At 43.3% G+C, this 61095-nt stretch overlaps 4 protein-coding genes across 10 annotated transcripts in view; 2 read left to right on the top strand and 2 right to left on the bottom strand.

Annotated features, from left to right (window-relative positions):
• The window catches only part of RABEPK (Rab9 effector protein with kelch motifs), an 8623-nt gene extending 6668 nt beyond the window's left edge, over positions 1 to 1955 (bottom strand). For 2 of the 5 annotated variants that reach the window (XM_074973653.1, XM_074973655.1), the window contains exon 1: positions 1805 to 1955. The gene's annotated coding sequence lies outside the window, so the exon portion shown is untranslated. The remainder of the gene's footprint in view (positions 1 to 1804) is intronic. The other 3 variants (XM_074973652.1, XM_074973656.1, XM_074973654.1) reach the window with 2 other exon arrangements.
• A 220-nt stretch (positions 1956 to 2175) lies between these two features.
• PPP6C (protein phosphatase 6 catalytic subunit) lies at positions 2176 to 11405 on the top strand. Its single transcript, XM_074974143.1, has 7 exons — positions 2176 to 2327; positions 3947 to 4042; positions 5009 to 5074; positions 5657 to 5798; positions 7394 to 7473; positions 9241 to 9450; positions 10490 to 11405. Exons 1-7 carry the CDS (start codon positions 2253 to 2255, stop codon positions 10736 to 10738), a joined length of 918 nt encoding a protein of 305 aa, XP_074830244.1. The 5' UTR covers positions 2176 to 2252; the 3' UTR covers positions 10739 to 11405.
• Positions 11406 to 16983: 5578 nt separating this feature from the next.
• ARPC5L (actin related protein 2/3 complex subunit 5 like) lies at positions 16984 to 27531 on the top strand. Its single transcript, XM_074974033.1, has 4 exons — positions 16984 to 17215; positions 22518 to 22589; positions 23300 to 23476; positions 26502 to 27531. Exons 1-4 carry the CDS (start codon positions 17072 to 17074, stop codon positions 26562 to 26564), a joined length of 456 nt encoding a protein of 151 aa, XP_074830134.1. The 5' UTR covers positions 16984 to 17071; the 3' UTR covers positions 26565 to 27531.
• A 953-nt stretch (positions 27532 to 28484) lies between these two features.
• GOLGA1 (golgin A1) lies at positions 28485 to 60706 on the bottom strand. 3 transcript variants are annotated; one of them, XM_074974030.1, is made up of 24 exons: positions 60617 to 60706; positions 58269 to 58587; positions 55933 to 56023; positions 54249 to 54323; positions 53686 to 53783; positions 52886 to 52918; positions 50964 to 51092; positions 48489 to 48658; positions 47932 to 48043; positions 47691 to 47786; positions 46043 to 46168; positions 44900 to 44995; positions 43572 to 43667; positions 43325 to 43420; positions 42832 to 42984; positions 42433 to 42528; positions 41015 to 41092; positions 39071 to 39173; positions 38398 to 38558; positions 35591 to 35746; positions 34551 to 34610; positions 33134 to 33304; positions 32406 to 32492; positions 28485 to 31104 (listed from the first exon to the last, which is right to left on the bottom strand). In XM_074974030.1, the coding sequence occupies exons 2-24, from the start codon at positions 58401 to 58403 to the stop codon at positions 31024 to 31026; spliced, it is 2499 nt and encodes an 832-aa protein (XP_074830131.1). In that variant the 5' UTR covers positions 58404 to 58587; positions 60617 to 60706; the 3' UTR covers positions 28485 to 31023. The 3 variants fall into 3 exon arrangements, with proteins under 3 accessions (XP_074830131.1, XP_074830132.1, XP_074830133.1); XM_074974031.1 differs by lacking the exon at positions 60617 to 60706 and adding an exon at positions 59778 to 60172; XM_074974032.1 differs by lacking the exon at positions 54249 to 54323.
• Positions 60707 to 61095: the final 389 nt, after the last annotated feature.

Here is a 61095-nt window from a genome sequence, read left to right as displayed (position 1 = left end):
GAGCCGCCCCCCCTCCAGTGCCTGCGGGGAAATCCCCCCCCACTCCCCCAGAGCCGCCCCCCCAGTGCCTGCGGGGAAATCTTCCCCCCACTCCCCGAGAGCAGCCCCCCTCCCCCAGTGCCTGCGGGGAAATCCCCCCCCCACTCCCCCAGAGCCGCCCCGCCCCCCAGTGCCTGCGGGGAAATCTCCCCCCCCACTCCCCCAGAGCCAGCGGGGAAATCTCCCCCCCACTCCCCCAGAGCCCCCCCCCTCCCCCAGTGCCTGCGGGGAAATCTCCCCCCCTCACTCCCCCAGAGCCGCCCCCCCTCCAGTGCCAGCGGGGAAATCTCTCCCCCAGAGCCGCCCCCCCCCCAGTGCCAGCGGGGAAATCTCCCCCCCCTCCCCCAGAGCCGCCCCCGCCCCCGCCCCCCAGTGCCAGCGGGGAAATCTCCCCCCCCACTGCCCCAGAGCCGCCCCCGCCCCCCAGTGCCAGCGGGGAAATCTCTCTGCACTCTCAGCAAATTTGCAGATGATACTAAACTGGGAGGAGTGGTAGATACGCTGGAGGGGAGGGATAGGATACAGAAGGACCTAGACAAATTGGAGGATTGGGCCAAAAGAAATCTGATGAGGTTCAATAAGGATAAGTGCAGGGTCCTGCACTTAGGATGGAAGAATCCAATGCACCGCTACAGACTAGGGACCGAATGGCTAGGCAGCAGTTCTGCGGAAAAGGACCTAGGGGTTACAGTTGTCCAGAAGCTGGATATGAGTCAATATGTGCCCTTGTTGCCAAGAAGGCCAATGGCATTTTGGGATGTATAAGTAGGGGCATAGCGAGCAGATCGAGGGATGTGATCGTTCCCCTCTATTCGACACTGGTGAGGCCTCATCTGGAGTACTGTGTCCAGTTTTGGGCCCCACACTACAAGAAGGATGTGGATAAATTGGAGAGAGTCCAGCGAAGGGCAACAAAAATGATTAGGGGTCTAGAGCACATGACTTATGAGGAGAGGCTGAGGGAGCTGGGATTGTTTAGTCTGCAGAAGAGAAGAATGAGGGGGGATTTGATAGCTGCTTTCAACTACCTGAAAGGGGGTTCCAAAGAGGATGGCTCTAGACTGTTCTCAATGGTAGCAGATGACAGAACGAGGAGTAATGGTCTCAAGTTGCAATGGGGGAGGTTTAGATTGGATATTAGGAAAAACTTTTTCACTAAGAGGGTGGTGAAACACTGGAATGCGTTACCTAGGAAGGTGGTAGAATCTCCTTCCTTAGAGGTTTTTAAGGTCAGGCTTGACAAAGCCCTGGCTGGGATGATTTAACTGGGAATTGGTCCTGCTTCGAGCCGCCCCCGCCCCCCAGTGCCAGCGGGGAAATCTCCCCCCCCACTGCCCCAGAGCCGCCCCCGCCCCCCAGTGCCAGCGGGGAAATCTCCCCCCCCCACTCCCCCAGAGCCGCCCCCGCCCCCCAGTGCCAGCGGGGAAATCTCCCCCCCCCCACTCCCCCAGAGCCGCCCCCGCCCCCCAGTGCCAGCGGGGAAATCTCCCCCCCCCCACTCCCCCAGAGCCGCCCCCCCTCCCCCAGTGCCAGCGGGGAAATCCCCCCGGAGTCCCTCCCCCGCAGGCAGGACCCGTCCCGTCCCGACGTCTCCACAAGGTGGCTGATCGCGCGGCCCCCTCGGGTGCTCGGCGCTGCCCAGGCGCAGGGGCGGCCGCGCCGGCGGGCTGGAGGACTGGGCGACCGGCCGTCCGCGGGGCAGCGCCCGGCTCCAGTCCCGGCCCGTTCGGCCCTCGCCCTCGCGCAGGGACCGGCCCCAGCTCACCGCCGCTGCCCCCGGGGGCGGAGAACCCCCGCGCGGGGAGACGTGACGGCGCCCGGCCCGGCCCTCGCTCCCCTCAGCCGGCCCGGCCCTCGCACCGCTTTTCTCCTCCCGCCCACCTCCAATGTGGAGGGGGCCCACAGAGACTACACTGCCCAGCATGCACCGCACCCCGGGGACGCCTGGCTCCCAGCATGCTTTGCGCAGCACGCCACGGGCTGACGCAGAGCGCGCTGGGAGGGGAGGCGGATGCACCCCCTGGCGGCAGTCTGTAGGGGGCGCCTCCGCTTCCTGTGCCTGGCTAGAACGGACTGAGTTCCGGCGTCCTCCCCAAGCGCAGGGGGTCAGCGGCGCTCGCCCCGGAAGTTCCCCTCGTTTCCGGCTTGTGGCCGCGGCAGAGGGGCTTCACCGCCCCCGGAAGTTGCCGGCCCCCCGCAGCTGCTCTGCCAAGATGGCGCCCCTGGACTTGGATAAGTACGTTGAGATTGCGCGGCTCTGCAAGTACCTGCCCGAGAACGACCTCAAGGTGAGGGGCGGCGGCGGCGGCGGCGCGGGCGGAGCCTAGAGGGAAGAGCCGGGGTGGGGGCTTGGCCCCCTGCCTGGCGCGCACAGGGCTGCGGGTGCTGGGGCCCCTCCGCCCTGGGGGGCGGCAGCAGCGCTGTTCCCGGCCTGCTGCCCCCTTCTGGGTTTGGGCTCACGCCCCTGGCGCCGGCAGCGGCCTGGCCGCGGGCAGAAGCCGGGACAAGCGGGTGCGAGTGGTCCCCGCCTCGGGGACCGGCCGCTCGGCCAGGCGCCCTGCCCGGAGGTCCCGTCTGATGCACGGGCTCGTTGCTACGGTAGCCCTGCACGTTTAGTGTCAGCTCTTCGGGGCTGTGACGGGCATGATGCCAAACCAGCCCAGGCTAATGCAGGCAATTCTGCAGATTGCTTTGACTAGGTAGAGGTTGGAAGAAATATCCTTGTCTCAGTGTGGTTCTGCTCTGAAAAGCGACTGCCTCTTCTAACGCTGCAGACCTCACACGATTGTACCTTTGAGAGACAAGCTAGTGTAAGGTAATATCTTTTACTGGACTAACTTTGGTTGGTGAAAGAGACCAGCTTTTGTGCTACTGAGCTCTTTTTCAAGTGTGGGAAAGATACTCCGAGGGTAGTCTATGCAAGAATCACCACAGTGGCATAGCTGCACCAGTGTAGTACATCTGGTGAAGACCCACTATGTCAGTGGGAGAGCTGGCATAAGAAAACCACACTGCCACTTACGGTGTAACTTACATCACTCAGGGGGGTGGCTTAGTCATACTCCATAGTGACATAAGTTACACCAACAGAAGTGTTCCTGTGTACAAGCCCTAAATAGGAAGTGGGAACAGCTTGTTTAACATAAGCAGTTAAACATTGTGAGACCATTAAAAGTGAAGTGGACCATTACCCATTGTATATGGAGAGTCATGCAAAAATAAATGTGGTACTTTCTGCTTCTATGATTCAGTGGAGTCAATTTGCCTGAGTGTGTGAGTAGGATTCTATTCTTTTTTGTACATCATCAATGGAATTGTTTTCTAAGTTCCAGCCAGCTATATCTATGTACCCCCAGTGAAGAGCATGGCATTGTTCATGGGGTTGCACAGGTGTAACTGAGACCTTAGTTACTGATAAGTGAGAAGGAAAGAATCCAGTTTGAGTCTTTGATCCAAGGATGAGTTTTTAGGGTTTGCAGTTGGAAATTAACGTTTTTCCTTGTAAACTGAGCATATCTAATACAGAAATAATTGATACAATAAACATAAAATAACCACAGTGGTCATCTAATTTTTAAGAGCAAAACTGCAATTTAATGTAGCATTTAAATAATGTAAGTTACACTTACTCAGTGAACTGTTGCTCTGAGCCTCATTGGGACCATAGTTAAACTGTACGAGTCTGTAGTGGCGCTTTAAAACATTAATTCAAGTGTAACCAAACTTTCTTACACATTTTTCATCCCAAGTCATTTCAGCATGGTTTCTCATTGATGTCTAGAGAATTTGGTAACTGAATACATCCTAAAGCAAATAACTTAGTTCGTTAGTTTACAAATATGTTAGTCCTTGATATTACAATGCACAAAAACCACAGGCTGATCAGTGTAAACTTTTTCCTCTGTAGCGCTTATGTGATTATGTGTGTGACCTACTGCTGGAAGAGTCAAATGTGCAGCCAGTATCTACACCAGTTACAGTTTGTGGAGATATACATGGACAGGTAAAATGGCATGAATACTTGCATGTTATACCCCTAGAGAGCAAGCAGGTTGATGGTGAATAGTATTTTAAATATATGACAGGTTTCAGAGTAACAGCTGCGTTGTTAAATATATGGTTGGGGAAGCATAGTTCAGGGAAGCAGAACCATCTACTGAATGTTCAGTAATTTGCAGTATTCTGTATGCTCTGCTTTTGTGCAGTGGAAGGAAAGCATACTGTTTTTAACTTTCCCAGAGTGTGCTTTTGGGAAGTCAGCCTCACAGATTAAGAAGCATTGCTGAATTATCCTCTCTTACTTAGGACTTGGCTACACTACGCAGCTTTTAGCAACAAGGCTGTGTCGACACAGCCTTGTTGCTAAAAGTCAGTGTGTGTGAACACTCTTTTGTGGTATTTTGTTGGCACTTTTGCCGACAAAATACTTCCAGCCCCGTGAGCGGCATAAGCTTTGTCAGCAGGAGAGTTCTTCTGCTGACAAAGCCGTGTTCACACTGCTGCTTGCTTTGGCAAAACTTTTGTCTTTCACCGGGGGGGCTTTTTTAAGTACCCACGAAAGACACAAGTTTTGGCGACAACTGTGCAGTGTAGACATACCCTTAGATTGCAATTGTTGAGCTGTTCAATGTTAATAGGGGCCTCATCCTAGAAGGAGGGAACTCCATTTGAAGTTGATGGGTGTTATGCATACAAAGGGCTTGCACACTGTAAAGCTGCTCTGGAGAAGTAAGACCTAATCAGTATTTCAGCAGTCTAAATGTGGCTTTTTAACACCAAGTGGATGAATGGGAAATCTGTCCATTGAGGCCATAATTGTTCAGTTGAGCTTTTTCAGATCTACTTTTATCTTGTTCTTGAAAATAAGGATTACTTCTCTCTAAACCTAGATAAATTCCAATTAATTGTGCTAACACACTCTTAACTAACAATAACAGAACCCTTAATATGGACAAACTCTTTTTTGCAGTTCTATGACTTATGTGAACTGTTCAGAACTGGAGGTCAGGTTCCTGACACAAACTACATATTTATGGTATGTATATATTAGATGTTAGTTCATCATTCAAAAAAAGTGTAAGGAAAGCACTTCTACAATTACGCTGATTTAAAAAAAAACAGACTTCTTTCCTTTTAGTTTCCATTTTAACTCTCTTGCTTGTAAACATCTTTTCCACTCCCAAATTTACTCTTCCACTTGGTTAATGGATGTGGTTTTTATTTTGCCTATCTAAAATTTGAAATAGGTAATGCTGGTTCTCATGAAAGGAAATACAATTTATAGCCTGCTATCTAAAAGCTGTAGCTTATGTTGGCAGTAGAAGGGAAGTAGAATATTTTAGTGGCTAATAAAAGACCTCCTGAAATGTTTCTTGGATGAATGGGAACATAAGAATCACAGAAGTAATGTTTCAGTTTTAAATTGTGAAATTTCAAATACCCATTTAAATGTTTTTGTTTTTTAAATATATTTTCAGAATTCATATAGCAATGGTGCTATGGTGCCTCGTGGTGTTGGGCCTCTTTGCAAATTGAGGAATTAGAAATAGATATGTTACTGTGTGCACTCCTGAAACCATTTTTCCATTTATTATGTAAAAATATTTTTAATTTGCAGGGTGACTTTGTAGACAGAGGTTACTATAGTCTTGAGACTTTCACCTACCTTCTTGCACTAAAAGCTAAATGGCCTGATCGTATCACACTCTTGCGAGGGAATCATGAGAGCAGGCAGATAACACAAGTGTATGGATTTTATGGTAAGTCTTTATAAACTGTTTCTGAATTGTGGTTAACTAACATAAAAATGCAGTGAACTGATTCTCTGTCCTTTGGTAAATTTGACTTTGAATACATGTATAGCTTTTCTAGAGGCCAAGTGGATCATGAAGTAGGATTCATCAGAGCAATAAGCCAGTCTGAATTTATGCACTGTCAAATAGTGAAGTAATGTAGCATAGTATGGGGAACAGTAATTAGCCCTGAAAAGGACTGTGCTCTAATCTACTGGGTAGAGTTCTATTTTCAGCTCTGTCACTGACTTGCAATATAACCACAGGTCTTCACGTCTATGCCTCGGACTTCTTATCTGTGAAACTGTGTGATAAGGAGCTTAATCTGGGAGTTGAGGCTTAATATTTGAAGTGCGTTGGGATTGTCTGATGAAAAGTGCTGTAGAAAAACAAAATATAGAGAAATCTCTATGACTTAGGTCATAATAGCTTTTAATTCTACCAACTTGGTAACAAAGATGGCTTATCTGGTAAGTCACTGCTGGTGCAGTAGATGTGGCAATATTAGTGAATGAACACATGATTAGTACTAGGCATTAACGCAAACAATATAAACTGAGGGAGTGGGTTTGCCTGAAAACTTAATTGTAGTTCCAAAGCTATGAGAAGACTTGGGGAAATCTTTCAAGGATCTAATAGTTGCCCCAAGGAATATGTAATCAAAAATGGACTTGCTTTTGGATCCCTCTGGAAATGAGGAGAAATGAGTATAAATCTTGATCTCTTAATCCATTATGCCTAAGGAATCCTTGCTTGTTAGGTCTGACTTATCCAGATCTGTTCGAACCTAGTTAGTTACAACTACATTGAGGCTCCATCCTCTTTGACCCAAAAAAGTGTTGCGTGGTTTGGTTCTGCCTGTATAGATAGGGCCATGCTGTGGCACTGTGACTGCGTTAGGGCAGTAGCAGAGGCTAATTGTGAGGGGTTTTCTTTGCGTCTCACAGTATGATCTTCAGCAACTCAAACGTGGACATGACTTCTTTATTTTAAAAAAACCCCAAACACCTAAGATTTGTCTGTTCAGTTTCCTTAGTGGCCTAATGTGGGGTATTAGTTCCTATAGCACAATTTGGACAGGGTTGATTTCTAAACCAAACAAAGCAACCATAACTCTCTTCCTCTGCTTTGGAAAGAGCATCTTCAGAAGCATCTGGCCTATTTAATCATTCCAGTAGCATCTGACTTCTTTTCATAGCACAAGAATTGAACCAAGGACTTGTTCATGATGAACTAAATTGAGATTTGAGTTGTGGAGGGCGTGAAGAAGCTTTTTATGGAGGCAGCACCTTTAGTCACACTAAGATGGGAGGAAACCTTTGCCAAAATATTGCTTGAGTATGCAAGAAATTAGAAAACCACTCCCAATGGAGTGAACAGATGGCCATAAGAAAAATCCTCTCTCATTGTATTACAGTCAGTGTTCCTGTCTGATGGACCAGCATATTTCTTTGCTCATCTATTTATTGAGATTTCAAGTTCTAGTGTAAATATCTGGGATATTTTTCCTTAACAGAATCGGAGAAAATGTCAAACAATAAAATGATTTCTCTATTTAACAGATGAGTGCCAAACCAAATACGGAAATGCAAATGCCTGGAGATACTGTACCAAAGTCTTTGATATGCTGACAGTAGCAGCTGTAAGTTTTTAAACTCACTAAAAACAGATAAAACAGATTATTTTGCATCATTGTTTCACTAGGCACATATTTAAGTGGCTTTTAATTGTCATAGTGTCTAGAGACAAACTGAAATTACAAGTAAAAATATTCCAGGCTTTATACATGAATCCTGGACTAGTGGGTGGGGGAGAAGTAGACATGATGTATCTTGACTTTTTAGAAAGTCTTTTTTATACTGTCCTGCATGACCTTCTCATAAGAAGACTAGGGAAATATGGTCTAGATGAAATTATTATAAGGTGGGTACACAACTGGTTGAAAGACAGTACTCAGAGTAGTTATCAATGGTTTGCTATCAAAAGGCGGGTGAGGGGGAGGATCTAGAGTGGTCCTGCAGGGGGGTCTGTCCTGGGTCCAGTACTAGTCAATACTTTCATTAGTGACTTGAATAATAGAGTGAAGAGTATGCTTCTACAACTTGCAGATGACACCAATCTGGGATAGGGTACAAGCAACTGGAGGATAGGATTATAATTCAAAATGATTTTGATAAATTGTTGAATTGGTCTGAATTCAACAAGATGAAATTCAACAAAGACAAGTGCAAGTACTCAGAAAATCAAACAGAACTACAAAATGTGGAATAATTGGCAGGCAGTCATACTGTTGAAAAGGATTTGGGGATTATAGTGGATCACAAATTGAATGAGTCAGCATAAGAACAGCCATACTGGGTCAGACCAAAGGTCCATCTAGCCTGGTATCCTGTATTCTGACAGTGGCCAATGCCAGGTGCCCCTGAGGGAATGAACAGAACAGGCAATCAAGTGATCCATCCCCTGTTGCCCATTCTTGGCTTCTGGCAAACAGAGGTTAGAGATACCATCCCTATCCATCCTGGCTAATAGCCATTGATGGACCTATCCTCCATGAATTTATCTAGTTCTTTTTTGAACCCTGTTATAGTCTTGGCTTTCACAACATCCTCTGGCAAGGAGTTCTGCAGGTTGACTGTGTTGTGTGGAAAAAATATTTCCCTTTGTTTGTTTTAAACCTGCTGTCTATTAATTTCATTTGGTGACCCCTAGCTTTTGTGTTGTGAGAAGGAATAAATAACACTTTACTTTCTCCACACCACTCATGATTTTATAGACCTATCAATGTGATACAATTGTGAAAAAGACTATGCACCGCAGAATTATATTAACAGGAGTGTCATGTGAGATACAGGAAGTATTTTCCTGTTCTGCTTGGCACTGGTGAGGCCTCACCTGGAGTTCTGACTAATTCTGGGCACCACATTTTAAGAAAGATGTAGAGAAACTGGAGAGTCCAGAAGAGAGCAGCAAAAATAATAAAAGGCTTAGAAAACCTGACCCATCAGGAAAGGCTAAAAAAAAAAAAACCTGGAATGTTTCTTCTTGAGGAAAGACTGAAAGGGGACATAAGTCTTCAATTCTGTTAAGGGCTGTTATAAGGAGGATGGTGATCAATTGTTCTCCATGTCCATTGAAGGAAGGACAAGAAGTATTGGGCTTAATTTTCAACAAGGAAGATTTAGATTAGATAGGGAAAACTTACTAATTTTGAGGATAGTTAAGCACTGGAATAGGCTTCCAGTGGAAGCATAGGAATCCCTGTCTTTGAAGGATTTTAAGAATGTTAGTCACATATCAGGGATTGTCGAGGTATGCTTAGTCCTGCCTCAACGTGGGTGGATGAACTAGATGACCTCTCGAGGTCCCTTCCAGCCCTACATTTCTGTGATTCTATTCTTTCTCTCAGTTAATAGATGAGCAGATTCTCTGTGTACATGGTGGCCTATCTCCTGACATCAAGACACTGGATCAAATTCGAACCATTGAACGCAATCAAGAAATTCCTCACAAAGGAGCCTTTTGTGACCTTGTCTGGTCTGATCCAGAGGATGTTGATACCTGGGCAATTAGTCCCCGAGGAGCAGGCTGGCTGTTTGGTGCAAAGGTCACAAATGAGGTAAAATCACCATCATAGAATGTAAAATTGAGGGAGCAGATGAACTAAAACCTTGCTTAGCTTTAAGTTTGATGCTCTAATGGCATAACAGAAATAACATTGTGTGATCTGATGACTATGCACAGTGCAATTGTTTAACAAGGGAGACCAGTAAAGTAAGTTGGGATGGTTGCTTTTAATACTAATCCATAATAAAAGGTCTCAAGATAATCTTAGTAACAAGCCATTTCAACTTCTAAAACAACCTGCACATCTGCCACTGTTTTGTTTGTGAACTCCCTCTTTTGCTCTTGTGGTGAGATGGTGGTCAATCTTTCTAGCTGGTGGCTATCCTAGTACAGGAGGTGATTGTTTCCAGCCAAGTATTCTCCCAAAGCTGCTATTCTTTTCTCTTTCTCACCAAAGCTCATGCTTTAGTCTTCCACTGAACAAAAGCTTCAGTAAGTCTGGGAAAACCCATTCACTAAAACATGTCAACCTTTCAGGTTATTGAAATACCCAAACTAGTAGTGTCTGACTTGTTGTTGTATTACCTGGCCTTTGGAATTGTGGTAGCGTCATAATCTGAAAAGCCTGAACATATTACATGAACCTTAAAATATGCAAATAGAGGTGGTGTTTGTGTAGCCGTTTTACTTATTTGGGGTGATGGCACCCCCCCACAACAAGTTATCTCCATGTCCATTTATGGCACGACTGGTTGTGCTAACACATTCTTGACCGGTTGACTAGTTTCTAAGCTTCTGACTGACTAGCATTTTCTGCTGTGAAAGAACAACTATCTCAGTTTGGTAGGTCTCAGGAGTTAGAGGCAAAAGCCAGGGGTCTGAAATGAATGGTATCTCATCTGCAGTTAAAACTCCGTGGTGATTCCTGTAGAAGGCTTTTATCTGCAGGTTTACCCAGCAGACCTCTTCTCCTTGAGTAAAAAATTGAAATCTTGAGACAGAGCAATGTTCTAAGTAGTAGAGAGCTGTTATGTACTAAGCATATATAACTACTTACTGTAAATATTTATATATTTTTCTTTAAATTACAGTTTGTTCATATCAACAACTTGAAACTCATCTGCAGAGCACATCAGCTAGTGCATGAAGGCTATAAATTCATGTTTGATGAGAAGTTGGTAACAGTATGGTCTGCTCCAAATTACTGTTACCGTTGTGGAAATATTGCATCAATCATGGTCTTTAAAGATGTAAATACAAGAGAACCAAAGTTATTCCGTGCAGTTCCAGACTCAGAACGCGTAATTCCTCCTAGAACAACTACACCGTATTTCCTTTGAGATCTTTTCCCATCCTGCTGTTTCCCCATTTCCTTGTACTATCCCTCTATACTTTTTATTGAGCACTTTGCTGCTGAAATGCTGCCTCTTGCCTTTTTTATTTTTAAATTATCTAAATGTATTGTGTATTATGGTGTCTGTAGCAGTGTGTCTCTATTTCCTCCTCTCCACCCCCACATGCCCTCCCTCATTTGAGAATGCTTGTGAAATGTCAGACATTTATTTATCCCGCTGGATGTAGTTCTTGCATATGTCTGTTTTTAGGTTGAACATTTTCCCTTTACAAAAAAATCATAATACATTGGCACTTTTTTGATCCCATTCTATCATTCAACTTTTTGTTTGGTAAGTTTTAAGAAATTTCAGCAGCAAAGTTATTACCTAGTGTGCACGATGGGACTGTAAATGCGTTGTGTTGTGTACACATGTCCAAGATGTAAAATTGAATTGTCCTTGTTAGATCTTGTTTTAAGTGAATATAAAAGTGGTCTAAAGGGCTGTCCCTTCCTCTCCCCCACCTTTTTTTTTTTTAGGATTCCAATAAAAATACAAAACTGCTACAGCTATTGAATTTGTACATTATAATAATTGTTCTGATTTTTCAGATACCTTGTATTTTTAATAAAGTCATATCTTAAATAAAACCCACCTCTAGGTTAAATATTGCAAATAAAAATCCTACTTTGTTGATGTGAGCATGTCTCTTTTTTTTTTTTTCTATTCAGTAAGAACTACTTAACCCTTTGGCTATCAATTATAGAACTGACCTTAGTTTTAACAATAGTGGGTTTTTTTTGGAAGCAATCCTTTAGAGTGGTTCTCTTCTGAAAAGTGACTATGTAGAAATGACATGATTCAGTACATCTGCTCCTTGAATATATTTGAGTCATTTACTCACTAAAATAAGTTTCTTCTTGTCATTCCTGTTAGTATTTGCAGAGTCAGTACAGCTGCAGGAGACTTTGAACTTGGTCCGGTTCTTGCTTGTAAATCAACAAAATTGTTAAGCCATATTCTGACTGTAATATCTTAAGCTATTTCTGGATACACCAAGCTCAACTTTGATTTTTAGGTTGTAGGTGGCTGGAAGGTGGAGGGGTAGGAGGGATACTTGTAAACCAAGTGGATTTGTACTAGAAGTCAATGAGAAACAAGGAAGTCCACAAATCCACTTTTACAGTTACTTTTCAGAAAACCAAACTTCAAACTGTGCTTAAACTACCTAATTACATATTGAAATTTTGGTAAAAGCCTGAGTAAAATTGCAGTGTTGAATATCTGTAATTGTGTCAGCACAGATTCCACAGGTGGAAAGTGATACACAGTTGGTCGTGGATAACCTGGTACCTACCAAAGAAAACTGATTTAGACATTTAATTCTTGAGTGCAAGTAAAAACATTTCTGAATCCAAGACTTCTGTCTTGAAACAAAATCTGCTCATTTTTTGGGGGATTTAAAAAAAAAAAATCACAACTGCGGCTGTTTGGTGCTGCCTGGACGTGTTAGGCAGACAAAAGGATTCTGTTGCATTCTTAGTCTGTTTAGTTTCTGTATTAAGGACTAGTAGCATCTTTAATGGCTCTAGTTAACAATTTAGGGATTTATCAATCTGCTATTTCCCTTTCACTTCAACTGCTTTCTTAACATTCCAGAAATATTCTGGCAAAGCTAGTCAGCACTAAAGCACTTTAGTTTTTTAATGTAGTTTTGAACATCCAATACATTATTTACATAGGATAAAACTTTCTGGCTTCTGGAAATGTAATAAAGTTAAACAGCTTTCTATTAAATTTTCAGTTCTTGTTAACTTCATGTAAAATGAAGAGCAAGATATTAATTTGACTGCACTTCACTGCTGGTACAGCAACCCACAAGTGCAGTTTTTCCTTAGGTCTGGACCTTGATTTTTTTTTAATGGTATAAACTGAAATAGGAGAAGCACACACTTCTCTGCAGACATTCTTGAGCTCTATTAGGTCAACAGCTGAAATATCCATGTCTTGAACCCTGGAATAATTTGGAAGTGGGAGGAGGATTTTTGTTTTACAAGAATGTGAATCTAATTACTAATGTAATTGTGGAACACTAGAAATTCATTTAATTCTTGCTACATGATTAAAATAATCCACTTGGTTTACTTTAAAACTCCTCTGGCAGCAATTCTTCCATTGTGTATTTAATGACTGTCTTTAATGCTTTTGAGTTGTACTGATTACCTACGTAATATCAAAAACCCTTTAATTCCCCTCTCATGCTAGTATATAGCATATTTTGATGTTGTTTTAAAGCTCCTTTGGTGGTGGATGTTCCCTCTTTCCCCCCCACACCTTTCATGGTACTAACCTTGTTTTTGTCTCTGGTTGAAGGAAACCTGTTGATGAAAATCCAATATAATAGAAAATATTACACTTGACAGTGTGCTTATTTATTTTAAATAAACTCAAGCAAGCTGTTCAGCACCTATATTAAAACTACTGCCTTCCTACCTTTGGGAAGAGTACTATAACCAAAGAGGCTATCATCACTGTCAATTATAATTGATTATATTATGGAGGAAAAGCAATCCTGAAATATGTAGTTCTATGCATTAGTTTAATGGCTGGGGTAGAGAATAAATCAAACAGTGTGACCTGTTATAAACTAATTTTAGCATAGTAAGGGATTCTCTGCATCAAACCCTTATTGTCAGGTAAAAAATTAGTAGGAAATCAATATTTTTCTGACAAACTGCATTTCTGCTAAATGACATCTACCTTGGCACATAGTAGGATTAACCCTACCACAATCTTTGTTGCATTTTTCTATGACTAATGAATCAAGTCTCATAGTTCCTTTCTGAGGTAGGGAAATATCCCCATTTTTAGATGAAGGGGTTTTCATTTAATTTCTTTATACCTCAATTACATCTGAAGTTGTGCTAAATCTGATAGCGCTGGAAATACAACTAAGTTCACTTGGGTATCACTAGACAATCCTTCCCTTTTAATGATTCACTCCACTAGTATGGTATGGTGCAGCCATTCAACCATGGAACTTTGCTCCTAGAGCAACCCCTCAAAATTTTGTAGTGCCCAACCTCTAACAGTATTTCTGTAAACTCAGCTTGGTGGAAGGAAGTGGTGGTGTGATTATTCTAGGTACCACCACACTGTCATAGCACTTGTGTGTAGTATCATACTAACCAATCCATTAATCTAGTAGATACACTTCATTTACAGCAGGTTCTTTTTTAGTGCAGTAGTTGCATTAAAATCACAGCTTTAAAATCTTGATTAAAACTGTACTAACTGTTAGCTGCTCTTGTTTCCCTGCAGTGTCCAACTATGCCTTTTCTATTACAAAAAAAGTGTTTGCATGAAAAAATGTTGGAAAAACAATTCATCTTGATTGCATTGTTAAATGTTATTCCTTAGACTGACATGAACTTAACTGTTCCCTCATAGCTCCAAAAGACAACTTTTTCTCCTCTCAAGAACTGATACTCCTGGGGGAATTCTGCACAATTGCATGACCACAGAATTCATATCCCCCACAGATTTCTTTGCTTCCCTGCAGAAAAATCACGGGTGCATTGTTTTGGGCACCAGGAGCAGCCAATGGAGAGATAAATAACGGGGTGCAGCTGGGGCTGCCTCAGCCAGTGGCTTCTATCCTGTGCTAGGCTAAGCTACTAGTCCTGGCTGGGCTGGGGAGGATGGGACTTCCTCTTTCCCTGCAAGGAACAGCCAGCGCTGGGTCAGACCCACCCCCAGAAACCTCTCCAGCTGCAGGAAGCTCTGCATCATCCCCCCACTTCCTGTCCCCTTTGTTCCTCAGCTGTGGGGGGGAAGGGGTCAGTGTACAGGGAGCAGCTCCCCCATCCCCCCAACCCTCATGCATCTGGACCCACCTCATACCCAGATCACCCTGCCAAACCTCACCCCCTGCACCCAGAACCCAAACCCACAGCTGAACAAGCCTCACTCTCTGCATCTGGAGCCCCACTGCACCCAGACCCCCATGACAAGCCCCCCACCCCTGCACTGAGACCACCCCCTGCACTCAAACCACCACCCTACCAAACCTCACTGCACCTGGACCACCCTGACTAGCTCCCCACACCCAGATCCCCACCCCACTGAACCCCACTAAGCCAGCACCTGGACCCCTCCTGCTGAGCACTCCACACCCAGACCCCCCCCACAGCTGAGCCCTGACCACCTTCACCTGGACTCCCCCTGCAGAGTCCCATTATGTCTGCACCCCTGTTCATCCAGATCCTCCCCACAGCAAGACCCCCCACCAAGCTGCCCACACCCAGACTGCCCCCCACAGAACCCTATTACCTCACAGCTGGATCTCCCCACACTAAGCCCCTCCACACTTGGATCCTGCTGGGCTGAACCTGCCTGCCTACATCTAGTGTGCTTGGCACAGAGGGGCAGGGCCCCGGTGCGTTCCTGGGGCAGGCCTGGTCCTTGTGCTGTGTCAGGGTTGGGTGCAACTTTTGCGTTGAGTCCATAGCTGGACGGGGGGAGGAGGGGGCACAGGGTGATCTCACAGCTCTGTAATCAGTGGCCTGTGCTCCTCACTGCCATGGTGGAATCTCCACATTTATTTATTGACAAATACAATTTGCAGCTTTTTAAAATATCATGTGTAGAATTTTTTATTTTTTTGGCACAGAATTCCCTCAGGACTCATAAGAAGCAAACTGAAATGCTTGAAAGGAAGGGTGTGGAGGAGCTTTACTGGTACTGAAACATAGGGGGTGTGTGTGGGGAGTCTAAGCAATGGGGAACAGCATGTAATTTCTTAATGCATAATTCTAGCTGTAGGAAAGCAGACATCCTCCTTCCACATCTTAAAATGAAATGCCAGTTTATGAGATGGTTGAACCTAGTCTCGTAACTTTAAGAGGAGGGGGGAGTACAAATAGTTTGTCATGCAAGTACAATATTTGGTATGTGGACCTGATGTGTAGGGGCTGGGCTACACTAGCCCTAGATTTATTATGGTTTAGAACAGGGGGTCTCAACCTTTTTCTTTCCAAGCCCCTCCTCAGCATGCTATGAAAACTCCACAGCCCCCCGGGCCACGGCAGCTGTTTTTCTGTGTATAAAAGCCAGGGCCAGCATTAGGGGGTAGCAACCAGGGCAATTGCTCAGGGCTCCATGCCACAGCAGGCCCCGCAAAGCCAAGCTGCTCAGGCTTTAGCTCCCGCCCTGGGTGGCGGGGGTGAAGGCAGTGTGGCTTCAGCTTTCTGCCCCTGACTCTAATGCCAGCCCTGCTTGGTGGACCCCCTGAAACCTGCTCACGGCCCCCCAGGGGCCCTTGGGCCCCTAGTTGAGAACTGCTGATTCAGAACAAAGCGACGGCACTCACCTGCGTAGAGCAGCTTTTGGCCCACTTCTCGTTCGACCGACCACAAGAAGGGCAAGGTCTGGAGCTGACTGTGGCTGTGCAATACGCTGTACCCAGCCAAGCCCTGACCTCGCGCCTCTGGGCCCTGCTCTACCGGCGGCAACTACAGGAGCTGTGGGGAGGCCTCGCTCCGGGCTGCCCCAGGGACAAGTGCCTGCTTGCCCCAGTTGCCTGTGTTTTTAGGCAGGGCTCAGGTGCTGGGGGCTGCACAGCGCCCAGGGCGGGGCAAACAGCACCTGCTTCGGGTAGGCTTGCCAACCCTCCAGGATTGTCCTGGAGCTTCCAGCAATTGAAGACAGTCATGTGATGAAACCTCCAGGACCCGGGCAAAACTGAGAACCCGCCTCTGGCCCCACCCTGCGACCGGCCCTGCATGGAGCTGGAGGGGGGGCCAGCCCTCCCTGGAGTCCCTGCCTCTCCCCGACCCCCTCCTCAGAGTCCCAGCCTCGCCCCCACATCCGCTCAGCCCCGCCCCGATGCCCCGCCCCTCCCCCACGCCCGCTCAGCCCCGCCTCCCCAGAGTCCCTCCCCCGCCCCCACGCCCGCTCAGCCCCGCCTCCCCAGTCCCTCCCCCGCCCCCACGCCCGCTCAGCCCCGCCTCCCCAGTCCCTCCCCCGCCCCCACGCCCGCTCAGCCCCGCCTCCCCAGTCCCTCCCCCGCCCCCACGCCCGCTCAGCCCCGCCTCCCCAGTCCCTCCCCCGTCCCCACGCCCGCTCAGCCCCGCCTCCCCAGTCCCTCCCCCGCCCCCACGCCCGCTCAGCCCCGCCCTCCAGCTCCGAGTCTCGCCTCACAGCCAAGCTCCGCCTCCGTCCTTCCGGCTCCTCCCCGACTCCTCCGGCGGCGGGCGGGGTTTCCGGTTCCGCCCCTTCCCGGAAGCGGCGCGCGGGGGTCGCGGCTGTGAGGCGAGGCGCGGCGGCCTCTCCGCCGGCATGGCCCGGAACACGCTCTCCTCGCGCTTCCGCCGCCTGGACATCGACGAGTACGACGAGAACAAGTTCGTGGAGGAGCCGGACGAGGCGGCGGCGGCGGCCGAGCCGGACCCGGCTCCCGAGGTGGAGGCGCTGCTGAGGCAATATCCTTCGGGGAGTCCTGGGCCCGGCCCCGCCGGCGGGGAGAGCCGCGCCGGGCGGGCCCACAGGCCCCAGGGCCGCGTCCTGGGAGCCGGCCGGGCCGCTGTTGTCCCGGGGGGCGGCTCTTCTGCCGGCGCGGCGGCCGCGGCCTTGGCGGGCGGTGTCCACACGGGAGCGGCGCGAGCCCTGCGCCGGGCGGCTGGGGGCTGGAGAGCCCCCGTCTCCGCGGAGCGAGGGCAGGAGTCGGGGCTTGCCGCGGCGGCGCCTGCCCCGCTGCTGCCCGCCCGGGCCGGAGCGCTCCAACCCGGGTCCGTTCCTTGCCGCGGCGGCCCAGGCGAGCCCCTGCGAGGGTGCAGAGAGCAAGCTGGTGGCGGGGTGGGCAGACAGATCCAGTGGCGGATTTTTACGGAAGTGGTCTCTGCTATACTTGCGAAGGAAACTGTGAACTTATGCAGAGCTTAATCCAAGCAGCGATGCCTGCCCGCGGGCGCAGAAAGCCCGAAACAGTCGCTCTGATGTGTGAACTGAGGCATTCCTTTCACTGGCTCCTGCTCGGGTGACACGGATGATACTTTAAAAGTCAACGTTGTTAGCTATTACTTTGCTCAGAAAAGCATGTATTAGAGCATGCATTGTGTTATGAAGATTTACAGTTACTCTGAGGGGGACTTTCAAAGGAACAGTTGGCAAAAAACCATCTAACTCCCAGTTGACTTTCAATTAGTATAGGGTGCCTAACTACCATTTGTACTGTTGAAAATCTCTCCTTTAACAACAGTTGATATTGCATATGTCTTTTAACACCACATGGCCCATGGTTGCAGTGTGGGCATTATTGGTGTTATAGCCTTAAAGGGGGTGGGGTTTCTTCTTTCAAAAGGTGGTGCGAAACATGCATGTCCCCAAGTGCTTTGTAGATTTAGTCATGAATATAAATTTGGTGAGATTAAGTAGCTGTGCATAACTGAAAATACCTACAATTGGAGATATGTTAAAAGTATAATTTTTGATCTGTTCTGAGGTATTCCTTAATGCTCCTAGGTGTGACTAATTTACATAGTTCCCTTATAACATCTATTAAAATGCTAAAAACGCTTGGCTCCCCAAAATGTTATCTCAACCCATCTCTCCTTTTTTCATCTTTGCCTTTTTGCTGTCCAGTTTCATGAGTTCTAATCTCATCACACTTTCCATTTACAAGAAATAAACATGTTCCTTTGCTTATCTTTATATGATACAGTGGGCAAAATTGAAAAAACTCCACTTGGCTGATAAAGTAAAGAAAGCAGCAAACATGGGAAATGAAAGCAAGTCCCAGACTATGCTTTAACTTTGATTAAGATTGGTATCTCTTTGTCTGTGGAATTCTAACCAGGTCCTGAAATCTGAAATAACCTGATTTATAGTTGTGGGACCAAGCTGTGCATATTGCAACACCAACAATTCTGTCATTTTTTTAGCAGTTTATGAAAGGGGATTATGTGGGATCTGATCTCAATTTTTGTAGCAGTTGATTGTAATTCATAGTTTATATTGGATTGTTGATAAAAACACTGGAAGCAAATTAAGTTACCTAATTAGGGGTTGCAGACAGAAGTGGACAGAGAGCCTTATATAGAAGGAGAATGTTTCGTTGCCTCATCCCATTTCTGAAATAATTTTTCAAGTAGGACAGTGTGTTTTGAAGTGAGTTAATTGAGCCAAACTGATGTAAATGTGCTTAAAATAACTCTGCAACCAGCCACACTGGGACCTAACCCAGATTATGCCTTTTATTAAGGTTCCTGTTCAGAAGATGAAAGCAAGGAGGCTCCTTGACACAATGTGTTTTTAAAATGAAGCCTACAACAAGTGGGGGGGGGAGCAGGATAGCCTCTGACTGGGAGGATCTGCAGGAGAAATAGTTTTAGTTTGTTTGTGCATCTTAGAAAATATCACTTGGAGTTGTGCAGATCTTTTTTCACAGTGTAACCTAGAGTAAAGTGCTTGATAGCCTGGGAGGCTTATATCTTCCACCCACAAAAAGGGTACAGGTTTGCTCCCATCACTAATACATATCAGTAGTGTCCGCTTTACCACATGTGGAGATGACAAAGTTCATTCTCCCCATTGGCTGCTTGGATTCTCTGCTCAATCTGTTAAAAGGTGGTGATGTGGTCATTTCTGTGATGTGGGACTTTTCTCCATTAGGGGGCTGGACTAAGCCCCACCAAATCATTTCAGATTGGTCCGAACAGCCATCAGACTTGATGTCAACCTGTGCTGGATTCTAGTCTGTCATCTAAAGGTGACAGAATCTATATCTCATTACCAATCCTCTGAGCTATCTTGTACCCATACTATGTAGTTAAGATTCCTTCACTGTAAAAATTAAATTGGGCAGAAGGCCAATAACTATTCTAAGTTTGTATAATTTGATTAGTAACTAGTTGCAGTATGTGCTGATCCCTTTATATTGATCGGAATTCTTCCTGAGTGGAAGCTGTCACTTGGGCTGCTCTTCCGCACCAAATAAGATCATTCATGAAGTCCTTGTTTCTATCTGAACAAGTGTTGGGAATGACTGAATTAACTATTTTATGGCAGCATTATTTCTTAAATCCCAATATGAAGTTGGGATTTAAGAAATAATGCTGCCATAAAACATGGGTAACAAGTTAAGGACTTGCATGTTTATTTCAGAGAGGGGCTCTGCTATTAATTAAGGAAGTAGATTAGTTCATTACCATCCTGCTGTTACTTCTATTTATAAGCATAATAGAAATGAATAGTAAATGATTTGAGAGTTTTCCAGTTATAGCTGCCAGTATACCAAGTTACTTTTTAGGTGACTTGTCCCCCTGGATGCCATTCTTGTTACTTGGCATCCCTTGAACTAAGCAAATGAGAATGTTGGGTTGTAAGGTTAGATGGTTCCATAGCTCAGTTTGAGTAACTGAGAGCAAGGCTTTGCTAATTTGCAAAGTTTTAAGTTTTGTGGTAAATGAGGAGGTTTCTGTTTCTATAACAGTGAAGTCTTGTCAGCTTTAGTTTAACTGACACAGGATTTCCTGTCAACTCAGATGTGAACAATTGCTTTAAAAATTATAAGTGAAGAGGAAATTGACCTTGAAGCAGAATGAGCACTTGTTTGCAATCCTTCTTGCTGTGCTGTCGGGCTTTAACAATCTTACTCTTGCTGTGTAGTTTCAGGGCTTGGGATCACAAAGTTAATTAAAATCATTGTGAAACATAAAACTGGTGCTGATTTCTTTGGCATCTTTTATTCAAGTTTTTAAATTTATATTTAATTGCCTGATACTTGTGACTGTTCTTACTATATGGTATAGAATTCCCCAAACTACCTTGCTCCATTACCACCATTTAACTTATGTAGAAAAGATAACATCTCTTCATTGGCAAAGCTCAGGTTTCCACACTCTCCTCCTATAGAAGGAGAAACTTTTTAATGCTGTTTCCTGAGCTTCTCTACTGCATTTCAGTATCTTATCCTGTGTATCTATAGCTACGCTTAGGATTTGCAGGAGACAGGATTGGATGTTTCCCAGATGGGGTATGCATGCATTCCCTTTCATAAATAGATGTGTGTAATCTGAATCTTTCCCATGCTTTCAGATATCGCTTAGGATACAACCAAGGCTCTGCTATCTCTGTGTAGCCTGGACTGCTTCTTGCATGTCTTCTATGTTAAATCTCATAATTTTTTCTCTACATACTGTTCAATGGAGGGGTTCTTTTGGTTGACTCCTCTTACATGTTTCTTGAGTTGTCCATAGCAGATGCTCAGGCTTCATTCTTAACACATGTTCGATATTTTCATCATCTTCTATGGGTAACTTTGGAGATAAGGAGTCGTTCAACTGTGATTAAAATTGGCATTTGCAATAAATTCATTCCATTTAATACTTAATATTTTCCTGGGGCATTTGCTTTCAAAGGCATTTAGATATTTGTCTGTAAGTTTGGTGGATTTCCAGCCTCCAGAACCATATGCAAGGTGAAAATGACATTTTAGTTGAAGTCATAGTTCGGTTTTTAAAAGACCTGCATCTTGTTTAAGCTGGTAAATGCAGCAGCCATCTTGCCAATTTGATATTTTCTTCTGGATATCCCCAGTGGACTTGTTTATATTTTTACAGCTAATCTAACAGGTCTTCCTTCTGGACGCTGAGTTCTTACCCACCTACTTTGTGAATTCTAGCTTTAGGAGCTGTGGAATCCTACACGCCTTTTCACAGCAAAACCCCTCTTGAAAGAATTGGGAATGCTTTCTGATTGAAGACAGGATAAGACTCTTTTTTTTTTTTTTTGGATTGTGTGTGTGTGTGTTCAGGTTATGTGGACCCTGAACTCCATAATGCTATTTTGGAATTTCAGTGACTACACCAGGGGTCTCAAACATCCGGCCCGCAGAGTTATTTGCTGATGCCCGCCAAGCTCCCCGCTTCCCCCTGGAGTTATTTCCTGTGGTTGCCAAGCTCCCCCCTCCTGGCGCTGCATCCATGCTCCTCTGCCTACCTCCAAGTGCTTCCCACTGCCAAAGAGGTGTTTGGTGGCACTTAGCGCTTTTCAGGAGGGATGGGGAGCTGTGCGCTCAGGGGAGGAGGCGGGGCGGGGATTTGGGGAAGGGGTTGGAATGGGAGCGGGGAAGAGGTGGAGTGGGGGCTGGGCCGGGGGGAGTGTGTGTGTGTGCGTGCACGGGGGGGATGGGGACTTTTGTACCTTTATATGAAAAGGTGTCAGTAATGCGGCCCTCGGGCCAATGTACTAGTCCTCATGTGGCCCTCGTGGTGGTTTGGGTTTGAGATCCCTGGTCTACACAGTATCCACTGTACTCTTTATAAGTAATGTAATTTTTGTGACAAGCTGGGATACCTCCGAGTTCATGGTGATGCTCAGCCATTATTGTGTACATTATGTATAGTATTTAAAAACAGTGGTTAGTGTAAAGATCTACTGACCATGAACTGAGTTTCCTTTTGATGTGCACAAGTTGACACTCTACTTTGCTACTACACCATCTTTTAGAAATCATGTATTTTGTATTACAAAGCACATTGTGGTGATCTTTAGAGTACTCAAAAGGCTATTCACAATAGTCTTAGCTGTATTAAAAATGAGGGTTATGTCAGCTTGATCAAAAGGTGTGGTATGTTGCTACAGTTTGTCCTTGCTTCCTGTTTCCACTGTCTTGAGTTAGGTGTTTTGGAAAATCCAATGCTCTGATCTGTCCTTTATAGAATGCTTATTAATCATCTTTAAGAATATCTAAACAATTTGGGTCCTTAACTTGCTGTGCCGCACAGGTGATATGCTCCAAGCTTTCCACACAGCTTTAAGGAATTCTCCTTTGAACACGAAGAACCAAGCAATAAAGGTAAATGGAGTCTTTTGGGTTTCTAATGGTGTGACTGTTAGTTCACCTTAAGTGCTGACACACTGATCCTTATGGACCTAGCTATGGAGTGTTAGTACGCTTTAAAATAACATTTATCTGAAAATATAAATAGCTGATTGTTAATAGTCTAGTATATGAACCACTTGTAAAACGTATATGCTATATATTTCTACTTAGACACCCTTGATTAGTAACTGCTTCTGTTCGGTAGCTGGACCTTTACCATGCAAACTCTAGGAGAAGAATATTAGAAGCTATCCAGTATATGTGGCTTCTCCACCTTGGTGCACATACCTGGCTCGATGGAGTGGGATAGCAAGTTTATGCTAGGGCATAGCAGTGGGGGAAACATGCTGCTAAGATACTTTCAAGTCTGGTCCACTGACCCACCAAATCCCATCATCTTTTCTCAGAAGGAAAGACTGAGCCTTTTCAATCCTTCTAATGTTAAAAGAAGTTGGTTCTTAAATGCTTCTAAGTACTCAAATTTAAAATGGTAAAACTAAAGCCTGATGGTTCACAAACTGACACGGCCTTTTATCTCCAGCTGAGAGTTCCATTGCGTGTTATCTGTTTGGCAGAAGTCATTTGCTGAGTACATGTGCATTTTGGATACAGTTAAGATTTTGCTGTTTCTGCTCTTTGGGGCAATAGGTTCTGATGTAATTTTATTTCTCTTGTCGTTGCAGGAACGGGCCCAGGGAGTGGTGCTTAAGGTCCTCACATCTTTTAAAAGCAGTGAGATAGAACAGGCAGTAAACTCGTTAGACAGAAATGGTATTGACTTGTTAATGAAGTACGTTTATAAAGGATTTGAAAAGCCAACAGAAAATAGCAGTGCAATATTACTTCAATGGCATGAAAAGGTAAGTCTCTCTTCCAGTGCTGCCGAAGCTTGAAGTCACGGTTCAGTAGGATCATTGGTGAAAATCTTCTGAGTGGCTACATGCTCTATGTAACAGTACCTCTTGCAGAATTGTATGATATTATTGTAGTCAGTGGAGGTGCTGGTGGAGGAGTCTGAGAGGGCATTTTCCCTGAGGGCTACACTATTTGGGAATTCATTTCCCTACTGGTCTGCCAGAGTTTGGATCCATTAACTCTTAGTAGGCTTCAAAGTCTATCTTTTCTTGCAGCCATTTAGGAAGGTTGGGAGTCCATGGAAGGAGGAAGTATTATGATGTAGTTGGGTAGAGTGGTGTGGTTTTCTTTGGTAGAATCTGCCAACTTGTAAACTGAGAGTTGATTATTCAAAGTATTAAAGTGATTAGAAAAAAATCAATCAGGTGTATATGTTGAGGTGCATAGGCCTCTGGATATGTGCTAGAGAAATACATGCCTCAGAGCTTTCGTGTGTCATACTCCCATAAATTGGCAACTGGATGTACAAAACTGAGCAGTGATTGTTATACAATTCTAACTTGCAAGAGAAACTCTTGTGAAGTCTTGCAACTGAAAAGCTCCTACTTGGACCACATTCTACCTTAGAGTTCAAGTGTGGAATGACGGCTCTGATGTGTACTATCCTGAGGCAAAGGTCCCCTATCGAATGGCTGTTCTGTGATCCTATGAGGGTGTGGTGAAGGCCTTGCTGCCAATAGACTGTTTTGATACTTTCCTTCCTGCCACCCTGGGTAGGGAGCATGTTTGAGCAGGCATAGGTCTGTATGGAATGATTGTTCTGCCCCCCTCCTGAGTGTAGGTCTGAATGTGGAACAACTGTCTTAGAGTCTTTTTAAAGGAAGAAATTTCTTTAAATTCAGTGTACATCTACAACCCCACAAGGATGTGTTCAGACATTAAAGGCAACACATTAGGGATACTTAGTAACTGCACTGAAGACTTCTGCAGCTGCCACTTGCTTTGCAGAATGTCAGTTCAAATGTGGGGGTGGGAGGAGAGAACTGTTCTCTTGACAGCAAGGAGCATATTTCTGCTTGCTTTTTGTTTCCAATGAAAATGATGGTTTCTGGCCATTATGGATTGGTGGCCCATGGTGTATGAAATTACCCAGCATACGGCGTTGGCTGGGGAAATGGCACCACGCAGAGTATGCAGCAAAACATAAAAACAGCTTACATGCTCATCACTAGACTTTGAAAGGAATGAGGCAGTACTGAAGTAGTCTTGGCACTGTTTCCAAACTGAAGCTTTGCTTGCATTCCGCTTCATGGTACTACTGGTATGAAGAGTGATTCATTCATGGTGAGAGGAGGAGTCATCTGTCTAGTCCTTTGAGATCTAGCACTTCCTTTCAGTACCTTTTTAAATTAGTGTCAGAGCCAGCTGCCCAGCTTTAGCAACAGATATAGAAACAAGTCTCAGTTGTGACTTGGGTGCAAGTGGGTAAAAACATGAATTCTTACACACCCAGCTTGTGCAATTACACACTCTCCCACACATCTCAGATAAGAGGACTCAGTTATAACATTGCACTTCCTAAGAGCAGCAGGATGTTTTACATGAGTATTCCCTGCTCAGGCTGTAATACTTCATAGGTCGCATTTTTATTGCATCTAGCAGATAAACTTGTAAGCTGTCAATTTAGTCTGTCTTAGTATATAGCTGCTTCTCCTAATCACTAGTATATCTACATTTTAGATCCTAATGTAGGTACATTTTGGTTTACTGTTTGTATGCAGGATATTGAACTTACACTAAAAACAAAAGAACCTTGTTTCCAGTCAGAACTATGGCAGGTGATAGAGATTCTGTAGTTGTGGTAATGTCATACAAAGTTTTAATACCACCTTCAGTGGAACTGGTGATAGCTTTGTTCTGTGTCCTAGAGTCTTTCTGCACCATCCCCTTAAATTTGAATGGTTTACAAGATGTCACTAGGTTACTGTCTGATGGTAATGTCTCCCTTAAGTGTCCTTGGGTGCTCTGATATAATACAATAGCTTGTCTTACAGAACCACGTTGCCTCAGATACTTTGGGAACCTCAGTCTTTATTCTACCTATCAACACTCTTGTGAAGAGTGAGATTATTATCCCCATAGTACAGATGGGGGAACTGAGGCATAGAGACTAAAGATTTGCCTAAGGTCCTGAAGGAAGTCAGGGCAGATCTGGGAATTGAATCCAGGTCAAAAATCCCAGTTTAGCACCCTAACAATTAGCTCATCTCTTCTGGTGGTCAGCCATAGGTTATACTCTTTAGTCCCTGATACAACTTATTCCCCAAATCACCAAGAAGTTAAATTGTTCTGTAAGATCACAACTGCAGAAGGTACCTGCACAGACTTTAGGGGAAAGATTAATGTATCTTAAACAATTCTTCTAGGGTTAAATAATTTCCATTAATGCTGTTCTTAAGGAGTTGGGATAAACTGTCTAGTAATACGTTCCCAATGTTTGACTTTAGAGTGTCTTTTCCAAAAATGGCTGCAGTTGCTGCTGACTATTGGAATGTTCAACTCTTGAACCAGTAGCATAATGCCAAATGGTTACAGTTCCTTAGTAACACTAATACTTGATCATGTAAGCATATTTCCTTTCTAATGTGTCTGAAAGTGAGATTCCACAAAATGAAAACTGCTGTTTCTGCTTCATGTTCATTTGCAGATTTGTTACCCTATCATTTTCAGAAGAATTAACTTATTCAAACAGTAATGTTAATTCCAGCACCTCTTCAGGAAATCTGTTTTTCATTAAAGAGCCTTTTTTAAACAATGACTTCAAAGGTTTAAGAGCAAGAAAATGTAAAGTAAGAAGGAAATGCTTAAATAGTGAATAGTGTCTGAATTTTAGGAGCTCTAGCAAAAAATGGAGAAGTGAACTATATACTGCTTAGTGTTACAATTAAGTACAGAAATGTTAGCTAATATCTGCTGTTATGTTTGGGATGCCTTGTGTGTAATATCTATCTCCTTTTCCCACCCTCACAGGCACTAGCGGTAGGTGGACTAGGTTCCATAGTAAGAGTTCTTACAGCAAGAAAGACTATTTAAAAGACTTAACTTGAACCAAGATGAACAGTTTTGGAATCAGAAGAAAGAATTAGCTGAAGTGACGCTGGTCCATCTTTCTAGACATTGCAATCTACTGAAATACTTTGGAAACCTCTGGAATGCTTCTAATTCTAAAGGTTGGGGGAAAAGGGTAAATATTACTGTGCTTTCTGACTATCAAATACAGAAGCTGAGACATTAATCCCTTGTTTAAAGGTAAAGCAGAAGGCAGAAATTCTGCTCCCATTACGGTAAGGGGAGAGGTCATTAAGAGCCTGTGTGTATTGCTTATTTAAAAGAAGAGGTGCTATGGCTTCAGTAGACACAGAATTCTGACTTGTTTCTGGGTGGGGGAAATGTTTATTTGAAAGGGGATTTTGTACATACAATCAAAGGACTAGCGGTTTGTAAAGTGCCTCCTGCATCAATAAAGCTCTTGAATTGTAAGAGTCAAACTGCCCTTGCTTTAAAGGCAAATTAGTATTGAAATATTTCTGGTGTAGGATCCCCACCTCCACATAGCATGCTCTTGTTTACACATACACCACCTTGACTGACATGCTTTAAAACTAGAGCACCTTTTCCTAAATGGACTGAATGAGCACCTAGGCCTCACTCTGTGTTTACTTGAATGTTTTCTTTCTAACCCTGATGTAATTTGTATGTATAAACAGAGGATTAAGTTAAGTGCCAAATATAATATATGGTGTATTAAGGTGTCTGAGGGTTTAGTTTCTCCTCATGCCAGCTGAGCAAGGAACTACTTCAAAGCTTCATGTATAACTAATGCTGTTATGGAAAATGTGTCCTTGCATTTAAGTATGGTGAGTGCTTGCTTGTCTTCTGAATCAGAGCTCTCTGATATGTTCATCTGTAAGCAGAAGTATATTCACTCCTTTTGAAGTGGACTTTTTCTGAGTAGAGTCCTGCTAATAAACTAACAGCACATCTTTAATGTACAATGCTGTATAGTCATGTGTGTGAGAAGATCCTGGCATGTTGTGTTAATGCTATGGATAACATAGCACCAGTCAAAAGCAGGGGACTGTAGTTTAGCTTCAGGTAAAAAAAACAAACAGCAGTGCATCATTGAGTTACAAGTTTGTTTTTAGAAAACCTATGGCAGACAGAAGCCCAGAACTAGTACTGCATGGGCTCTCTCTCTTCCTCTCCCAAGCAAAGATGTTACCCTAGTAACAGGACCTGCTGTGTGATTAAAAATTGAGCTTTGAGAACCCAGTCTCTTTATAGGCTAATGGCAAGCATCACTGAGGACTATGACTTAAGATGCGGGGTGTTACGGTTAGAGGAACTTGTCACATGAAAGCACCTGGAACAAAGGCATTAGGTAAATTATCCATGCAGCATATGCTGTCTCTTGGGTGAAAAGAGCTCCCTCTCCCACCCACCTTAAGGGTAACTGAATTTAAGAAATGAGAGATTGAAGGTCCGCTCATGGGTTCTATGTTCTGAAAAGGCATTACCGCACTGCTTCAAGAAGAACCCCTGACTGCTGGAAGATGGCTTCTCTTAATCAAGCAGCCATGGAGGGAGGAAAGAGAAACAGAGGTCAAACAAAAGGGTACTTGATTGTAACTACAGGACAGCAGTTGAACTTGGGTTTTATAAATGGACTTCACCCCCTTCAGTGAAATTTGGTCTCCTGCAGTATGTATTAACATTATGCATCAAGTGAAGGAAGGGTGTCAGAAATATTAGCCACAGAAGGTAGGAGAAGAAAAAGTATGCACTTACCCTCAATAAGAAAGTAGGCTTGGTTCATGAGTTAAGTATAACAGTTCCCCCACAGAGGTCAGTTAGCTCCTTTACATGTTAACTACCTGGTCCATTGACACTGGAATACCATTGAGCTAACCAAGTAAGGTGACTAGAAGGAAGTCCAGAGTTTTAATCAAAAATATTGCACCACAAATTAGTTCAGTTGTTTCATAGTGTTATATAATACAATCCATATTTACAACACGAAGGGAATAGATTAAAATCCACTAACAAATGTTCATAGAAAGGATTATATATACCCAGGAGCTTCTATAGAAGGAAAAAGTACATTATTTTAATATATACACCATAGATTATTCTTGCTGTGATAGTTACAGAAAATTCAACACAAGAAAACTAGCTCATAGCAAATTAAAGTCCTTAAATTCCTATAGGATCAAACTGAAGTTATGCTATTCAACAGATACTGTAAGTTTCTCTAGCATACAGCCCACCTTGTTCCCTTTACCCTGATCCCCTAACCAGCTGAGGAGACTGCTTTCCTTCATGTTAAACAGCAACCCATAGCAGATTAAAGGAACAACTCAAACCAGCTTTTATATAAATCCTTAAGCAGCATGCTGGTAGTCACTGGTGGACAAGAACAGTACAAGGGGCATCACCATACTGGAATTTACCTGCCCTAGATCCACTGTCATCAAGAGACACTAGCAAGGGTCACTGCTGCAATTGAGAATGTTTGAATTTCTTTGATATCTTATGGAAAGGAGCCATTCATCCTAAAGTAATTTTTTTAATCACAGTAAAATGAAAGCTTTAGCTCTAAGTACACACAGGCATAGCCCTCATTGCTCCATTTGGAGAGGGAAGAATAATGGACGCAAGTCTCTGCCCCTTAAGATTCATTAAATTTTCTAATATGAAAGCTTTTACATTTGTTTGTATGTTGTAAGTTAACCGTGGTAAAGGCAGCCCTTGAGCCCCTCCATTGAGAGTAATGCTGTAGGTGAAGCTAAAGCCATTAAAGGTGTTTACTTAGGTGTAAGGACAGAGCCTGTTTACTGAAAATCTTATTGCTATTCTTCCACAATGGAAGGGTAACTTGATTTATAAAACTCCTTTTGACATTACTCTTACTAGCACAGGCCAACTCCTACACCCTCAGTAAGGTTAAAATACTACAGTGACTATGAATGTCTTATCATCAAGAAACATTTGGTCTAAAATTCTATCTTAAGAATATGTTGAATTTCTTTAACAAGATGTATTTGATAAAAATACTGTTATTCAGCAATACCCGAGAGCCTTTTTGCCAAAGAATGACTAAACTTGCTGCCTGTGTAAGTTCTATATTTTCTATGTAGCTTTTATAAATAGTTCAGTTTTTTTAAACAAAGCCAGACAAATTGCTGCTTCCTATTTTTAATGTAGTTTGTGGTTAGTAACTAAGGGCAAAATTCTACTCCCGCTCTGTATGGCAGATCAGGACTTAGTCTGTCCTTCCTCTCCAGGGAAGTTCATAGTATTCAAGTCACAGGCTGCTGTGTACAAGCTGAATTCTGCCTTTACATTAAAAGGACTAACATGCTCCAACTAAAGAATAGGAGGACAGGAAAGAGCTAATAAGCCCACCACCTTAAAATCAAAGCAAATTTAGTTGAAGGTAAATGTAAAGTCTGAAATAGAACCAATCAATACTGCTTTAGAGGGAAGCAGGTGTTAGTTATAAAAGTCTGCTGCTAGCAAACTTGTAAAGAAAAAAAATCAAAGGTTTTATACTGACATTCTTTGCCCTTTGTATCACTAAGATTTTTTTTCCTTTCAGTAAGAACTATGGAACTCTTCTTTTAATTATGTTTACAATAAACTGAAAGTCAGCTTTAAAAAGTATTTAAAATGGTTTACTACCTTTCTTCCCAACACTAACAACCTATGATACAGACTAGTACATTAGTTTAAAAGGTGATTGAGTATTAGGTACTATAATTAAGACCATTTTAAATATTAATTTTTTTCTTTAAGAAAAGTAAAAATCAGACAACTATAAAGTTGTGCTCTCTCTCTGAAAATTAAATAAATGTCATCTGTGCAGTTTTCATGACCGCAGGCCAGGATCTATGCACGGTAAAATTTACACAGTGATATGAACAAATGCTAACAAGTTAGGTCAGTATAACAAGGCAAGACTGTGTTTTTGGTTATACCCCTTGTTCGTGTTCTCCAAAAAGCTTTTAGAACTGTCAGGAATTGAACACAGTACCACCAGCAAACAACCCTTCATTGCCACCTGTGCACAATGAGAAAGGGAAGCTTTACTGTATGTACCTAGAGTTATGGAACTCTAGTATTTCGTGACAACAGAAGCTGGGATTCCCCCATCATGACAAATGTAACTGTCAAAATCCTGAACTGCCACCAATGTTTAGTGAAATTAATATAATCCTTTGGTGCCAAGACACAGGATTTATGAGCATAAGGAGATAGCTGTTACACAGCTAACAGGCCATTGAGACAGAGTCCCTAATCCACCCCAGAGAGAAAATTTCAATTTGCAGTGAAGGATGCTGCTTGTACAGTATATCTTTGTAAACAATTTGTCAAAATTCTTGTACAAAATACTGCAATGACAGTGATTAAGACACACCTGAACTAGTGTGTGAAGTGTCCTTTTCACAGAAAAAAAAGAGGCTAGAAGCTGATTGCCCATTTTCCAGTTCCCTTAAGACCATGCTGTCCTGGGATTCGAGATGGATGGCCGGATACTGCCTTTGGGAGATGGCTTTGACCCAAACCACGACATCTGGCATGGGAAAGCACAACACACATTAACCTAGACTCTTCTTTTAAATCATGAGGATTTAAACAAGGGACATCAGCCCTTTGGTTAAAGGTTAAAAAGATTTGGTTAAAAAAACAAGCATTTATACAATATAAGCAGCAAAAGTATTTGCATCCCACACACCTCAGAACTAAGATTCCAGTGAAACTGGTTTCACTGATTTTCATTGTCTAAACAGCACATATTCCTTCTGCTTTCATAAAATTTAGCTGATTATGTATAACAGGATTATTTGTTTAAATTATTTCAACTGAGTGTTCCTTTAACTTCATACAGTTTAATTTGTAATCACAGAACCCTGATTAAAGTCAAATGTAAAATACCCACTGTGAAATGGCACCCCAATCCCTCCTGTATCCTCAGATATCTAGTCTGAACATGGTTAACTTAACTCTTGATCCAAGTAGGAACAGAATGACAGAACAGTGGGCCTTGGGGTAACACCACGTAGCCCTTTACAAACATCCATTAGTAAAATCTCCCTTGTGTCCCTCGGTGAGAATTCTCATTTTACGGAACGGGAAACAAGCAAAAACAGGTTATGCGACTTCCATGGTCATACAACAAATCAGTGGCAAAGGCAAGAGTAGAACGCAAGAATTCTGACTCAGCCCCTTGCTCTGAACACTTAAGCACTTCCTCTAGGAGCCAGGATTAGAACTAAGGAGCTACTAGCTTCCTACCCAATACTGAGTCCACTGCGGCCCTTAGTACTTTTCTGGTGCATGGGAAAGTTGTCCTGTACTTGCCTTTGCTGTCTTACACAATTACTTCCAGCAATACTACGAGAAGAGTTTATCATCGTGAGCGGAAACAGAGCGAGTACAAATCACTAATAACCATGTAATGCAAATTGCAGCTTGCTATGCCCTTGAGTACAGCAGCCAGTGGTCACTACTCCATGAGAAGAGCGGAAACTAAAACAGAGATTAAACACCACAGATCATCTATGGGGAGGTAGTGGGTCACTATTAAATGAGATTTAGGCACAAAACGGGAAGCTGGCGGGGCTCTGCCGATAGAAAATAAAAATGAGGATGAAAAGGCAAACTACTCAAAAGATATGTTCTTGTTTAATCTCCATGTAATTTATCTGCTGTAAACATATTTAAATGTTTGTAAACACACTGGTCTGCTAATTGCATGAAAACAGCAATTGTCATTAGATACAGAAGCTAAAATTTGGGAAATATGTTGCTGAACATCCTCACTGTTCTATGCTGGGACATCTAGGAGAGGACACACATAAAAACAAATCTTACCTTGTATTCCAATGTTTCTTTGAGCATATTTTCTTCCTCTTGTGAAAAGTTAAGTAACACAGACACAGCTTTAATTAGGTGGAATGCCTGAAATAAAAACAGATGTGTTGATATTTTGCAAAACTCTCAGGTCTCTAGGTCCACTCTGGGATTATGGGGTAGCACTGAGGATCTGTGCAGGTTTGGTATGAAGCCTCTATCCTATCCCATTCACAGGTGTGGATTGTGTCAGCTGTAGGGAACTGCCTTCCATAAAATCACTGAGGTGGCTTACTTCCTCTGTGTTTGGCAGGTAGCTTTTCTTGATTCTTCAGTCTCTGTTGTGGTTTGCATAGTTTGGGGGAAGCACTTAATTTACCTGGTTTATTTGAATGAAGAGTGCAGTTGGTTCCCATGGTAACCCTGAATAGTTCCTAGGGTTAACCAGGCTGGTGTATAGGCAGAATGGAGACATTCAATATCCTAATGTATCTTTAGTGTTGAGTGTCTGTTCAAACCCGCGGTACTAATATTTTAAATGGATGCATCTTACCAGATCAACAGGACACCAGGATGCAGCTGGTGCTTCAAAGACTAAAGCAGTTAAACATAACACTGTGCAGTTGCAATTCTCTTTCTAGATCTTAATTACAGTCGGAGTTTTTGTTTATTTTAGTAAGCATGAGTGACTGTGGTGTGCAGGGAGGAGAAGAAAGCTGTCAAACGTAGATGTGAGAACAAGTCTTTACCTCAGATTCCCGGCAGGACATGAACTTTAGTACAACATGTTTAAGGTATTCAAAATTGATCTCCCGTGAGTCGTTTAAATCAGAGTTGTTTGTGACAGTCATGGCAGCATTAGGCACTTCAGAATTTGGTTTCTCACGTACTTCAGGGATCTCGCTGTCAGGCCTTATTTTCTGAAAAGGAAAAACTGCATTTTATATTTAAAAGTGATATGAATTTAGTACTGGAGGAAGGTGCTATCCTGATACCACTGGAGACTAAAGTCCTCTATCCACAAGACAAGTGTAGCCAGGCAGGAACATTCAAGCAAAAGCTTCTCCCCACCTTACCCCGAAAGAGCCACTTGTAGGGAGAAGATGGTGATTGTCTCCATATCCACTAAATCCTTGGTCCCTCTACCCAGACTGCCAGCACAGAAGCTGCTAATGGTGTCTACATCACACAAATCACTTCTGGAACTGGACCTAAACCAAAAAGAGTGTTGTCTCTAGCCTGAGCAGGATTTGCCTTGGTATTGTAGAGGGAAGGCTCTGTATCCCATTAGCAACACCAGAGCCATCCAATCCTAACAAAAGGACATTTAAAACCTTTAAAGGCAGGTAAGTTATCAAATTTAATAAAAATGACTTCTTAGATGACTGCACCAAGTTGGTCTAATGCTGATTGAGACAGGGCTCACCATTTCATCCCCTCTATCCTCCCCTCCCTCTACTAGGATTGCAGGGTAGAGTCTTTCCCAAAGATGGATACCACTAAGGCTGCGAGATTGACCCACAGAGGCAGCTAAATAGCAATCAAATCTCAATTCTTCCATCTCCAAGGAGAAGCATCAGGAAATCCTCAGTCACCCTGGAGCCAGGTCTTCTATAACCCACTATCAAGCAAAAGAAAAAACCAAGATGTGCCCAAACCCTGTTCTGCATCCTTTTATTCATTGTGAAGTTACCGCAAGGAAGAGTCTATGAAGGAATACCTCATCTCTCTTGTTTTCTAGTGCAGGTTTCCAGAGATGAACAAAGTAACCCTAGATTACTGCGAAGTGCAATGAACCAATCCTCAGCCCTTACATCAGAGGAGCTACAGTGACCTGGCCACACCAGCTCTGGATGCTACCCTGGATTTCCCCTAGATGCAAAAGAAGAGATCAGGGCTGGCATAATTATTTACTTGTGCTGAAATTAGTGATTGACGCGGTACTCACATCCTGATTAAACACCTCTTAGAGCTGTGAAGCATCTGTGGGATTAATGAATATTTATATCCCCAGACTGGGGATTCATTTTGCTGGGCACTCTGTAAACATATATGAAGACAGTCCCTACCCCAAAGGATTTACAATCCAGATGGCAGGAAGTTTTTAAAAACTGGCAGCATAAGTACCTTGTCAACATCAGGGGGCTGGAAAGGCTCAAGACTTACCAACTCTTTCTGCAGGGTCTTTTTGAGCTCTGCCATTCTCTGCTGTAACTGTTTTATCATCTACACACACAAGACAGAGAAACTGATATTAGCTTAACAGCATGGAAGCTTCATATTTGAACATGCTCAGACCTAGACAAGTTTCAAATGAAAAAAACCCCAACAATTAAAGTGTAGCTAATGGGGCAGACATTGAACAAAGTTAATGGCTCTGGAGAAGGAATCTGACAAGCCTGAATACTCTGCTCTTTCAGCCACACAGTGCAGCAGGAATGGGATGAGGAGACTATTCTTTAACTCCTGGTGCAGATTAATGTGACAACATTAGAGAGAAAATGTGAGGTTAACAGAAAACAAAGGGAACATGGCTGCAACAAGGGGAAAGATACTGCATCAGATACTGAATCTTCTCTGACACAGAAGCAGGATTTTCTGTTATGTATATGGCTCCACAAGACTGCAGAGAGCTAAGCTACAATGGATAACTGTGCATGCACAAGGAAATATGGAGATATGTTCTAGGCCTGGAATGATCCCCTTAAAGCCAGTGGGTCAATCCCCACTTTGAAGAGCCACTTCTTCCTTAAGGCACACCCTAAATGAAAAATATTAGAATAAGGGGTTAAAAAAATAAGGTAACTTCTTCCCCTGTATGTCTTGTCTTTCCAGCACTGTATTCTAGACTAATCTTTCCATGGAAGGCTCTGCCTTGACACCGTATCTTGTACAACACCAAGCATATTGTCATCACTTAATAATGAGGCTTCTTAGAAGAATTGGGTCTAAAGAAAGAAGGCAGAGCAGTGAACCATGGTGTGGGAAGCTGTTCCAGAGGTAGGAGGGGACAGGAAATCCTTTGGCAGCAGCAGGTTTTGCAGGAGGAGGGCAGGACATTAGTACCTAGGGTCACATATTACCTGTAATTTCATGCTTTTCTGCAGGCCTGATGGCCCTCACTGACACACGGTGGGCTGCTGAATCAGGAATACAAGCCACATGAGCCAAATAGGGAAAAGCCATTTCCACTGTATTTCAGTTACCTTGTTTTTCTCAGAAATTTGCTGCTCCAAGTCTCTATTGTCTTTCTTAAGTTGAATAATGTCTGCAGCTGCCACCTCTCCATTTTGTTCCACCTCACGATCTTCTGGAGGATACAAGTGCTTATTAAAGGCTCTTGCTGCTTCTAATGCCAAAACCTTCAAAGGTAAAGAGCAAAGCAAATCTCAGAGACCAAAACTTTGGCAGGCAGGTGCCACTGCCCGAAGATAAAGCTCCACTGTGCTTTTAAATGGTGAGTTTGGGCAGGACAACCTCTCATTTGTGAAATTTCCCAAGACAGACACCCAAAGGGACATGGCAGCTGTCTAGTTGGTTGAGTTCAGGATCCTGACGCAGGGAAGAAAGGTAAGCAGCAGGATACGGACCCTGGACTTCAGGAAAGCAGACTTCGACTCCCTCAGGGAACAGATGGCCAGGATCCCCTGGGGGACTAACATGAAGGGGAAGGGAGTCCAGGAGAGCTGGCTGTATTTCAAGGAATCCCTGTTGAGGTTACAGGGACAAACCATCCCGATGAGTCGAAAGAATAGTAAACATGGCAAGCGACCAGCTTGGCTTAATGGTGAAATCCTAGCGGATCTTAAACATAAAAAAGAAGCTTACAAGAAGTGGAAGGTTGGACATATGACCAGGGAAGAGTATAAAAATATTGCTCGGGCATGTAGGAAAGATATCAGGAGGGCCAAATCGCACCTGGAGCTGCAGCTAGCAAGAGATGTCAAGAGTAACAAGAAGGGTTTCTTCAGGTATGTTGGCAACAAGAAGAAAGCCAAGGAAAGTGTGGGCCCCTTACTGAATGAGGGAGGCAACCTAGTGACAGAGGATGTGGAAAAAGCTAATGTACTCAATGCTTTTTTTGCCTCTGTTTTCACTAACAAGGTCAGCTCCCAGACTGCTGCGCTGGGCATCACAGAATGGGGAAGAGATGGCCAGCCCTCTGTGGAGATAGAGGTGGTTAGGGACTATTTAGAAAAGCTGGACGTGCACAAGTCCATGGGGCCGGACGAGTTACATCCGAGAGTGCTGAAGGAATTGGCGGCTGTGATTGCAGAGCCCTTGGCCATTATCTTTGAAAACTCGTGGCGAACGGGGGAAGTCCCAGATAACTGGAAAAAGGCTAATGTAGTGCCAATCTTTAAAAAAGGGAAGAAGGAGGATCCTGGGAACTACAGGCCAGTCAGCCTCACCTCAGTCCCTGGAAAAATCATGGAGCAGGTCCTCAAAGAATCAATCCTGAAGCACTTACATGAAAGGAAAGTGATCAGGAACAGTCAGCATGGATTCACCAAGGGAAGGTCATGCCTGACTAATCTAATCGCCTTTTATGATGAGATTACTGGTTCTGTGGATGAAGGGAAAGCAGTGGATGTATTGTTTCTTGACTTTAGCAAAGCTTTTGACACGGTCTCCCACAGTATTCTTGTCAGCAAGTTAAGGAAGTATGGGCTAGATGAATGCACTATAAGGTGGGTAGAAAGCTGGCTAGATTGTCGGGCTCAACGGGTAGTGATCAATGGCTCCATGTCTAGTTGGCAGCCGGTGTCAAGTGGAGTGCCCCAGGGGTCGGTCCTGGGGCCGGTTTTGTTCAATATCTTCATAAATGATCTGGAGGATGGTGTGGATTGCACTCTCAGCAAATTTGCAGATGATACTAAACTGGGAGGAGTGGTAGATACGCTGGAGGGGAGGGATAGGATACAGAAGGACCTAGACAAATTGGAGGATTGGGCCAAAAGAAATCTGATGAGGTTCAATAAGGATAAGTGCAGGATCCTGCACTTAGGATGGAAGAATCCAATGCACCGCTACAGACTAGGGACCGAATGGCTAGGCAGCAGTTCTGCGGAAAAGGACCTAGGGGTGACAGTGGACGAGAAGCTGGATATGAGTCAACAGTGTGCCCTTGTTGCCAAGAAGGCCAATGGCATTTTGGGATGTATAAGTAGGGGCATAGCGAGCAGATCGAGGGATGTGATCGTTCCCCTCTATTCGACACTGGTGAGGCCTCATCTGGAGTACTGTGTCCAGTTTTGGGCCCCACACTACAAGAAGGATGTGGATAAATTGGAGAGAGTCCAGCGAAGGGCAACAAAAATGATTAGGGGTCTAGAGCACATGACTTATGAGGAGAGGCTGAGGGAGCTGGGATTGTTTAGTCTGCAGAAGAGAAGAATGAGGGGGGATTTGATAGCTGCTTTCAACTACCTGAAAGGGGGTTCCAAAGAGGATGGCTCTAGACTGTTCTCAATGGTAGCAGATGACAGAACGAGGAGTAATGGTCTCAAGTTGCAATGGGGGAGGTTTAGATTGGATATTAGGAAAAACTTTTTCACTAAGAGGGTGGTGAAACACTGGAATGCGTTACCTAGGGAGGTGGTAGAATCTCCTTCCTTAGAGGTTTTTAAGGTCAGGCTTGACAAAGCCCTGGCTGGGATGATTTAACTGGGAATTGGTCCTGCTTCGAGCAGGGGGTTGGACTAGATGACCTTCTGGGGTCCCTTCCAACCCTGATATTCTATGATTCTAACAGAGGTGCTGCTTTTCATAGAACACTTAAAAAAACTGACGGAGATTGGGTTCCTCTAGGCCAAGTGCACAGTGACAGATACAGACAGCTCTGGTGATGTTTTGAGGCAGCAGGTGGGTTGATGGGGTGACCAATTCAAAGCCCGTCACATCCCATGGAGAGGTTTTGTTTGCTTTCAGGCACAGCAGGGTGAGCTGAAGTCTCTGCACGTTTTGATTTTCCAGACAAGACTGGAGGATGCTGCCCTGCAACTTCACTCACATTTCTCCCACTGGCCAGCAGGTGCTCTTGCTGCTCCTGCATCTTCAGCCTCAAAACACTGATCTGCTTTCCTGCAGTTTCTTCCCTCTCTGCTGCTTGGCTCTTACATGCTTCTATGTCAGACTGCAACAGGTGCATTTGCAGCAGGAGAGCTTCATGACCTGGGTCAGGACAGACACCGTTAGTGCCATTCTACAGAAGAAAACAGTAACTTCTATTAATTTTCTGCAAACAAAGTGAGTTGCACAGAAGGCAAGTGGGAGAGCCTCAGGCCTATTTCCCCTCTCCAGTGATGCAGGAGGCAAATACAATGGGGACTGAACATCAATGCAAGCTGCCTCAGAGCTTTAACCAGGTGACTCCTAGTTCTTGCGTTATGAGAAGGGGTAAACAACACGTCCTTACTCACTTTCTCCACACCAGTCATGATTTTATAGACCTCTAGCATATCCCCCACCCCTAGTTATCTCTTTACTAAGACTAAGACAGTCCCAGTCTTTAATCTCTCCTTATATGGAAGCTATTTGGTACCCCAAATCATTTTAGATGCTCTTCTCTGCACTTTTTCCAATTAAAAATGCTAGCATTTTTATAAACTATAGAGTCAAGCAATCCCTAAAGCTACTTTACCACAGTGAAGCAGTTTGGGATGAGTGGACTCCTTTGGTCTAACCTTGACTGAGTTGGTTTAGCTCCTCCTCTTTTTTTAGAATCACATCAGTTTTTTCATTGATCAACTGGTCCTTTCCCTTTATCAGTAAGATCAGATCTGTAACCTTGAAGACAGACAAAAGAAGGTAAACAGGAATAGTCAATATGTAGAACCCACAAATGCTAAAATCTTTCTGTGGCCTAGCCAAAGGGTTACAGAGTATCACCACCTCAGCCAATGCTGGTCCCTCATTAAGAGAGGTAGGGTTTGAAAGCAGGACAAGATCTTTAATGGAAAAAAGCTCCGGCTTTGGGTGAACTCTACATTGGAATTGCAACTTCTGTCATGGCCAGCAGATGGCAGCTATGAAATAATTACCAATTTAAAACCATACACGACTGCAGCTTAAAACACTCTGCAGTGGGTGGACCTAGGAAGCAGGATGATGAATACTGATCAGCACCACTCTGCGTTTATGGTGATTTCCTAGAACAAGGGTCAGCTTATTGGGCTGGCTCCTCAGCACTAGGAGAAGTAAGTTCAGTGGCTGCTTGAGATGTGTGCTGGGATAGGTATAAGAGTTTGCTGTTGGCTGTAGCTGCTAGTGGCTCTTTGCTCCCAAATAAGATTTTAAAGACACATATGCTAGTTCCAGGCCACACAGAATGTGGGTTAGAGGTCTGGGAGTACAGATTAGTTTACACAGCTAATTACTACAATGCCTAGCAAAATAATACAACTAATGGCCAAAATTGATCAAAATCACATGAAGACTGCTGAAGCCTTCTGACCATCACTTTTTTCAGACAACAGAACGGGGCTCACTTTGGATTACAGCAAACCAAGTCTTTTGTGTTAGGAGAGAAAAGCTCTGAATGTGCAATAGATGCTGCTGTTCTTCAATCTCTTTTTAAGCTGCAGACACTCACCATCCAGGAAAGGAAAATGTCATGTTCTATGTACGCACACTTGGTTTATAATCCCATAGGTCAACACAAACCCATTCAAAATTCTGTGTTTGCATTCCAGGACATAGGAATGTAGAAAGCATCACTTCCATCCAGAACTTGGGCATTCTATGTGACCCTGACTGATTCATGAAGAGTCAGATCTGCAACTCACTCCCAAGAGCAAAGAACCCTAAAGAGGTGGTTCTGAAGGCTGGATTCAGTGAGACCTGCACCATTACTTAGGTGACAAACACACAGCTCCCAGCAACAAACAAGCATTGGTCTACATTGTCCAGTAACACTTTTCTAGACAAAGTAACTTGGACTTGACAGTGGGTCCTTGAATGCCAAGTTGCCAGCACACAGCAAACATTTCTGGGTTAAGTTGGGACCACCTTCTAACAGCATAAACAAGGCTGTGATCCAGTAGAAAAAAAGGACTGCAAGAAGTGTATTGTGATGCTTATGGAAAACTGTCAAAAAATGATGGAGAACCTTAGCACTGGGCTCTCAGCTAGCCTGTAAGCCATGTGTTCCTATCACTGGCCCCTAGCCCTCCCTCTCCTCTTCAACTGCTTAATAAACTCACCTGCTGCATCCTGCCGTAATCTCTGATCCTGCAAATGAACACTTACGCACATACCTAACTTTGAGCATATGCACACTTCTATTGACTTCAGGGGAACATCTCACATGGGTAAAGTTACACATCTGTGTAAGCATTAACAGGAAGTCCTTAGACTGGAAACTTTTTGGGGCAGAGACTCTTCCTGGATGTTTGGGGCCTAATCCTGATTTGGGCCCCTGGGTACTAGAATAATTACTAAAACAGGGTCCAGACTGTTTTGTGTGGATTAGGGCAATCCAAGCGTTCAAGCAATAAACCTACCTGATGAAGTGAGCTGTAGCTCACAAAAGCTTATGCTCAAATAAATTGGTTAGTCTCTAAGGTGCCACAAGTACTCCTTTTCTTTTTGCGAATACAGACTAACACGGCTGTTACTCTGAAACCTACCTGCTGCTGTAATTCCTCCCTTTGTTTCCGTGTTTCGGCAATTTCGACACCGACTGTTTCTCTGCTACTTAATTCCTTCTGCAAACCAGTGATAATTCAATAATTACTTACGAGGAGAAAATTCAGTATGAAGCTTTCACAGGAACAAGACTCAAAGACAGTGGTTTCTCAACTCTAAGATCCAAATCCATTAACAAATGGAATTTATAGGTTATTAGCACACACAGTAATCTCATCCCTCAAATCAGACTTCTTGTTAAGTCAATGCTAACTTAAGACTGGCAGGGAGCCCATTTCTTGGAACTTTTCACAAACTCAGGCAATTGCATTCAGTTTACCTAAAATCTAACACTTTTTTGGTTTCTATTGAAGTAGTCCATCAGTCTTCACTGCTCTTCTGCTGAAGAATTGTTGCCACATCCCACTCCAGAGGAATCTGCATTTCAGTGATGGGTGAGTGACCCCTAAGCATTAGCTGTAGTGGTTTGGGATTCTTTTTAAAATATATGTGGATGAGAGGATTGATACTGGCACCATTTTTGCATTGGCACTGCTGACAGGTGCAAAGTTCTGGTATGCAAAGTCAAACGTGACCACCACATGAAATGTTTCCTACCTGCCAATTCCACTTTTTCTTTTTTCAATTTAAAAAGACACTAACAAGGAAACAGAAAAGGAGTACTTATGGCACCTTAGAGACTAACCAATTTATTTGAGCATAAGCTTTCGTGAGCTACAGCTCACTTCTTCGGATGCATTCAGTGCTCAAATGCTTATGCTCAAATAAATTTGTTAGTTTCTAAGGTGCCACAAGTACTCCTTTTCTTTTTGCGAATACAGACTAACATGGCTGCTACTCTGAAACCTAACAAGGAAATGACTCCCTCCAGTGGCCAATTCTTAAATTCTACATCGCACACATGAAGGCTGATATTTAATGTTCAGAGTTTTCTATGAGATTATAATCTTAAAGGAGAGAAGGTTTAGGCTTTAAATGACTGAACAGGGTTTTATTTAGTAGTCAACTAATTTAGATGCAGTAGCTGTTAAAGGAATGAAATGATGTATTGCTAATACTATTCTATGCTTTTATTAGTGCTTTTCTTCCTCAGAGGATTTCAAAGCTATTCATACTTGACAGTATCCCTTTAAGTACTGGAATGTATTGTTTATGCCAGTATTTAGTAAGACCTACGCATTTTGTGTCAAGAAAGTACCAGCCATTGGAAATGAATCTTGAATGGTTTGTATTCTGTGTAGGATTTTACTTCCAGAGGAAGGTGTGTGGCAGTAATTAACAATGATCTGAACCTAATGTGGCTTTAAGTATGGACAAGAGGGTACAGTTTGCCATTAGCTGTCTATCAAACTTGGTTCTTTACTCAAGCATAGTCATCAACACACAGTTAGGCCCATACCTTTAGTCTTTCCAGTTCAGACTCTTGTTTTTTTAAAGAACTTTCATATTCTTGTCTGCTTGCATTAAAATCTTCATTTTCCTGTTCCAACTGGCTCTGTAAAATGGAAATATCTTGTGTGCCAAGAACCAGTGTTTTAACATTTACAGTTGTAAGTAAACATCCATACACCCCACCCCCAAAGAGATGCTGATTTATGCATATTCAGTGCCTCTGAACATTGTTGCTTGGAGAAAGATCTTCACCCTCAACTTCAAACCACCGCAGTATGAACAGCTTTGAACCGGCAGTTATATATGAATTTAGTATTTTCAGACAATACACAGAAGGGTTACAGGTGATGCCAGAGGCAGAATCTGGGGATTCAATATCCCTCTAAAGGACGGTTTCTATACTTACTATCTTATGTTGAGAAGTTGTTTTATCAAACTCTCGAGCTGTTTCAAGGGCAGCTATTTGAGCCTCCAGCCTGCTAATCCGTTCCGCACACTGATGCTTTACAGTTGAGATATGCTGTTGTAATTTGCTGCTCTCAACCTCTAGATCTGTTTGCTTCAGGAAAAAACATTACTGTAAGTTAACACTATATTAAACCTGTGGTTACTGGAGGGCAGAGTACGTGGAGCTTGCAGTCAGAGCCAGGCATAACTTCATATTGCTCATCCCCATCCTTATCGCCAAAGAATGACAATGCTATGCTTTATTTCTGTGGCCATCTGGCACCTACCCTCACATACAAATACATTTACTCATCTCGGAGCCAATGTCGCAGTATTAGCAGGAAGAATTCTGACAACTGCAGCCTTATCAATAATGAAACAGAACTGGTTGTCACTGAAAATGGTGGAGACTGCTTTAGCATGAGTAGCCTGAGTGATTAGAGGATTCTCACCAGCTTTTGGATCTGTAGTTCCCTCTCACCGATTTCTTCTTTGCTCTTCTCTAGTGCCCCATTAGCAAGCTGTAGTGCTTGTTCAAGTTCTTTCAGCTAAAACAGGAGAGTAAGTTACTCCCTTGTCCATAAAGATGGATATTGCTGGAGAGCAGCATGCAAAATAGTAATATGGGGTAGGGAAGAAACTAGCCGAGGAGGCTAAACACAGAAACCCTTAGGCTGCACCTTTCAGGAAAGGGCCTACCTGGCACACGTTGCTTTCTTTAAAATTCTTCAGAAACTGTTCTCTCTCGCAGAGCGATCCCTGTGCTTCAGTTACTTTGCTGTTCAGTTTAGTGACCTAGCAATAGGAATCGAAATGTAAATAAATTAGATAAGGGAATGTGTCATACCATAGCCCCTGCCTCAAACGCCCTCCAGCGGCTGGCTGTGGCATGACAAGTGCACCTGCTTCCCTCTGTCCTTTATTCACCCATGCAAAGAAACGTCTCAATGACAAATTCAAACTCTTTTATTCATATAAAATGCCAAGTCCACAGGTTCCTTTTTAGTAAAAACAGTTTCTCCCAACCCCCAAAAGTAAAACTTGATTACAAGAGCTCTTCAATCCCAGTGAAAGGTCACTGGTTGCCCGGTCACCCACCCATTAATCGCTCTATCAGAACTAGGTTATTCCCATTCCAGGGCCCCACCCTCAGAGAGGTTCAAGACGCACTTTTCTCCCACAAGTCTCTTCCTGGAGCCCAGAGTCAGCCCCTCACTTGTAAGTCCTACCCCTGCTCAGGGGAACCTCCCTCCAAGACCAACCCCTTTTTCCTGGGCACTTTTCACAGCCCACCAGAGCTCTCACTGCAGTGTTACATTCCCCAGGCCTCCTTGTCTGTGAGTCCTACCCCTGCTCCTGGGGGCCTCCCTCCAGAGTTAACCCCTTGCTTCTGAGTCAGGCTTACGCTGACCACTCTGGCTCTTCCCCTTTTCCTAGGGACCACTGTACAAGTCTTCCTGAACCTTTGCAGGGTTCCCAAGCTCCAGCCAGTCCTTCAACTGTTTTCCTCAGAACTCATCACCTGCAGCTCACTGTTACTACTCTCCTGGTTTCCTGCAGCTCTTTCCTTCAGACAACTCTCTGCTGCTCTCTCCTCTGCGGGAAGGAGGCTCTGATAGGCCCCTTCCCATCTTCCTTCAGGGTCATAGGGCACAGGTGCCATCTTTTAAGCAACATTGGGGGTTGGGTGTGTGTGGGTGTGGGAGAGTCAGTCAACTGGCCAGTCACCAGTGCACTGGCCTCGTACCTCTAAAAGGTCAGTGTCACCCTGTGACGGAAGAGTTAGTATGAAATCAGGGCTACAAAATCTCTAGGTAAAACACACATATGGATATGGTGAGATAAGCTTTCCTTTCAAAGCTCAATGCTATATTCAATCTCAAATCTTCTGAAAAAAAAGATCGAAAGGTTGGCAATTTGTATTGGGTTTTAAATAAAATTCTTTGGATGCTAAAACACACCTAATCCATCCAGATGGCCAAAAGTGCCAACCCCACTGAGTGCATTGGTGAAGGAGGAGGAAATACCTGGGCTTCCAGTAGGTTCACAGTCTCAGCATGACTGGTTCTAGCTGTCAATAGCTGCTGTCTGGTGTCATCCAGTTTCTGCTCCAGAGCAGTTTTCTGAAGATTAACACACCATCACAGATCATACAGGGGGACTCAGAAGTTTTATCTCTAAAAATTGATTTCATGGTGAAGGCATGATGGCCAGAATCTAAACAGCAGTTACTAGGACTTGTAACACACCTTTGCACCTAGGGGCTGACACTGAGTGAAGCTACTGATCACTACCGCACAGCATTTGAACTGAAAATGGGAGACCTGGAGATGCTTGACTGAAGTCCAAGTTGAGGATGTAATCAGCATCTGTGACCAACTTCAGGGAGTCAGAGAAACTACAATGTTGCAACAGAAATACCTCCTCTACTGCCCTGTAGAGCCACTCTGCTGGGACACTACAGAACACACGTGCAAAGGGTAAGATGTGTACTGGCTGTAGCACTTACTCTCTAAAAGGACATTGTGCTGCCTCTACAAGTAGCTTTCAAACTGGACGTGGATTTATTTAAGCCAGGTTCATTTACTAGCTGTACCAGGCTAGGGTGCTGTGCACTGCAGGCAAGTGCTACCAGGGAAAAGCAGGTGTCCCTGTCTGCAGACCTAGGCTGGGGAAGCTTGCCTCTGTTCAGAAACAATATGGTATATCAGTGCTGCGGAACGGGGTCAGGAAGTAACGGGAGATATTGGCTGTCCTCAGTTCCCCTATGTGCTCTCTCAATTTAGAGCTATTTCTCATCAGTGCTTGGATCTTAGCTCTGTGGATACAATGGATGGTTTGGACTTTGCTTAAGAGTGCCCAGAGTTCTTTCCCATGTGCTTTGCAAGCCCTTTTAGCAACTAGAGCACAGAAGAGGAGGAATATAACTTAGTGTTAACTCTTTGGTTACTGGTATTACGGCTTGCAATCTCTGTGTGCTACCCTCACTAAAGACATGATCTTGAACACAGTTGAGCAGGTCTAAGATTCCATCCAGCAGGAGCATAGTGCAAATACACACTGGAGGAACAGAGGCATATGCAGGATATTAGATATTTCTTCCATTACATGACAGATACAGTAATAGCCAGACAGTTCTCAAGGGATTTAAAGCAGTCTAAAAATGTTACCTCTTTGAGTAGCTCCCACACATGTTCATCCCCTGAAAAATTCCCTTCTAGTCTCTTTTCCAGGGAAGACACTTTTTCCTGCAGATGTTCAATGAGTTTATTTTTCTCATCAACTTCAACAGTCATCTGTTGGAACAAAAAGCCAGTGTCATCTTTATAGCCAAGCTCTTAGTACATAGTGGTTTCACTGGGGGGGGGGGGGGGGAAACACCCCCCCCCCCCCCCCCCACAAACAGACGTCAAAAAGAAATTCTCTTTTATGAAAGCCACCCTATGTTATCTTAGGGTATGTCTAGGCTGGGGAAGAAAAAAAAAAAAAAAAAAAAGGACCGACCCACGGCAGCGAGTCTCAGAGCCCGGGTCAACTGGCTTAAGAACACGGGGCTCATGCTACAAGGCTACAAATAATATTGTAGACATTGAGACTCGGGCTCTAAAACCCGGCAAGGGGGTAGCTCTCAGAACCTGGGCTCAAGCCTGAGTGTAAACATCTACACCGGAATTTGAGCCCCATAACATGAGCCCCCGTCCGTTAACCCAGGCTCTAAGACTTGCTGCCATGGGTCTCTTTTTTTTCTTTTTTTTTTTTTGGCAGTGCAGATAGACCCATAACAGCATTAAATATATACAAATGCAACTTGAAGCTAGGTAAGTAGATAGATTATTCCCTTTTTCAGCGTTGTGGCTGCCATTTCTGAAGCTTCACTGAATCTACCCATCCATTCAACACTGGCCTACATAAATTTGTATTTTAATTATTTATTAGACCTATATAAAACTTATTGTCCCAAATAAAGCATAGAATAGAGAATGTATTTTAATATCTTGAGTTGGGATTTCTATAGGAAGTGTTTGAAATAAAAATGTAATCTGGAAGAGAAAGGTCATTTTAACTATTGCAGTTCTACCAATCCATGTTATTTGCTTGGTCCATTCAGCCTTTCCAGTACAGGTCTGCAATTTTATTACTTCCCATCTGGAAAAATTATGCAGTATGGACCCATAATTAACTTACTAAGTTGTATGTCCAACAGAAGCTAGATTTTCTTGTGATGATTTCTGGATGTCTTTGGTATTAATATTTTGGACTTAGTATGACTATTGCCAAAGATTTCTCTGATACCTAATTTCGTTACACGATTCCCTTCCCTCAGCGCTTCCCCAATTTGTTAACATTGTCCACAGATAGCAAAGCTCCATTATGCAAGCTTCTTGAATTTATTCACAAGATTGCCAGTTGGGATATCCTGGCTGGCAATTCTCACACATTTACCCCACTTTCCAGGCATTTATAACTCTCCTGGTGATAATCCTAAATAGGGCGGAAACATGCTACAAAGGTACTTACACAAAGTTAAGTCTCGCTCCAAGATTACATTTACTAGCTTTGTGTGTTTTTACCTGCTGGTAGCAGGTCACATGCCTGGTTCATAATTCAACTGAGGAAGTTAATATAAAAATCTCTGCTTAAACAATTCAGGAGCTATGTTGCACTGCATTCATGCCTTTCAGACTGATTAAATACAATCCTCCATCTCAGGTGTGGGAGCTTGGGAACACTAAAAACCTAACCAACTTCTGAATGCCCTCAGATCACACACATAAGAACAGCTATAGTGGGTCAGACCAAAGGTCCCCACACTTTCACCTTTAGTTTGTGTTGTTCATATTCCAGTTTGAGAGATTCATGCTCCATCTGTAAAGTTTCCAATCTCTTCTCACAACCAGAGGCAGCAACTCGAGCCTATGGCATATAGGAAAATAGTTTTCAATTCCAAACTCAGTTTTTACGAAGCAAATGCAAACAAACATTTCAATGAACGTCCAGTTTGAACTGTCGCATGAACTGACAGAAAGGAAGGTATCAGACACCAATTATCTCAGCTTACGTTTTGCAAGTCTGCTGAAAGATGCTGAATGAAGGTTTGTAGCTCTTGTCCTCTCTGCTCCAGGGCAGTGATCTTATTTTCTGCATTCGCCTCAGCTGCCACTAGTTCATCCCTTCACAGAAAGAAAAGCAGTAACTCAAGCAGAACGCATCTGCCAAGGGAAGGAGGATAGACTAAGAAACCTATGATTTGTTTCTAATCTTAACAGCAGCCATTCTGGCCTGGAACAACTATTCACAGGAGCTTAAAAGTGAGTTACTGCATACTCCAGCACTCATGACCAGGCGGAAGAATGGTAGTGACTGATCACAGAGAACTCTGCTAAGTGATCCAGGTTGCATACAAACAAACCGGAAGTTCCAATTTAACTGTAAAAGGGTAGGTTTAGTAAATTAATTAAATAGTGTATTCTTTGTCACACACTAGTATGCAAATACTGACTGAGCATTGTGCCTACTGTACATGCAGACACTTCGAGGGGAGCTAGAGTTAAGTGGGAAATAAATCAGAATATCTAGATATTGCTGACAGACTCCTCTACCCCACCACACACACACCTCTGTGCTTCCAGCTCCGAGTCCTGCTGCCGCAACTCTTGCACTTCATTGCTCAGAAGCGAGGACAAGTGGCTTGTCACCTGCAGCTCTTCTTTAGCACAGGTTAGCTCTCGACTGCATGCCTCCAGCTCCTGTTCTGCTCTGCTTAGAGACTCTTCCTTTTTCAAAAGCTGAACATTAGAACATTATCTTTGACAAAGATGAACTGATACAGTTAATAAAGGCTTCTGAAGGAGGTGTCTTGCTCCCTTTATCAAAGTTATAAGATAAATTAGATTAAATTTTACACAGAGAAAGCTGAAAATTCAGTGCCAACTGGGAGTTTACATGATATTGCATGCAGACACATACTGTAAAGAGTCTAACCTTCAGTGAATTAACAAAAACAGTAGAACCTCAGCGTTACGAACTGACCAGTCACCACAACCCTCATTTGGAGCTGGTAATATGCAATCAGGCAGCAGCAGATACAGTAATGTACTGTGTTAAAGGTAAAATACTAAAAAAAAAATAAAGGGAAAGTTTAAAAAAAAAAGATATGACAAGGTAAAAAAACCTCTGTTCTTGTTTCATTTAAATTAAGGTGGTTAAAAGCAGCATTTGTCTTCTGCACAGTAAAGTTTCAAAGCTGTAGTAAATCAATGTTCAGTTGTAAACTTTTGAATAGGGCAATCGATTAATCGTAGTTTTAATTGCACTGTTAAACAGAATACCAACTGAAATTTATTAAATATTTTGGATGTTTTTCCACATTTTCAAATATAGTAATTACAACACAGAATACAAAGTGCACAGTGCTCACTTCGTATTATTTTTATTACAAATATTTGCACTGTAAAAATGATAAATGAATAGTATTTTTCAATTCACCTCATACAAGTACTGTAGTGCGATCTCTATCATGAAAGTGCAACTTACAAATGTAGATATTTTGTTTTGTTACATAACTGCACTCAAAAACAAAACAATGTAAAACTTTAGCGCCTACAAGTCCACTCAGTCCCACTTCTTGTTCAGCCAACCGTTCAGACAAACAAGTTTGTTTACGTTCACAGGAGATAATGCTGCCCGCTTCTTGTTTATGTCGTCACCTGAAAGTGAGAACAGGCATTTGCATGGCACTGTTGTAGCCCATGTCACAAAATATTTATGTGCCAGATGCGCTAAAGATTCATATGCCTCTTCATCTTTCAGCCACCATTCCAGAGGAAGTACTTCCATGCTGATGACGCTCATAAAAAAATAATGCATTAATTAAATTTGTGACTGAACTCCTTGAGGGAGAATTGTATGCCTCCTGCTCTGTTTTACCCTCATTCTGCTATACATTTCATGTTATAGCAGTCTCGGATATGACCCAGCACGTTTGTTTTAAGAACACTTTCACTGCAAGTTTGACAAAATGCAAAGAAAGTACCAATGTGAAATTTCTAAAGATAGCTACAGCACTCAACCCAAGGTTTAAGAATCTGAAATGCCTTCCAAAATCTGAGAGGGACGAGGTGTGGAGCATGTTTCAGAAGTCTTAAAGAGCAACTCTCCGATGCAGAAACTACAGAACCCAACCACCAAAAAAGAAAATCAACCTCCTGCTGGTGGCATCTGACTCAGATAAGGAAAATGAACATGCGTCAGTCCGTACTGCTTTGGATCGTTATCAAGCAGAACTCGTCATCAGTATGGATGCATGTCCTCTGGAACGGTGGTTGAGGCATGAAGGGACATACAAAACTTTAGCGCATCTGGCACGTAAATATCTTGCGACACCAGCTACAACAGTGCCATGCGAATGCCTGTTCTCACTTTCAGGTGACGCTGTAAACAAGAAGGGGGCAGCATTATCTTCTGCAAATGTAATCAAACTTGTTTGTCTGAGTGATTGGCTGAACAAGGAGTAGGACTGATTGGACTTGTAGGCTCTAAAGTTTTACATTGTCTTGTTTTTGAGTGCAATTATGTAACAAAACAAAATATCTACATTTGTAAGTTGCACTTTCATGATAAAGAGATCGCACTACAGTACTTGTATTAGATGAACTGAAAAATACTATTTCTTTTGTTTACAGTGCAAATATTTGTAATCAAAGATAAAGTGAGCACTGTACACTTTGTATTCTGTGTTGTAATTGAAATCAATATCTTTGAAAATGCAAAAAAGATCCAAAAATATTTAAATAAATGATATTCTATTATTGCTTAACAGCACAACTGATTGCGCAATTAACCTTTTTGAGCACATGGTTAACCTTGTTGAGCACTCTCCTGCTGACAAAGCTGCTGCTGCTCATTGGGGGTGGAAGTTTTGTTAGCTCTCTCCTGCCGACAAACAGCAGCGACACTGCGCGCCTTTTAGTGACACAGCTGTAGCAGCGGTGTTGCTAAAAGGTGGATAGTGCAGACAAAGCCTTAATGTTTAGCCACCAAGTAGTATATATTCTAGCACCAAAAAGAAGAGAGACTATAAAATAATCTCACCATGTGTTTGACTTTGGCCAGTTCCTGCTGTTGAAAGCCCTCCAGTTCATCAATTTCATCTCTCTTTTGGAAAAGATTCAAACTCTGCTCCCTCATTTCTTGTAACTGAGCTGAAAGCATCTCTTTTTCCTATTGAACAACCATCAAAATTAAACAAGGAATCCAAAATGTCTGTCACTCAATTTCAGGTCAGCAACGTATTAAATGAAGCTTCTTGGGAACAGGATCTTGTTTTATGTTTATATCTGCAAATCACCATGCACTCTTATGGTGCTATATAAATAACAGACTTCTTGTATATGTATTTTTAGAATGCATGTGTCTCAGTAACCAACACAGCTTGCATTACTGAACTTTGGAAACTTTCAGGACTGTGCTGTGAACAAGACAAATAACTTTCATTTAAGAAGAAATTATATAGAAAGCTCTTTACACCCATCATTCAAACATGCCATGATAGGCAATTAATACTTGAAACACTTGACAGCAAATCTAAACATCTGTTTAACGCTGCTACGGTAAAAGATGCCTGGAGCAGAGACTGTTGGACAGCTGGAACAACTACAGCAAGAATGAAATCCTTTACGAAAAATTACTGAAGTGGAACTAATTTCTGCTATGATGCTGACAACACAAGACTGAAGTCAACATATGCCTGTTTTTGGACAATAACTTCACAATATGGCCATGGCTGCACTCTCAGTTACAGCTCTTTTGGCAAAGATACTCTCTGGTAGTGAAGCACTTCACGTCAAACTCCCAATGGGGTAGGTGACCTCAACAGGGAAACTGGTATTGCTGTCAAACTTATTTAACTTGCACGCATGCATGGCTGTGAGCCAATAGGATTTTTCTCCAGCCAGATATAAATTCCCTTATGCGAGTAAAGCTCTGGTCTATAGTTATTACAGTGATCACCAGCTACTTTGGTGACAAGGCTAGAAAGGCTCTTAACAAATCTCACCAAGTCAGTGCTACACAGAAAAATAAGGGGAGCAGTAATAAAGCTCATCCCGCAGCTCTCTGTTGAGCAGTTGCCATAGCAAATGCATATAATATTCATGGCAGGAAATGAGCATCAACAGCAGACAGCGAAAGTTAAAGGTCAACTGCAGCAGCACACAAAGGAAGAGGGAGCGCTTGCAAGTAGCCACTACATAGTCTATACTAGTGAGGGTTTTGTTTATACAGTGCCAACAGAGCGCTAAATGCTTCACAGACAGGCATGAAGACATGGTCACTGTCCCAATCAGTTTATAGTCTGAAAATAGAAGATTTTGCTTTTTTTTTTTTTTTAAATGTATCAGCTTACATATAAAGATCTTCCTCACCCCAGGACCACTCTGCTCTCCCTTTCACCAGAGGGATAAAAGATTAAATCAGTTCCTGGCATACAGTGCGATTTTGGAGTCCCTGACTCCCAATCTCCATGATCAGACCACAGAGCTCTCACACTGGCTCTGAAAGGAATAGCTGCGAGACCTTAGCACTCACATCTCTCTGTCCCTCAGCTGTCGCCTCTGTAAAATACGGATGATAATGCCTCAGCAGCACTGCAAGGGATTAAATTAGTAATACTTGAAAGCGTAAAGCAAGAAATGTAAGTGCTATCTCAACCCTCCACTAACAAGACACGAGCCATCTGGGTAAAGGCTGAGCTTTTACATCTATGCTGGCTGGCGTGCCAATCTTTCATCTCATGCTTGCGTCTGAAGTCTGTGATTTGTTATTTCCTCTCCAAAACTAGTTCCAGGTTTAACTTCTGCGGTGATGAAGTGGAGAATGAAACATGACTATCAGGTCTCAGTGAGAGACCAAGGGATCAGATACTCTCGATAATTACATTTTCTGTATAACCCTCTGCTTGCCCAGTCCCAGTCTGCGCGTAGCCCTACGTTTAACAGAGATCAAAGGAGACTTGCCTTTTCAAGATGAACCAACTTTCCCCTCCATTCCTGCGAAGGGGAAGGACAGAAAAAAGGGCAAATAAAAATCTAAACACCAACTTTGAAATGCAACAATAAATGTGACTGAAGGTATTAAAATTAGGGTAATTGTTATCAAATGGAATGAGTAAAAGTAAAATTAACCGAAGAGGATTTTAATATACCAGTAAAGCCTAAGACAGGTTCATTTATGACATCAGAGCATATCTGCTCTATGCAAACAAAAATGTATCATCTACAGCAGTGGTTCTCAACGTATTTACCATGGTGGGCTGTAGAGGCAGCTCTCTCTGCGTTATGTGGGCCACATTCACATGGTATTTATGCTACCTGTATCGCCCTAAGGATGTCACACGGGCTGCAGCTGTGTGCTAATTGGACCGCAAGCAGCCCACAGGTTGAGAACGACCGATCTACAGATATTTTAATCATGTGACAACAGAGTTGTACCTAGACAGCAACTGTGAATTTGAGTTCACATTAGACTTTCACAAACTCTTTTAAAGTAAAAAGAGCGAGTTATGTATGTTGTCTCAGAATGAACTGTCAGCAACACTGACCCTTGCACCATATCCCTCTTCTTTTCCTTCCACCCAGATAAGAATAAATCAAGGTAGTCTCCAGGCAGGAGACTGCTTGTGACACAGGCAAACAAATGCTGCATCTCAGCAGTGATTCTCCAGTACTACAACATGTTGACTATGCCAAGATCACTGCACTCAGAAGCCTCCCACTATTAGTCAATTGTTTCATCGTGTCAACCTTGTGTTTATTACCTGGTCCTTTTTTTCTAATGCCAAAGCCATTCCTTCAGCCATCTTTGCTCTGTTAGCCTGGTAAGCCTCATTCTGCTCCTGAAATTTCTTCATGGAAGCTGTCAGAGAATCACTAGTTAAAAAGTCAGGGTATGCAAATGCCAACACTGTGTATTCACTTCTGTAAATACTGTAGGTCACACTAAAATTTAGAACCACCACTGTCAAGATGGTCAAGCCTCCCTTTATGTTCACAAAATGCCTAGCACTATGGGAGTGCCACCACAAACAACAAAGATATCAGTAGAGCCGCATCTGGACTGCAATAATTCTGCAGATTTTTTTTAAAATGCCAGTCATAAGTTCAGCAAAAGTGCTTGCTGGTAACTGTCAGACTAACAGCAAACAAATCAGAGCTGCTTTGTTCACTATAAATCAGGCAGAAAGTTGTGTGCTATTTTTACAACCAATATGTACTCAATATGAAGAGAAATACATTTTTAACTGTGCAGCTTTTTACACTCCATCTGCATTCAAGGCAGAACAGTTTTAAATTAAAAAAAGGAAAAAATAAAAGTACGTACAATCCTGATGCTTTTCTAATGCAATTTCAAGCTTCTCTTTTATCTTCTGCAAGTTTCGGACCTGTTCAGCATAATCTTGGGTGAGGAGGGAGAAGCAGCACAGACCAGGAATGGACAGACATTAGGGAAAGAAATTTAAAACAAATTTTAAAGTGGTGAGTGGAAAGTGACAATGATTTTCTTAACTAGAAAATCATTCCTGTTAAGGAAAACTAGGCTGACCTTAACAATGAACACCACAAGCAAATCATTCTACCACACCATCCATGGGGTAAATGGTCGGTAAAAACAGAAGGGCCTAATTACACTAATGACAGGGAAAAGGCACTAAATCCAGCACAAGAAAAGGGAACATTGGCTACAGCAGAATGTGGTGACAAGCACGATGATTTGGTTTGATTTCTGCTTGTGAAGAATCGCCCCAATGAGATAAAGCGAAGGAGGGTCGGAGAAATCCAAAAGCAGTTGATTTCCTTGTTCCATATTACACCTTACCATAGCTGTGCAATATTGCAGAGATAGTGCATTTTGGCTAGCTCCTCTGCTTAGCCAACAGTATCACACTCTTCCCTTTAAAATCCAGGTCTTAATGATACAGAAGAGGCAATGAAAGTCATATCTGCTCAAAAAATGGCAGAAATACACAAACAGGCCAGATTAAAGGAAGAAAATACCTTGAACAAGTGTATTTAGAAGCCCACAGGAGGATTTGTTTACAGATCTTGGAGTCTGGTCAAAGTTTCAGGTATTTGTAAAACTTCTGTCTCTATGGCAGCTAAGCATTGAGACCTCAAATGCCCCTAACAATACTTAGGGATTATTCCTTTAGGAACAGGTGAGCACTTTACAATTCCAATTGCACCATAAGCCTCCTTTGCACTTCCCATATTTGAGAGCTCAGCAGGGGCCTGCCCAGCCCCCAGTTCACGTCAGAACAACCTTGAGGCTGCTCCAAGTTATGCTTTGTTTCCTATGACCCCCCTATGAGTCCCGGGAAGCAGAAGATAGCAAAGGACATAGTGCATTCTAGCCATGCCCCAATCTACTCCCTACACACAGGACTGGGAGCAGAGTCCCTTTGCCAGCTATGCGCCAGCCAGGGAGGACCCCATTACGGGGACAGTCTCCAAGGGTCATTTCTGTCCAGTTTAAGCTGCATCAAGATCCAGGCCCCCATCCCCACTCTTCCCTTTTCGGGGAGGCAGGTCTTTTTAGACCATTAGTCTCTGCCCTGAAAGAGCTATGTCATCTTAAGTACTGTACAGTGCTGAACACCAGGGAGCCCTGACCCTAACTGGGGTCTCTGGATACTACTGCAATAGTAAATAAGAAATCAAACTGAGGACTGGAGGGTTCACATCCAAAAAGAAGTGTTCTGGTTGGAGCATGGGGACAGAGAAAACTATACTGAACATTTGGGAAGATCACACAGATGTGCCAAGAGAACAGCAGGAAGACAGGAAGTCATAAATCTTTATTTCTTATTTTAACATTCTGTATGGATTTTGTATTGATTGTATTGTACAGCTCTCAGATGCCGACCAACAGGCTTATTATAAATGGATTAAATAGAAAGTTAGCTAGGCAGCAAACAAAATTCCTTTTGTAAATAACAAATATATAAGCATGAAGGAAAATATTTCCCAGCATTGTAAGTTATCGTTTACATACTCAGGAAACATACCAGATAGTTTGGCCTCCAGTTTTCTTATTTGTTCATTTCTTCTAAGTAGCTGGGATGAGAGATCTTCTCTGGAGCTGCTTCCATCAGAGGCCTTGGCAGGTTAGAGAGAGACAGGTCTGAACTTCAGAAAGAACAATCCTGCCACACTCAAATTTTAATGACTGCAAACATTATAAGGACTAGAAATAATTAATGGTTTCCTTTTTCCCATAGAAAGGAGAACAGATTTACATATTCTACTGGCTAAGTCAGTGCATATGGCACTTGGGAAGAACAAAGAGGGTTTAAATGTCAGCTCTGCAACATGGGCCTGTGACACAGAATACAATATTTTCGAAAACAAATAGTTGCTGAAAACAAGTAGCTCAAATTACTGGACTGACCATGTAACAGAATGACTGGAAAGAGGTAAATTAAGCCACACAGGTTGGAAGGTTCCCAGCAGGGGAGAGGATGAATAGGTAAGTAGCGGGAAAAGGGAAACTGTAAACCTTTCATCTGGGATAAACAGTTTGCAAACACTGATACAATGTTAATTTCTGACAATAATATTCATTTAATTAGTTTTTATTCTCTACAGTCCTCTTATTTTTTGCTTGGTATGGAAACAAAATTAAAAGCAATTAAGTGCCTACTGCTAAAGCATAGAATTCTTGAAAGATGAACAACAAATCCTGAACTGTTACACATATTTTATTGTATGCAACGTAGTTGTAGCTGGGTCATTCCCACAATATTAGAGAGACAAGATGGTTGAGGTAATAGCTTTTATTTATGGCTTATTACAACAATCTGTAACCCACTAACCCCCTCTTTTTGTCCTATGACTGCAGAGATGTTAATGGTCCACTCTGCCTTGACTAGTCCCTTACAATATACGCTAACTACTTATGCTAAACAATCGGTTCCACCTTGCGTTTAGCTGTGATGCTCCAAGTACCTTTCCCAGGCCAGGTCTATACTACAGACCTATATAGGTATAACTACATCGCTCAGGGGTGTGAAAAATCTACACCCTTGAGTGACAGTTACACTGACCTAACCCTCTGTGTAGACAGCACTATATCGATGGGCGAGCTTCTCCCGTTGATATAGCTACAGCCTCTCAGGAAGATGGATTAACTATGCCGATGGGATTAACTCTCCCATCAGCACAGGAACATCTTCACTTAAGTGCTGGGGCAGCTGTGCCGATGCAGTGTTTTAAGTGTAGACCTGCCCCAGACCAGAAGAAGAGCTGTGCATGGCTAGAAAGCTCATCTCCCTCACCAGCAGAAGTTGGTCCAATAAGAGACATCACTTCACCCACCTTTTCTCACATACATTTTAATGTCTCCCTCCACCCCAGTTCTTTCTGTTCTCTACACCAGCAATGCAATAGCCACAATGTTTCTCAATCCTGTATCAATTGCTATGTGAAAATGAGCTGAGTGCGGGTGGGGGGAGTGCAAAACGGAGTGTAGGAACCACAATATTTTCCCATTGACTATTTGAGATCAAGATTTCCTGCCTAGCTCAGCAACCCATGTCTACGTGGTTGAGATTCAGAAATATTTTACAGCATCCCTCCTTGGGAAAATCTCTCTATTTTACAGATGATGGAATGAAGATACAGGGGAACCTGCTGTTCTACAGCAAAACAGCATACAGTAACTGCAGGCTCTGAAAGTGATGCTGCTGTACAATCTAATCCAGGGTTTGGGTGACATAAAATCCTCCAAAAGGCATGACTTTCAGCCAAAGCACTAACAGGTTTTATTTAATTTATACACACCTAAAATTATTAATATATTATTTATGTATACTATAGTTTCAAATGAAAAATAGTTTATCTAGACATTCCAATAACAACCTACAAGTTTTTCCAATGCCACACAAGCAACATAAGCATCCTATGTAGGTATGTAAACAATATGCCTGACCAGTAACTGCACCAGAAACCTAAGGGGTTAACATAGAATCAGAAGACTACAACCTAAGACTTGGATTGCTTTCTTGCAATCTTCAGCATAACATTTACATACAGTATCTCGTGTTTTGCTGTAACATTGTTTGTTATTTTATACCTTAATTTGCCATGTTCTGCACTTAGTATAATTATGTAATTTATATTCTTAACATGAAAAAAATAATTATGTTTAATATTTATTCTCATCCACTAACACTTGACTATGCTTACTTCAATTTCCAAAAACTATTCTGATTAGAGATACATTTGCACATCACACATCTCTCTCTGCCATGCACTTGGTTTTTCAGTCAGTCAAGATTCTTGCAAGGCTTTTTGTAACCTTGTGTTAAAAATGCTGTAGTAAAATACAAAGTACAATACTTACAAAATCATCTCCAGAATCTGCTCCCACAGATGTGATTGACTCTTTGCTGACTGATCTGGGAATTCTGGCAGCCCCTCCTGGCCGAGGAGCAATTGCTGCTTCCTCTGCTATCTTTTTCTTCAGTTTTGCAAACATTTTACTGCAGCTACCGTTCTATGGCACCTAAAGAGCCCGGTATTTTGAGACACAACTGTCGCCAAATTACACAGTTGATAAGTTTGATGCTCTATTTAAAGTTCCAAAAGTCAAGATTTAATTTTAACTCAGCCAGTTTTACTCCTGTTCCAGTTTCTTCAAAGGGCTCATGGCCTAACAGTGCCTGTGAATCAAAGAGAGATCAAGTTTCAACACCAAACCAGACAATAGACTGAAACCAATACAGCATTAAAAGACATTTTTATTACCCCTATTATAAAAGGTTCATATCTGTCAGACTGCACAATTAAAATTTTTTTAAAAAATTACCTACTAATTGAGCGGAAACGCTCAAATTTGTTATCATTAATTGTCAAAAGTGGATTTGGAATTATCACTGGTGACAAGTTATGCAGATTTCTTCCCAGAAAGATATTTAATTTACTTTGTTTACACAATTTTCCTTAGCAAAGCTGTGGATAAGAGGCAAGAAGTTTGGTGAGGGGAATTTTCTGTCAACTCTCCAGATTGCATTTCCTCATTTTGATGGAAACGAAGAAATTCTTTAATTTTGCTGTTCAAATTTAATATTTTCTGTAAGTATTATTGCAAAAACTGTACATTTTATTAACTTGAGACTGTTATGCTCTGGTTCAAAGTGTTACTGCACAGTTCCATGTTTATAATCTCAATAATCCCAGCCAAATATTGCTTAGATTTTGTAATGGCTAATGCTGTGAACAAAACATATGATGTGAGAATAAAGTTGGGTTCTTTCTGGGTCATTCACACTGGTAATTTCTCAATGTTTTCTCATAACTATTTTGGCTCTCTAGAGCTAACAGGAATAAAAATTCATTTGCAGTTATTAACTACACTAATCAAGGATCCTAGTAGGAGCATATTGACATGACAATGATAGACACACATCTCACAGTAAATTTCTCTCTTGCTTCCCACTTCTGGTGTTGAGTTCTTACTATTCCCTTTGATGCAGGGAATTATTACCGAGTTCTGCTAAACTCTCAATTTTGGTGGTTCAGTTTAGAGGACCTAGCAATTGGAAATAAATCTTTCCCCATTTCTTCACCTAATTTTTAAGCAATTCTACAGAAATTTGACAATATATTCAACAATTCTGCTTTATTGTCTCCTGCAATGTCAACTTTCTCACATATTCTTCTGCTAATTCATCTCTTTGTCTTGTGTTCTGAGGAAAGTCCTAGAGGAGCAGCACCTACTGTCATCATTCAAGTGTCAAATAGAAATACTGAATATTTATCACACTCCTCCACCCACCAAACCCTTGTTTAACAATCCACTGATTTACCACGTTGACGTGCAACCTCAAACAAGTCTTTGTTCTCAACTCACCTGGAGGTCCCTCCTCTATGCTCTTACAACCCCTTCTAGTGTTGAAAGTAGCAGCGTAATCCCACTGTGAAATTAGCATTCCAAGTAGTGACATGAATACAATTAGTTACTCAGAACTCTTCTGCTTATTTTGTATTAATTACTTCACTTCCAAACAGAGTTAACATAACTTATTCCAGCATAAGGAGTCCACACAGGGACAGTTATTCCAAAATGTCCTCCCTGTAGACAATGCCAAAGAGACCTGGAAAGAGCTTTGGGCTCCTGTAGTTTCTGAAGTTCCACACAGTGCATGGGGACCATCTGGACTGTGCACCTTACACCGGGTCATGAGAGAAGGTGGAAGGAGAGCAAAGCAGAGCCGAATGGCTCCCTTGTTGGCCAAAAGACGCTCCCCCAGGCAATGCGCTGCAAAGCCCTCCAGCTGACCATCTGGAAGTCAGAGACGTTTTCGGGGTGCTCCAAGAACGCCTTGTCCCCTCACCGGGCCTGGGCTCCACCCCCCAACACGCACCCCCGCCCCACCGGGTTCCACCCCTCCCCCAAACGCCCCTGGGCTCCACGGTATCATTGCTTCCTCAGCAACGTGGCCCATGGACACGGCGGCCGCGGCCTCCCCTTCCAGCGGCGCCCCACGAGCCCGGCTCCGGAGCGGTCCCAGCCCCGCCCCCAACACCGGCCCGGGAGCCTCCTCCTCGGCAGCCCCTCAGCAGCCGCGGCCGCGCTCCCCGGCCCGCCCGGCCCCTCAGTAGCCGCGGCGCGCCCGCTGGGAGCGGGCCGGAGCCGCAGGGCGGGGCCCCCAGCCCCTCCCGCACAGGGCGTCTCAACGTCTCACTCACCGCGCGGCCCCGCGGCCCCTCCGCCCATCCCCTCCCACCGGCGACACCGCGGCAGCTGCTTCCGGAGCCGAAGGTGACGCTCCCAACACCGGGAAGGAGCTGTCAAGGCGCCAACCCGGAAACATAACTCAGCAGCCGGAAGTGACGAGAGAAAGCGACGAGGGGAGAGGGAATCCGGCACCAGGCGCATGCGCACCGCGGGGAGTGGCGGGCGCGCGGGCCGTTGCTCGCCGCCCGGGCTCGAGCCGTCCCTGAAGCCTCGTTCCCGGCCCGGCAGCCGTTAGCCCCGGCCCGCGCGCCGGCAGCCAGGGGCGGGGCCGACCCGCACGGAGCTGGCGGCGGCTTGACCGTGACTTCTGCGGTTCCGTTTCCCGGCCTAACACGGGGGAGCGCCCGCTGCAGGCCGCGCCCACGCCGGGGGCCGCCCGATCGCGCCGCGGGGGGAGGAGGAGGAGGGCAGGCCCAGAGGCCAGGCCAGG

Source organism: Natator depressus, chromosome 16 (genome assembly GCF_965152275.1).
Source record: "Natator depressus isolate rNatDep1 chromosome 16, rNatDep2.hap1, whole genome shotgun sequence".
Lineage (NCBI taxonomy): Eukaryota > Metazoa > Chordata > Testudines > Cheloniidae > Natator > Natator depressus.
The sequence above is the reverse complement of the archived record's forward strand: the minus strand, read 5'-3'. Positions and strand labels throughout refer to the sequence as shown.

What these genes read in the sequence shown, in the direction of transcription:
- GOLGA1 (XM_074974030.1), bottom strand. Translation starts at nt 58,403, where the DNA reads ATGTTTGCAAAACTGAAGAAAAAGATAGCAGAGGAAGCAGCAATTGCT. An exon ending in TGGCCAAAGTCAAACACATG is followed by an intron (nt 48,659 to 50,963) that starts GTGAGATTATTT and finishes TCTAATGTTCAG; the next exon opens with CTTTTGAAAAAGGAAGAGTC. An exon ending in TGTGGGAGCTACTCAAAGAG is followed by an intron (nt 44,996 to 46,042) that starts GTAACATTTTTA and finishes GTTAATCTTCAG; the next exon opens with AAAACTGCTCTGGAGCAGAA.
- PPP6C (XM_074974143.1), top strand. Translation starts at nt 2,253, where the DNA reads ATGGCGCCCCTGGACTTGGATAAGTACGTTGAGATTGCGCGGCTCTGC. An exon ending in TGCCCGAGAACGACCTCAAG is followed by an intron (nt 2,328 to 3,946) that starts GTGAGGGGCGGC and finishes TTTCCTCTGTAG; the next exon opens with CGCTTATGTGATTATGTGTG. An exon ending in GTGGAGATATACATGGACAG is followed by an intron (nt 4,043 to 5,008) that starts GTAAAATGGCAT and finishes TCTTTTTTGCAG; the next exon opens with TTCTATGACTTATGTGAACT.
- ARPC5L (XM_074974033.1), top strand. Translation starts at nt 17,072, where the DNA reads ATGGCCCGGAACACGCTCTCCTCGCGCTTCCGCCGCCTGGACATCGAC. An exon ending in TGGAGGCGCTGCTGAGGCAA is followed by an intron (nt 17,216 to 22,517) that starts TATCCTTCGGGG and finishes CTGTGCCGCACA; the next exon opens with GGTGATATGCTCCAAGCTTT. An exon ending in CGAAGAACCAAGCAATAAAG is followed by an intron (nt 22,590 to 23,299) that starts GTAAATGGAGTC and finishes TTGTCGTTGCAG; the next exon opens with GAACGGGCCCAGGGAGTGGT.